The sequence below is a fragment of the Callithrix jacchus genome, chromosome 9 (genome assembly GCF_049354715.1).
Source record: "Callithrix jacchus isolate 240 chromosome 9, calJac240_pri, whole genome shotgun sequence".
NCBI lineage: Eukaryota > Metazoa > Chordata > Mammalia > Primates > Cebidae > Callithrix > Callithrix jacchus.
Window position 1 is genome coordinate 64,525,940 of NC_133510.1, and position 64,028 is coordinate 64,589,967.

General features: G+C 40.2%; 1 protein-coding gene and 1 long non-coding RNA gene across 3 annotated transcripts; both read right to left on the reverse strand.

Annotated features, from left to right (window-relative positions):
• Nucleotides 1-16,076: 16,076 nt before the first annotated feature.
• NEUROD4 (neuronal differentiation 4) lies at nucleotides 16,077-24,198 on the reverse strand. Of its 2 annotated transcripts, none has more exons than XM_009003940.5 (2): nucleotides 23,996-24,198; nucleotides 16,077-17,768 (listed from the first exon to the last, which is right to left on the reverse strand). In XM_009003940.5, the coding sequence occupies exon 2, from the start codon at nucleotides 17,757-17,759 to the stop codon at nucleotides 16,764-16,766; it is 996 nt and encodes a 331-aa protein (XP_009002188.1). In that variant the 5' UTR covers nucleotides 17,760-17,768; nucleotides 23,996-24,198; the 3' UTR covers nucleotides 16,077-16,763. The 2 variants fall into 2 exon arrangements, with proteins under 2 accessions (XP_009002188.1, XP_002752613.1); XM_002752567.6 differs by having other exon boundaries at nucleotides 23,859-24,198.
• A 12,933-nt stretch (nucleotides 24,199-37,131) lies between these two features.
• On the reverse strand, nucleotides 37,132-60,391 carry LOC118144457 (uncharacterized). The gene is made up of 4 exons (XR_004729266.3): nucleotides 60,287-60,391; nucleotides 58,907-59,023; nucleotides 43,811-43,904; nucleotides 37,132-38,483 (listed from the first exon to the last, which is right to left on the reverse strand). It is a non-coding gene; the product is annotated as an uncharacterized LOC118144457 (long non-coding RNA).
• Nucleotides 60,392-64,028: the final 3,637 nt, after the last annotated feature.

Consider the following 64,028-nt stretch of genomic DNA (forward strand, 5'->3'; position numbering starts at 1 on the left):
TCAGAGTTGTTATGAGGACAAAATAAATAGAAAGAGAGAAAGTATTGCATCAATGAGAAATTTATTTAAGTGGAAATAAAAATGTACCTTTAAATTGATTTATTCATCCAACAAATATTAATTGAACACCTAGTAGATGCCAAACACCACACAGATAACTGGGAATGCTTTTAGTTACTAAATACAAATTTACGTGGATAGTTAGATGCTGTCTCTTGCTAGAGGTCAATAATATTATTGATGTAGGTGACCAGGCTGTATGGGAGCAGAGGGGCAGCTGGGAACCTGCCACAGGTACAAAAAATTGTACCACAATTTTTTCTTTGAACCTTAGACATTTTTCCTGATCTAACTAGCTGTCCATCCCTAAAATAAAGATCATCCTTGCCTGCTCTGAGCAGTTGTGATCCCATCCTTCCCCTGACCCCATTCATATGTAGACAGTAATCCCTCCCCTGGAGAGGGGTCTTAAAGTCAACTGGAAAGTGATTTCTCATCCCTGACTTCAATCCTTCTCCTGTAATTGAAGGGCATCTTTTCTTGCAGCGTCTCCCATGGAGATGCAGCACAGCAGGTCACACTCCCCCAATAACCTCAGAAATGTGATGCCTACTGCTTTTGTCTCCTCAGCAGACTATTCCTTGTATTCTTATAAACTTAATTCCCTACTCTCCTTTTTAATTTTGTTAAAGTATTTTGAATTTTACAACAGCTTTAGATCTGCAGAAAAATTGTGAAAATAATATGGATATATCCTGTGTACCCTTCACCAAGTTTCCCCTTTTATTAACATCTCATGCTGGTGGGGTTTATTTGTTATAAACAATGAACCAATATTAATGCATTATTATTAGCTAAAGTCTACACTGATTTCCTTACTTTTTCATCTATTTTCCTTTTTCGATTTCAAAATCCTGTCCAGGATACCACTTTATATTTAGGCATCCTGTCTCCCTAAGCTCCCTGGCTATGATGGCCTCTCAGACTTTCCTTGTTTTTGATGATCTTGACAGTTTTGTAGAGTACTGTTCAGGTATTTTGTAGGATGTCCCTTAATAGCAATCTGTCTGATTGTTGCCTTATTATTAGATCGTAGTTTTATTTTTTGTAAGAAGATTGCAGAGGCAAAGCGTCATTTTCATTACATCAAGGAAATGTTGATAGGATGACTTGTCATGACTTATCACTACAAATGTTAATCTTGATTACCTGGCTGAGGTAGCATTTGTCAGGTTTCCTTACTGTAAAGTCACACTTTATGCCCTTTTCACCCTTTTCATAATGTAGTCTTTCAAAGGAAGTCACTATGCACAGTTTACACTTAAGGAGTAGAAAGTTATGCTCTGCCTCCTTGAGGACAGAGTGTCTACATAATGTATTTAAAATTATTCTGCACAATATATTGTCATTTGCTCCCATTTATTTTTTATTCAATTATTTACATCACTACAGATTCATACATTTTTATTTTATATATACCACTTTCTTAAAACCAGGAATGCAGATCTAAGTCCTTTAGAGTCCACAACAGTGATTTTCAAACTACTTTGCAGGGCTCCGTCTGTAGAAGCTGGGGAGATGAATGGGAGAAAGTACAGGCTGATTTGAAGGGATGACAAACTAGCTAAATCTGTCTATGCTATTCTTCAAGAATATATCCATTTTTCTTTCTTCTAAATTTTCTTTTAACAAAAAGAATTGTATAGCACAAATCTCAGTACTACCAATTAAACTCTATTTTAGTGGATGCCATTCAAGCCAATGTCCTGATTTTCTAGAGGAGAGCTGAGCAGAAGGTGACTTGCTTAAGGCAATTGAAGCCATAGAGCTGGAGCTTGGGGGTGTGCGTTCTAATCCTCAAGGCAAAAGGATGCCAGTGGGATTTTTGCTTCAGGAAAACAGGTTAAAAAGATCAAGTTTAATCTATATACCATTGATGGATTCTTATAATCTTTTGCTCCAAATCAGTTTTAATGCCACCTTGCATTTCTCTAGAAATATGCACAACTATTATTGGATTAGTTTTATTAGGCATAGAAAAACAGAGATTCATTTCTCTCTTCTTCTTTTCCAGATATGATAATTGAGGCATAGGAAAATGATGTGTGTACAACCAATATAATTAATTGTTGTTAATGGAATAGATAAAATTGGAAAGCTGTATCAGGAAAATCATAGATATATAGGTCTGACCCATTCTAAGACAGGCTCAATAATTCTTTAAAGGTAAAGAATCATTCTTTCTAAAAGAAAACTATAATCCCTCTTTTAAGAGACAGAGAGAGAAAATTTGGAGGAGGATTTGCTTTGGAAAGGCTGCACTTAAAATTTTCCAACATAGAAGTCATTCAAATGGTAAATTAAATGTTACTCATCAAACTATACAAAACCCACATTTATCTGTGCTACACTGGGGTAGAAATGAGAAGTATTAGGAGGAGGGCCTGAGAGTAGCAATAAGGTAAAGGCAGGAGAAGCAGCCCTTAGCTGGGAATAAAGAAATATGTTTCCTCGTGCCCGGAATCACTAGTTTCCAGAGATTATCCATCTTTATAAAAAATCTGTTCTCTTGTCCCAGGGAATCAATAAGTTGTCTATTTCTCACCTCTGGGTACAATTCAAATCAGAGACTGGGAGGTGAACATTTGATTCTGAGAGCCCCAAGTGAGGCAGCAGCGTTCCTCAGAGGACAAATTATTGAGGAGTTACCCAATTAGTTGCTTGGCTGCCTCTGTAAGCCCACATGAATATGCAGGAGGGACTAAGACCCCTCAATCCTCTCTGCTGGGCCCTAGAAAATAATCAACATGATCAGTTTCCTATCTTCTTCTTTTCCAGTAGAAGAGAGTAAAGTGTTCACTGCACTTCATTTTCCCACATCCTTCACATCCCAATCAAGTGTCCAGGACCTAGTAGCATCAAAGAAGGAGCAAGGAGAACGATGTCAAGTCTAGAATTGAATTCTGACTGGTGATCTCATTTAGACACATTAGTGCCTTGAGGAGGCTTGGAGGAAATAGCTTATAAATAAACCAGACCTCTTTCAGGGATTAAATGTGTTTTAGCAAGTATCACTTTGCCAAATAAGAAGGCTCATGGGCTTCAGTGTGCAGGATGTACAGGGTTGGGTAAGGGTGAAGCAAAAGGAAGTGCATGAACTTCCCATTTCATGGAGAAGTTACTTCCCTAAGTATGAGGATCACTTATTACCTGCCATGGCTATTAATTCACTGGAGGTAAGGAGAAAGCATGTCTGTGAAGGGTTCAAATGAGAAGTGAAAGAATTTTTAAAAATATTTTTATCCATCCCTCTGTCTTAGGTCACTACTTAATCCATCCCCATAAAATTAGGAATTTACTATTCCTTTCTCAGAATTCAGTAAGGAGATAAACAGTTTTCCCTCTTATAATTAGGAAGCCCTTCTTAATATCTAAACTATATGCTCGAATTCAGTCTGTGTCCCTGATATCTGTGTTGTCTTTAAACTTAGCAATTCAATTAATAAATTGAATTTAATTAAATGTTTGATAAACTTTAGTAGGAAGATCAGGTGATGTAAAACCTTAAAGATCAAGTCTTGACTCTGCCACCTGTTGGCTGTGTGACTCTGGGCATATAATAAGCACAGCATCTCAGTTTCCTAATCTGTAAAATGGGAATAAGATCCCTGTAATGGATTGTTATAAGAATCAAACTAAATGAAATTACAAGGAAGGGTAAACTTCTTGAGAAATACTGTACGTAGTTAACATACAGTATTTAGTTCTTATGTGTCAAGCACTGAACTAGGTTTGTTAGTCCCCATTACACATACCAAATGTCATGAGGGAATGGTGGGATCCATGCCCCAGCAGAGACATACTCAGGGTTCAGAAAGGGCCATAGAAAGTGGAGACACTGGAATTCAGAAAGGCTATCTTGTGGAGTAGAGATTTGAATGATTTGATCAACATTTGAAGGACTCAAATGCTGTGGTAGTGTGAATTTTGGGGAGAGAGGTAACAGCAGAGCTTCCGAGTTGAAATTTGGCAGAGTATACTGCTCTCTGGGACTCACAGGCTAATAGCACACAGAAGGTCCATCTGAGAAGAGATAAGCATAGGAGCGCAAATAGTCCAGAGAAAAGATCAGACTGTTTCCTCTGGGTATGCTTGCAGCCAGCCATGCTGCTCATACAGTCCCTAACAGCCTCTGAGAAGGGGAGTTGGAGCTTGAGGGAGGGGACAGGAAACCTATGGAAAAAGAGAGGAGGGTGGTGATAACAAGCCCGGCTGTTGAGTATTCCAGCACCTGCCAGGGATGCCCTGGGGATGCCAGGCCTGCCCTGCTGGGGCCCAGCTGTCAGCCGGGTCCTCCTGACATCTTACAATGGGCGGTTGAGAGGTCAGGAGGGAATAGGGCAGGAAGGACAATGAGATTCCGATGCTATAGAAAGAAGAACAATTGGGACAGAGGGAGAGAGAAGCCAAGTGTTTTGGAACAGTGCAGGATTTGGTGAGGGGGGAGGCAAATCTGAGGATAAAATTAGAATGGCTGGATTTTTATGGGGTGTCAGGGAGTGAGGAGGAGAGAGTCTATCCTTGATTATTCTGTTCAGAGCAGAAAAGGTCAGGTGGCCGGGGAACAGGCTCTTTTGTTCCTGACCTTGGGTTTGGTCTGTCAGTAACACTGATCTGCTCTGCCACGCGAGTCTGATCTTGTCTAGCTCACTCATTTATTCTTCTGTCCATTCAATGAATATTTATTTAACTCTTGCCATATATCAAGCTCTGCAAGGTAGGAGGGACAGCAATCCGTAATTTATCTTTCTACTATTGATGAGCTAAGAGCTTTCAGGGAGACAGATTTAGAAACGGGTATTGCAGCAGAAGTACTTAAATGCTCTTCTGGTAGAGGTGTGAGCAAAATGCTTAGTGGAGGTGAGAAAAGGAGTTATTACAAAGTAGGAGAGCCTCACCCAGCCTAGGAGATGTGTGTTTTGGGAGCAGAATCAAACAGGCTTCCCAGGGCAAGTGACATTTGAGCTGGATTTTGAAATCTAAGAAGTTTGACAGGCAAAAAGGCAAGGGAAGACAGGGGAGCTGGGAGGACATTCCAAACAGAGAGAATAAGTCAGTTAGGAATCAACTAGGAAAATGCTTGTCCAATAAGGCTCTGGAGCTTCCAGAGGCTTAGGCTGATGTCAATGATGAGTTATTCAGGTGATCTCAAGGCTCAAAATAAAAATTCAACTTTGAGAATTATATGGAGAACATTGCTTCCTGTGTGTTTGCAGGAAAATGCTGTTTCCTGCATACGTCTTGGTAGAGAGCTTCTTCAGTGATATATTTAGAGGGAAAAAAAGTGTTCCTTTGTGTTGATTCACATCCACTGAAGAGAAAATAGGCAATCACTGCAGCAGAAATAATTTGGATCAGGACTTTGGAGAAATCCAATTAAAAACTCAAATATGCAGCAAAGGTGGGTCTTCCCACATCTAGACTTAAGGAGTGGGAGATGTACTGTGTGGGAGAAGAGTGACTTGATGATGAGGGTACAACTGTCTGAGAGGAAGGAAAGGCAGTGCTGCTGGAATGTGAGGGCTGCGTGAGACACTTCTCTCAGGCAGCCCCTTCCCTCTGATGCCTAAGCCTAGCCATTCCTGGGAAATTCCCACCTAGTGCTCAGAGATGGATATTGCTTTCTTCTCAAATGAAGAGTCTAAGTTCTTAACAGCAACTGCCTAGAGTCCTCTATTATGATAGATTCTGAGGAATGTCTAGCTTCCGTAGTAAAGAGAGTCATGTTTGAATCATGGTATCTATATGAGCAGGTAAAGATAAATTAGTGGGAATCATTTCACATAGTTCCCACCCCTGAGTACCATCCCACAATTTTCAGATAGAAAATAAATTGGTAACTGAGGTTCGTAGAGATCAAGAGATCCATCTTTTTAGAGAGACAATATAAAGGTGTGCTGTGCATTGAGTAGTCCCGAGTTACATACAGCTACTTCAATTTAAATTAATTATAATTAAATAAAATGTAAAATTTAGTTCCCCATTGCACTAGCCAAATTTCAAGTGCTCAATATCATAAAACATTTCTGTCATTGCGGAAAGCTGTATCGGACAGATCTGGTGAGAGTGATGGATTAAAATGCAGGCTTAGAAGCCACACTTCTGGGGTCGTAGCTCAGCTTTGACTCTTTCTGGTTATACAGCCTGGTAGAATTCCTTTACCCCTGTGTGCCTCAGGTGTTATAACATTGTAGTAAGAATTACACAGTGTCACATATTAAAAGATTAAGAATGCTTCCTGTACTTGCTTGGCACTCACTTCGTGTTAGCAATTATTGGTTCCTATTTATGTAGCACTCTAAAGATATAAATGGCTAGAAAGGTCCTGAACTCTAGTCTAGCTCTTTCTATGGATCCATCAGCTTGCTTTCAATAATCAGCATCGTTTCACATTCAGAATGCCCAGTCATTGTCATCCCACACAACTCCCTCTTTGCCCAGTTTCCTTACTTCTGTGCAGTGGAATCTCCAGTCCTGGGAACGCAAGGTATTACCCTGTGCTTGCTTCTCCCTCCCTTTTGCTTTGCCTGATGCCCACTTTCCCTGGGAATCCAGGCTTCTAAGAACAGCTGCAGCTGCTAGCCCTGCTTGCAGCTGCTGCTCGGAAACAGGGCAACATGGTTCAGCAGTACTCTCTCTCAGGACTGATTTTTTTTTCCATTTATCCTTGAATATCTTGTTGGACTGTGCCAACTGTGGGCACAGTATCAGCTGCCCCCTGTCTGTCCCTGATGCTTCTGCTTAGGGACCTTTGTACTCAGACTCCAGCTGAGTCACACACTCCAGACTGCAACCCAGTAATTCCTTATGATGGTTTTAATCATTATTCAATACTGCTTCTACCCCCATGGGTCAGCTTTTCTCAATAGTCCACCTCTGCATTAGTCTCTGTTTCCACCAGACCAGTGTGATGGAGATCTCACCCACTTAGAAGAGAATGATGATGATGATGACAATGAAGCAGAAGAAAGAGATGACTGCCGATTATTAAACACCAATAAGGTGCCAGACTCATACCACATGTATTATGTCAATTGTATTTAGTGTTTAAAAACCCTGCAAGATATTATTCTCATCATTTTGCAGTTACATATTTTGAAGTTCTAGTTTGTGAAACTCACCCAAAGTCAATGATAGTATGTGGCAAACCCAGCATTCACACAGAATTTGTTGGATTCACCAGCCGAAAACAAATCATGAGATCATCAGTGGCTATGGGAGCTAGCGAGATGTGTTCATCCGCACCAGTACTAAACAATGTTGTGTTTGCTGTACCTTCTCACAAAGAAAGACCTATCTGGTAACCAAAAGAAAACTTTCATGTTGCAAAATAACCCTTCTGTGAATGAGAAAACTTAGGAAACTGGTCATTTTTGTTCTTCTACAATATGATTGTGATTTTTGGCTTCTCTGAAGACAGATAATAAGGACTATTCTGAAGGAAGCTTAGTGGTGAGAATCATGGTGCCCAAGGTTTGTGGTACAACAGGAATCAAGACACATGGCTCCCATCAGAGAAACACAGAGTCAACACCTTTCTATTCCCTGGTAGGAATTCCCTCACCTTCCACCTACTTTCATGGAAGCCCTTGGCACTTTGGGACAACACCTAGAAATGCTTGAGATGTTTCACTGAAGAATTTGCACCCACAATCTTTTATCTTGCCTTGATTCTGTTCTTTCAAACTTCCTCTTATGGCTTCCTGCTCTCCTCCTCCCTCTAAATCTCACTCAGCCTTGATGTTGGCTTATTTTTGTTTTTCTGGTTTCATTTCCAAAATTCTGATTCTTTAATAGCTTTCCTCTCTGTGTTTTATTCTCTATTATTTCAACTGGCCACTTTTGCTTTCTCTTAGTATATTTTTAAGCCAAGTTATTCTCATTAATATAGTCAGTAGTTTAGTGGACATTGGGTAAACAAAACTCATGAACACTGGAATATTATCTGAACCTCCTTGTGATCTTCTCTAAAGCAGAAAAAAAACACTTTCTCCTAAAGTTATATAAGATTGTTAGAATGTAAAGTTAACATCACAATGCTAGCACATCATTATGTGCCCATCCATTCCCAAATTTTCTTTATCTCTTCCTTATTGTATGCACAAGATTGCACTGGGAGTTGTCAATATAACAAGTGGATGAAACAGCCTCTCCTCTCAATGAGCTTATAAACTAGTAAAGGAAAAATAGCAGCTTCACTATATGTGGAAATAGCAGCTTCACTCTTAAAGTCAATTGTCATAATTCCCTAAACTGGAAAAGAAGAAGAAGAAGACAATTATTATTACAGGGATAATCTGTAAAGGCTTTATCAAGAAAGACTTTTGCGAGGCCCTGAAGGATCGACACAGTTTCAATAAGTGAAGATGGAGGAGAGAGTACTCCAGGGAAATGTGTTGCCAGGAGCAAAGGAAAGGGAAAATTTCGCTTCTTATTGATTAGAGGAACAGTAATCCAGATGGGCAACAAAAAAGTGTATGTAGGGTGGTGAAACGGAGTGGATAAGTGAGATGGATTGCTTCTGAGGAAAGTGAGAGAAGAATGTGTGGTATACATACACCTGGAAAGGTAGACCAAGACCAGTTGTGATGCGGCAGGTTAAATATTAGTTTGGGAAGTTTGGACTTCATTCTATAATGGTGAGAAAACCAATGGATTGGAGGTTTGGAAGAACACTATTACATGAATCTAGACAGATAGATACTGAATACCTGAACCAGGGCAGTTGGCAAGGAGTATGAGAATGCATAAGTGAGGGTTAAGGAATGCAAAAGGATATAAACTATAAACTAGTAGAGGAGACATTTGTGGAAATAGCAGTTTCACTCTTAAGTTCCATGCATGTGGTAAGTTCATGCATGTGCTATTTTAATCTCTGTATCTCTAACTCAGTATTGCCCCCTCTATATGGGCCTTTCTGGAGCTCTGTCTCTCCCCAGTTCTGCTTTTTTCAGTACCTGTCTGTGACCCTCTATTGTTTGTAGAAATCCAAACACTGTGGGTCAATGCTCTTTCTCAGATTGTTTGCCAGCAGTTCAGGGAAGGTCTAGATCCTTTCTTCCAGAGCTTGTATTCAGGTGAGAAAACAGCTTGCCTTGGGGCTGCTTGGAGAAAAGAGATTTCAGGACCATCTTTCAAGCCTGGCCCATTGCTCCTAGGCCAGCCTCCTTTGCTCCTCCAATACTAAATAGTTCTGAATCCCCTTGGTCTTCCATCTGTCTGCATGTGTCCTAGATCTCCCTGGGCAGGGATTAAGTAATTGTGCCATTCCCATCAGCATGCCCAGGGGTCTGGCAGGAGGGAAGCTGCCGGCTGGCAGCAGTGGGCTGAGCAGGAGCCAGGGGATAGTCTGCTCCAAGTCCCTGAGCAGCTTGCTGCTGTTCCCAGCCCTCAGTGGGCCAGCCACGTGCCCGCCTGCCCTGGATCTGCCTCAGCTCAGAGGCCAGCTCTCAAAGGAGGAGAACGCACAAGCTTAGATCAAGGGAGAATGTTTTCCATTACCAGGCTGCCCCTCCAGGTCCATCCCAATGGAAAAAACTAGACCCCCAACATACCTGAATACCTGAACCAGGGCAGGTATTCCTGCCTCCACCTCCTTTCTCAGTGCCTAACCTTCTAGCTCAGCTATTAACACTGAGTTAATAAAAGAAAGAACTCAGCCTGTAGACTTGCCAAAACTTAAAATGATCCAAAAAGTGTTTCCATTTGACTTTGGAGTGCGTTCAAATATGTATGTCAAATTATATACACACATACATGCCTGTATGTATTCAACATGTACTGAAATGTATGTGTTCAAATATACATGTCTTTAAATATATATATTTATGGATATATATAGATAAACATACATATATGTGCCTCATATATATATTTAAATATGCATACATTAATATGAGTGTCTACACACAAAAAATACAAATATTAGAAACATGTCAGCTGACATGGAGAAACAAACTTTAGATAAAATATTTTTCTTCCATAATCTTCAACAGAGATTATTCATGTGGGTAACTGAGAACTTACTGTATTTATAATCAACTAAACAGTCAACATCTTCCTATGATTTCCCACTGAAGAAGGAAAAAAGGAATTGTACAATTCCAGGAACAGTAGAATTCCTCAATTTGGTTTAAAGTAAAGTTATTCTATCTCAATGTAGATTTAGACCTTTTAATTTCTAAACATATTGGAGTAATTGTCTCTAGAGAATAAGATCATTGACTAGAAAACTGTCTTCTAAATTGATAACACACTGAAATCACCCCAGTTCTTTAAGATAGCTGACCAGCAAGAAAACCAAATAAGGCATCCAAATACCACCTTGATTTTAATGTTTTGTAGTCCATTCTTGCTTCATCTTTTAGCTCTTGCTCAATCACTTATTATATCCAAAAATGTGTGTCTTTGCTTCTCTGTCAGAGGGTAAATGGACATTAGCTGCTCATGTCCATTCAATTTAAAATTAAAATTTTAATTTTAAAATATTGAAATGAGAGAAATTTCAGGTGTCTTAATGGCACAATCATCTCACTCCATAGATGAGAAAATAGAAGCTCAGGCACTTCTGAGATTTATATGACTTTCCATGTTCTCATATTTATTTACACATTTCTATGTAGGTTTTTACTACATCTGGAACATACTTCAATGGCTTGTTTTGAAGACTGATTCAATATTGTGAACTTACCTTGATGACTTGTACATGGCAAGGATGCTCAATAAACAGAAATTTCCTCTTCCCCTGAGTTTTTAGCTATTGGTTTCTATAATTTTCTTGCTCACATTTAGTAACTGAATTCACTTACTTATATGCAAGGCATTGACCAAACATCTTTATTGTTATGTGTATTTTGACAGCTATCACAGAGTTTATTTGATTTTATAATCAACTCTCTCCCTCACTACTGTGCATCTATATCTAACCCTGGTCATTTTCTTCGCATTGTTTAATATTTGTAGTAATTCATTTTAGCAATTTTAGCAAAGCAGCTGAGGCTTTGCAAGTTCAAATAATCTAACCAAAGTCATTCAACCAGTAGGTTATCCAGAATTGTCATAATAATCCATTAACTTTATCCTAGAAAATGTGTTACTGAACCACCAATAAAAGATTTACTTACCGTTATCTAATTGCTTGGCCTGCAGGCTAGCAAATGTCTCTGAGCATGAGTTTTCTCTTCTGCCAAACACTGTCTATAATGCTTAAACTACTCGTACCTTAATGCTAATATTGAATAATTGTGCAAAAGTGCTTTATGAGTTTATAGTCTGTCAGACTGTAAATCTAGAAAACGTGCTCACATATTCATTTCTGCATTTCCAGAAAGTGGCTTAGTTCCTGGCCTAGAGTAAATTCTCAATAACTATTGATACTTGAAAAATTAAGTTGAAATCAAGTACATAGTGTTATATGTTTGTGAGGTAATAGTATTCTTTTTCTACATAGTCTTAGGCCAGATGACAGCAAAGAGCTACTACAAAGCTCCTTTTAGCTTTATGCCAATTTTTAGAAAAGAGAGAAAAATTCAGTATTTCCTCTTTTCCAAATTCAGAAAGTTTGATTTTGAAGATTTCTGTTTAAACTTTCCCCGTGAAGAGTTGAAAAATGGCATGTCCAATGTATGGAATAGGCTTGGATTTTGTTATTGTCTCTGGTAAATTATTTACTGTTTAAATGAAAAGAATCTATTGTTTTCTCTAGTTTTCAATTACCTCATCTATTCTCACTGTACTCCCAATAGTATTAATAACAATAAGAGGAAAGTGCTTTCCAGGTACCAGAACCTTAGATAAACATATCACTGGCATCATCATCATTTTTAATCCTCATACAGCTCTATGGATTGGTGGTATTCTAGGCCTTTTTATAAAGAAGGGAACTGAGACAGAGATGTTAAATAAATTGCCTAGGACTACTCAGCCAGTTAACTTCAAATCTAAGTCTGTCTGACTCGACCCTCTAAAAAATTCTATGGACTCTCTAAGCCTACGGTCACCATCAGCACTCCCCTAGCCATATATTGGCTGCAAATAGAAAAGATAACACAAATATAATCGAAGACTAATTAATAGAGCATAGATGGTAATAATTATCATTTGCTAAATACTTGCTAACTGCTTTAGATGTATTATCTCAATTCATTCACCATGTTAAAACTTAAGGCATTATTATGATTACTATTTTCCAATTGATCATTACACATTGTGTGCATGTACCAAAAATCATATTACACTCCATAAATATGTACAGTTATTATGTGTCAATTAATAATAATAAAAGCCAAAGGGGAAAGTAGAAAAAATATTAGTACCTATAAAACTATTTTTTGTTTATAAAAATAAAAAAAATCAAGGAAACTGAGCATTTGCAGGGTTAATCAATTTAACGAAGGTCATTCAATCAGTAAGTGGCATAGCTAAGGTATTATTCATTTGATTCTAAAGCCAGCACTTGTAATTACTGCACCAAACTATACTCCAAGGTTATATAGATTTTTAAAATAATCTTAAAAATAAGACATTTCTATGTTGATAGATTTTATTTTCATATTCATAATTCCCCATTAAAACATTTTTCTTAAATTCTAAAGATATGTGAGATTAAAGCTTGAAATGGATTTAAGCCTTCTCAAAAATGGGCACTTTCAAGCAACAAGGCATTGGTCTGCAGTCTGGCCTATACTATGTGGTCTACTTGGGCAAAGTCTAATCAAAAGTTGAGCTTCCATCAAGGGAAAGTGGGCCTTCTTTACGATTCTATTGCAGAGCATGGACATGAGTCAGCCTGGGTCACAGATGTAACAGGGTATCATATGTAAAGGACAATTTGAGGAGTGTCAAAAAGTAACTCTACTTTTGCTGGCTCCAGCATTGCACAGATATGACATCCTCATATACCTACCAGGCAAACAGCTACTGAGAATCATTTCACATCTTCTGGATAAATCGACCAGCTCAAATAAATTCTGGTTCCACCAGGATTTGTTTAGTTTCACTAAACTAAACAGATTAGTTTCCTAATATGTGAAGTCGGAATAATAATAGTGACTGCCTTACAGGAATGGCTTTAGGATTGAGTGAATTAATACCTGTAAGAAACTTAGAAATGTGACATTACGTAGTAAGCATCCGCTATCTGCTAGAAGGGGTTGTTATCTGTCAGTTTCTTTTTGTCCCTCTGGACCATTCTTTGCAAAGGAAAGATTCTTTTATGTGTCAAATGACGTGTACATAATCATTTATTTGATATTGCAAAAGACTGAAAAAACTTTAAATTATGGGACTTAATTTCATGAATTATGTTATTTTAGTATGTAGTGCTAGCCAGCTATAACAAAGAATTAAGAAACTTTTGTTAAAAATACTGCGAGTTGTGCTTAAATTTTTAAAAAATGCAAAAATGTGTTGTGTTGTTACCACTTGTAGAAAAAAAAGATAATATAACTTAATACTTGTACATAATATTTATTTATATATCCATAAAAGGTCTCTGATAACTAGTTTCTGGTTGAAGAGTGGGAACTGGAAGATGGTAGATAAGGGTAGAAAGATAACTTTTATGCTATATTTTTGTTTCTTAAATATTTTAAGCCAGGCTCTTGCCTTGATTAACTTTAACTTTTCTATTCACATTTTTAATAACAACATTATTATTATTTCTTTATTATCACCACTATAATCATGCAAGAAGGGACCCTGGAAGGTTTTAACTAGAGAAACCTGAAAGAAAAAAAATCAAGAGAAGGGTTGCCAAAAAAAACATATTTCATAATTTTTTTGAAAAGTTGGTTAGCCCACACACTTTGGATAATAGCACATCCTTCCCATTTATGTGTGGTTTGATAGCTTAGACTGCCCGCAGCCCTGTAATCTATAAGATTATTTTTTCTCAACTGTAGATTTTATAGTTGGTTATGTGAGTGGCAGAGACCAGTGCCTCTAGACTTCTAACTACTTAGTTTAGACATTTCAAATATTCTAGCATGATCAATTGAATTAGGGGATATGTCCTCCTGACAGACCAGTCTTTGCTCAGCTAGCTGCTTGTAGGACATAGAGCCCAAGAAAATGAATAAACGAAGAGTGAATGAAAGTTTTGAAGACTAACAACACAACACAATGTCTAATAAGACTTACAGCTTTATTTCTGCTAGGAAAAGGGGAGGAAAAACAGTCATGTTTTATACAAAATATTTAAACAATTGTTTTGCTTTATCTAAAATGTCTCCAGAAGAATGAGACCACACTAGGTTGGAGAGTAGGCTCTTTACAAGCTATTGCATTTCTAAATTTTAATTCAATTATAAAATCCCTCTGCACAATTTCAGAAAGTCCTGACTCATGGGTACCATATTCCCCAAAGGCATACACAGCAGATTATTAAAGAATAACTCTGGCTCATCTTAGACTAAAGAAAAGAATCTAAAAACATTAACTTGCATAGCCATTCAAATTATTGCTGCTTTTTATAAAAATCATCACAGAGGTAATTCTCTACTTTCTCCTTTCCCCTCACTCCAAAACTCAGCAATTCCTAGCAAAACCATGGGCTGCTTTCCAAATAAAATTTTAGGGAGGGGTTGCAAGCACATCTAAGGGGCCAAAGGAATTTTTATAAAAGGAAGAGAGAAATAAATTAAATAAATAATATCTAATAAATAACTCAGACAACATTGATTATCTACAAACTTAAATGCCAGAAAATGCCAGCTTCAAGAATGGAACCTTCCACAGCCTCTCACAAAGGTAAGTGCAGTACATCCTCAGAAAGCACATAGTAAGGCTTTATAAGTCATTTTACTTGCATATTTACTGTAGAGAAAATTGTGATAAGGGGGGACCACTTTGGTGGCTAATGGAGGTTAAGATCTCTCTCCAGGGCTATTTCAAGTGAATTTATAAACCAAGGGTGCGAAATATAGCAGGGTAAGTGGTGCGAGCAAAATGGAGAAAAGTAACTCATGCTGTAAGGAGATAATAAATAAGACAGGTAGAAAGACAAGATACACATGTAGTTGGCAGATTTTAGGTGATAGCTGAGCTATAGAAAATGACATAATAATCTGTGTTATCGATTTTTGTACTGCCCCTATTGAGGTACTCTGCATACTAAACTTATCCTCTCTGGCAGGAGCCGGACCTAATCCACTATCAAATAAGCTGTGCAGGCTCTGGTTTGACTTAAATAACTGTCCTGGCTGATTGAACAAGATAGGAAAATTTCTTAGGTCTCATTTTCTGAAAAAAATACAAATTTGATAAAGTTAGTGTTGATATAAAGGAAAGAGGAGTTACATAAAGAAAAATGAACACTCAGCAAATTGGTCTCAACCTGTGATGAAGACATAGTTGGCAAAAAGTATTCACTGACCTTGGATTTCATTTCTACATCCATAAGTTTGGTCACTTGAAATTTTATCTACAATATGTAATAACATATGCTATCTTAGAAGTGAGGAAGAGGTAACAATTAGTGCAATAGGAGAGAGAAGGAACTATATATATGTTGGGAAATTTTAACCTTGGTCAATAAATTGATTGGTGCTTGTGCTTCTGGAAAATATATTGGTGTGGACAGAGGTGGATGGTTTTAATCACATTTAACCAAATGAAATTCATCTTGCTAAAAAAAAAAAAAAATCCATTGGTTTTCCCATGGGCAACTGTGAGCTGGAGAGAGTCCCTGAACTACGGTAGTTAGTATAGACAATAGCTATTCTATTGCTCTTAAATATAAACCTGTGTTGTGTGCTGATCCTAACAGCAGCACCTGAGCTTCAATCAGAAGTTCCAGAGCCCTCTGGTTATGGAGGTCATGGTCTAGAAGACTTCTCTATGTCCCATTAGTCATAGGAGTTTGAAGCTTCAGTGACTTGTTTGCCCTGCCTCTGGTACTGAGAAAAACGGTTTTGAAATATTTTCAAGAATAAAGTTGGCATGAGTCTATTGTGGTTGTCTATTATGGTTCTTCAAATCATAAGGAAGATATGTTCAACTTTTAGTCCAATAACAAATAGAGTTAATCTCTTAAAGAACATGTTTTATTCTTCACAGTGACAGCCATGTTAGACTTTTAGCTGCTAGAAGCTATTTTTCCATAGACACAAAGAAGTCCTATCATTAAATCCAGACAAGCTTTTCATTCTGTGAGCTAAGAGACATGCACCTTGTGTTCCTTCTGGTAACTCAGTTTGATTATTCTGTGCATAGTATCCCTTTCCTATCATTGCTCTAGTCTTTTAGTTTCAAGGAATTTAAGAGTGATCACCACAGTTATAGAATTTCAGAACTGTGAAGGACTTTAGAAATCATCTGGACTTAGAACGATTGCCTCATATAAATACAATTTGTTTATTTACAATTGCTAGTAAATAAACAAAGGCCAGAAATGGAAAATGAATTGGCATAGACTAGGCAATGAGTTTTTGGCACCACTGGAATAGGACCCAGGTCTTCTCTTCTACTTTCATGTGATGATTAAATCAACAAATATTTTCACTTGAGGATCCTATGAAGAAATCAATGCAATGTGAGAAGGTGATGAGAAAAGAGGTGACAGGTGAAGGAAAGCCTAAATGGACTAGAACTATTGTTTGATATATATCCATGGGGATCCTTTAAAGTCATTGAATCTTTAGCTCAACCACTTGAATTATGGGAAATGTCTCCACGTCATTCTCTGGAATGTTGAACTTACTGCCTCACTCACTGAAGACTGTATTGAGTTGGGTCCCAATACCATGATGGGGGTAGGAATCATAGGACATGTCAATAGGGACGTCATAACGGGGGGTACCAGCCTGAAATGGAGTTGAATGCACATGCCCTGAGCTTAGACTTGCAGAAGGGTAATGTGGCATGAAGCTGTAGGATTTTTCTAGGTCTGGAGACCCATCTTGCTTCAAGGAGAAGTTCCCACTGATGCTCAGGGGTGGAGTGAGTGGACCCTCATAAGGGGGTGTACTGCAGTCAGGTAGATGACTCCCAAAGGATGATTCTCCCAAACTCTTGAATACTTGGGGCTTGAGATGAAGGAGATGTGTTTCCATATGGCCGTAAGGAGGGCTGGGGAGCCCCGGAGACTGATAATTGAAGTTGTGGACAGAGATGGCAGAGTCACAAATAGGAGATTTATCCTCATGCTTCTCCAGGAGGACAGACTGAGGGCCCAGTTGGAGACATCCAGCCACCAGGTTGCTTGTGGGCTGAGAAAGCCCTTTACAGAGCATCTCCACAAAGCCTTTTCCTTCAGGTGTTTGGCCAGTCTCCAAGACTTCAGACAAAGCCCAAATATAGTTCCTGGCCAGTCTAAGAGTCTCTATCTTGGAAAGTTTTTGGGTTTTGGAGTAGCATGGCATGACTCGCCTCAGGTTATCCAGGGCATCGTTCAGGCCATGCATCCGGGTCCGTTCTCTGGCATTGGCCTTGACCCTCCGAGCTCTGAATCTCTCAAGGCGAGCTTTGGTCATCTTCTTTTTCTTGGGACCCCTTCTCTTAGGTTTCTCCCCATCTTCTTCCTCTTCTTCTTCCTCCTCAATACTGTCATGCTCTTCAGTTAAGCTGCTGAGCACCCCGTAAGTACCTGGTCTGCTCTCTTCCTCCTTCACCTCATTTTGGGAGCCCAGACTTTTATCCATCCAGGATGGTGTGTTGACCAGCTCTCCCATCTCCTTAGATTTCACGTAGGTTTTTGCCATTTCCAGACTCTGGAAAAGGGAAATATCAAAGTTTAATTCCTGTGAGTACCGGATTTTCTTTAAAACTAAACTTTTTAAAAATATAATTATCTTGTCCAAGTCTTCCATTCTCAATGACAAATCCAAGATTCAAAGAAATGCCCAGAATACTCCTCTAGTTATGGCATATTATAGAAAAATATACTATAGAAAAAGAAAATTGACTTGATTATTCATTGCAGTGTTAGTGCCTCTTTTTATTCTTAGATTTTTTTATCTCATGAATATTTTATACAAAAATGACTGATATACCAGTCCAAAGAGATATTTTTCTTTTTTTCCAGAATCCAGAACATTAAACAGGAAAAAATGAGGTGAGTATATAAATTATGGTTCAGATGGAGACATTTCTGAAAGTGAAAGAGGGTACTAACATAAGTATATGTGTATAATAATTATTGTTATTGCAAAATAAAAAGCCCATCAAATAGTCAAGCAAGCACACTGTTGTATATTTACACCATACAAAATAAAAAACTGTAGCGAGATCATTCAGACTACTTTGTATGTGTTCTACAAAAGACTACTCAACCTGTATTTAGAAGTATTTCACATCCATCTAGCCTATAATCTCCCATGTTTCTCGCCAGTATTGCTAACTGGTGGCTTCAATCATTTCCTTCAAGTTGTCCATGGCACAACTGGCGGTCCAACACATGACCATCAGACATTACTCTCACCATTACCAGAGGAGCATTCTGTTTTTCAATAAGCGCTTTGTGTTCTGCCTAGTGTGAGTTATGTTAGAAGTGTTAGTGACATGGCGTCTTGAAAGGATCAGGAAAAGAAAGGAGGGTTATCACTGATCATCTTTCAAATTTGCCCATATGTTAAAGTGAGAACTCTGCACATGCATCTCACACCATCAGACAAGACCATGGCAACAGCTAGGAGTACAGCCAGTGCTTGACCAAACCCATCCAAGCTTTAGTGCAACTATTATAATAATAGTTATAAAATCTGGAACAAATGCTAACCTAAACAGAACATAGTGACTGCTAACACAAGTGAGGACTATTTCAGGCAAACACAGAAATAGCCTGACTACTTTAAATCACTTGCCTAACACACTGTTTAATCAGAATTTTGTATGTAAAATTCACTATTTGAAAACCAGAAGAGATTGGTGATTTAGTAAACATTTTGCATTCAATTCTGGAAGAGTTTGAATTGTTTTAAAACTTGCTAAGCAATTTTTAGGCATATGGTTTACCAAATAAAAGTATCTGATAAGCTCCACTGGGGCATCCCAGTTTACCAGCTACTCTGAAATATTAAACCCACTATCACCTTTTAGTATGAGAAAGGGGAGAATGTAATAAATGTTTTCTGTTCTTTGAAGCTTGAGCCTCAAATCAATGAACACAGGGATTAGTACATAGCTTTTAAAAAATAAAGATATATTATTTGATTTGTTTCTGGTAATTGGAGCTTGTTTTCCTTGTAACCTCATTTACCTCCTATAAATAATTAATGTCACTGCATTGCAAAAACAGCCTAGGTTTCATGTTAATCAGCACGGAAATCATGTCAGCTTGACTTACTCACTTAATAAGGCTTCCTGGGTAAGCAGCTTTATTGAAAACACACATTGGAACCTATTGGTCAACTGGCTGCCCAGGCCAACTCAGAAAATCCCACTTTTAATATGGATGATAGAGCTTGTGTGCTGAGCTGCACTTCTAACTCAGGCAGATATCCAGAGGGAGGGTAAAGAACCTAATTAACTTTCTGTTAAAGTAACACAGCTCTTCCAGAGGCAGGTGCACTCTAAGGCCAAAAAGGATGGAGTAGGCTTGGGAAACCTAATGCTCCCCACGTAATTACAATAACATTTGTACAGCATTTTAAAGTATACAGAGCACTTTTGTATCCATTAATTGTATGTTTCTTACAGCAAACCTTTGAGGAAGATAGAAATTTTTATGCTCATTTTATACTCAGGGTCACTGTGGGTCAGGTAGTTTAGGTGATGGAAATGCAGAGACATAGTGCTGGTGGAACAGGACACAAAATCAGTTCTTCTGATTCCAAATCTTAGGTTTTGTGTTTTTCTTTTCTTTTTTCTTCTTCTATCACAGCTACAGGAAGAAAGTAAGGCTTCAGGAGATATACAGTAATAGAACTAAGTCAACAGGGGTGGCCATTATACAAAGGGTGTTCTTTGAGGTGCCTTATAACAGGATTCCTTCCTCTTTCAAATATTTTCCTTGTTGCTTTCACCCATATAGCCCCCCTCCCTCTCTTTCTTATCCTCCTCCTCTTTCTCTTTCTTCTCATTCTCTTCATTCTCTTATCTTCATATCGTCATTATCATTGGCTCATACTAATATTCATGAAGAGGAGAGAAGGAAGGAAAGAAGGAAGATGCAAGAGAGGAGAGTCTCCCGAATTGCCCCTGGATCTGAATACCATCCTAGCTGGGGGATTTAGCCTTCTTCACCATCCCTACCTCTGTTCCTCCAGACTCTTGTTAAGATCTGTCAATACTCACATTCATCAAAATAAGTGAGAGTGAGAGGATAGAATAGACCATCTTTTACCTTTAACATATTTAATGGTTTCTGTTAGAGTCAAGGAGCTGCTTTCAAATCAGCTTGTTGGTATGTATGAAGAAAAAGAATCAACTGGCTTTGGCCAAAATAATGAAAAGGTCAACCAGTTTTCTTTCACCTTCGTTCTCTTACTAATTGTGGGAAGGACATAGATAGCTCCTGTTTAACTTCCTCTGTTCTCATAGGTGCTAGTCCATTAACTACCAAGAGAATCCCATGAGTATAAGTGTGGTTTCAAAAGAATGGAAGCTGGAATAATGCAAATGTGAACTCTCATCCCAATTCTTCTAATTCCTGGGTTGTTGATCCCAAACACATTACATAAAGTTATCTGTTCTTCCATTTCCTCTAATAAAATAGGGCTAATATATGTGTTGTGTGATTCTTATAAGAGAAATAAAAGCATAATAAAGAATTTTATAGCTGTAAATGCTATAGAACATTATCATTACATTTATTTCTGTTTATTCTTGAGTTTTCTTATCTAATCTATTCACACACGTTCCCTATTCAAAAATAAAATTCTTTGTCACAGATGAATAATGAAGCAGCCTGTATTAACTAGTATGTCTCTTATTATCTGGATGTTACCTCTGATTGGCGTATAAAATCATCTGACAGTTACTCAGGAGCCTGTCATTTTTCCCATGATGGGATGGACAGCACAAACTCCAGTGTCAGATTACCTGGATTCAAACTTCAGCCCCGCTACTCACTAGATATATGTACTTAGGCCAGTTTCATAACCTTATCTGCCTCGGTCTCCTCCTCCTTAAACTGAAAACAATAAAAATCCTATGAGGTGGGATTGTTAGAGCATAAAATGAGTTGATATATCTGAAGCACTTTGAATAGTGTCGCATCATCAATTTCATATAAATACTAGGTACTGTTATTTCTAAACATCACCATGAATTTTTCTGGCCACTTAGACAAGAGTAGGTATAATTAGAATCTGTTATTAATATTGATTTTATGTCAACAAAAGCTAATGGCTTTATTTCAACATCTATTTGAAAAAATTCCCCAATACAACTATTCCTCCAGTCTCCTGTTGAAACTGAAATCAAAGGTTCTGTTCTGCTGCAGGAGGTGAGGAAACCAAGCCCTATCAACTGGCTCCACTGAGTTGATTAGAACTCTTCCATCATATTCAAGATTCAAGTTAGCTCCCAAACTTTCTTTCTACTTTATAACTGGGAGAAAACATTTGGCTGGACACTCCTATTCACTCACATACATTTCCAGGTTCATAAACTTTCTGTGTTGGGAATACAATTTTCCCACTAAAACCAAATGGCAGAAAGCTCCGAGGATAATATGCATTGTCTATCAAAGAGAAGTGAAAGCCAAGACTCCTGAAATATAAAGAAAAATGTTTCTCTGACTTTTTTCACCTAAATATTTTCAATGCAGCAAAGAGGTTAACATGAAAAAAATAGAAACACCTAATTTGAAATTTGGGTGTTGAAAATGTGTATACTGTAGTTCTGAGTTTTGATCAAAGAAACCAAGGGTTTTCTCCAGAACAGGTACCTAAATCTAATGTAGCTTTCAGCCTGTTAAGGAAACATCTCAGAGGTGTACTGAAAGAAACAGAGACTCTTCCATCATTCACCATTAAATGAGCACATAAAAATTATTTTAATTATTGTACCCTTAGGGAAAAATGAAAATGAGATTGTCTTTCCTACATCATTTAGACGTTTTCATGAAAAACAAGGAGATAATGCAAGCACAAGTACTTTGTAAAATTGTTATGCCAATGTGAGGGTGAGGGTTGGCAAGTGTTTTACAGAAGCTGTTTGAGAAAGTCTGTAGCACTATCTCACAAAGTATCATAATATACCATCTTAAGGTTTCCTCAATTACTGGGAAAGAAGTTAGCTCACAAATTATATAGGAAGTAGACTCCACTGTGACAAAAATCAATAAATACTGACTCAAGGGGCAGAATCTGCCCCTTCTCACGCATACACATAAACACATTCTGATCTTATAAAGGCCATTTTTAGCCTTTTATTTGGTATTTGGATTTTCTTTTACACCTATACAATATAACAGAATTTTCCTATTTCTATAGAATCCTTTACTGAAATTTCAAGTTTAAGCTATTCTCCTTAATTAAAAATATGTCTCATATTTTTAAAAATTTTAAATCTGTTCTAGCAAAGTGTTTGCTTAGGCAATGACTGTGACTATCCAATATTTTTACTATTAGGGCCAAAGTCATTGAACATTACTACTATGTGGAGCTGTCCTGGAATTCTGTCTACACTTTTATAAATTTTTTATTTATTATGGAGATGTTTCAACTAATTAATAAGTAACAGGAATTCACATGTGGATTTGTGATAGTTAGACAGTGTCTTTTCTCTTAAAAGCTGGTGATAATCTCATTACCTACTGATCTGATGACCAAATACAACAGAAAGGGGGATGTCCAGCCCAGTTTCTAGGAAATCTAAGAACTAAATAGACTAAATCCTTTTCCCAGAGTTGCACGGTCTTGGCATCAAAAAGACAGAATACAAACCAGGATGCTCACAAGTTGTATTGCTTGGAAAAAGCCAGTAGGGTGTTCTATGCTCTTCTTTTCTACTCTACTATTTTCCCCTTTATTAATATGTGTGCACACGTATATACACGCATGCCCCTACACACACTTTATGTCCGGCAAAGCCAAGTAATACTTCAGGTACCATTGCCTCAGAGCTTAATAGTAAACAGAAGTTACTCAATCCTTTATTTTTCCCTCCATGATCTTCAACATTTTATCTCAGCTTCCTCTGTCAAAAAATGAGGCGGGCATTTTACATTTTATTAGTATTTTCTGAATATACTTTTTTTGTGGTCAAATGATGGGTGTGAAGCAGAGAAAGTAAAAATATACTTGGACAATCTTTCTCTTCTGATTTCCATGTGAAAGAACTGAGAAAAGGAAATTTCCCCCACCCCATGCCAACTATTTCAGCATTTTTAGTAAACCAAATAGATAATGGTGAGAATCTATCCCCATGACTTTCCACAATCTTCTCTGATTCCTCATTCTGCTTTCCTTTCCCTGCCTCCCCCTGCACTCCTTCCATAGCCCTAAAATGCTGTGAGTCGAGTGGGGGATTGGGTCAATTTTTCCAACCGACTTGGAAGGCCACCTTGGAAAAGCATTAAACTTTTGGGCATTTTCACCACTAGCAAAACGAAAGAGTGGGTTTGACAGTAATTGGGGAAGATCATCTGTAATCTCCACTGCATCAAAATGATTGTGAGTGTCTGTGTTTTTCACTTTGGGTGGCAAGTGCTATAAAATTTATTAAAATTATTTAAAATGCGTATATTTGTCCCTAAGTGTTCCACTCACTAGCTTCTTTACTCCAACTTTCCTAAGCTCTACTTCCTCCTGCCTTAGCTCAGAAGAGGCTTTCCTCACCCCAGATGTCCTCTAGGGCTGTGGGAAATTTCCACAGAAAATTTAGTCCCCATACCACCCTAACCACTGGCTCACCTTGGCCTCTGGAAGTTCCTGGAGTGAACTCTGTGAATCTGCGTCTTAGAGGACAGTCAGAGAAGCCAAGTCTCCCTGACCATCCAGATCGTAGGAGAAAGATGCTTTCAGCGATCCATGTTAAACCCGGTTGTTACCTCTTAGAGATTCCACCGGCTCTGGTTTCTCTGCCTGCTTCTTATTCTACTTCTTCCTAGGAGTTCGGTATGCTCCTCAAGGACGCCTTCGAGCTGATGCCTCGCTGCAGCCGGTTCAGTCGCTCTTCAGTACCTCTTCTCCCTGGTTAGCTCCCCGGAGAGGAGCTTTCAGGACCACAGCCCCTGGGCAGCTCCTGCTCTCTGGCCGGAGCCTCTGACTTGCTGCAGTTTTGATTGCTCTCCCAGCTGACCAGGGAGGAATGATGTTGCCCAGAGTCTAACTCCTCCCTTTCCCCAGCAGAAAGGCACGCCCACTTCAAAGGCTGCTCTGCCCAGGTCCAGTTTTGCCGCCTGTTTGTTTAAATAGAGATGGGGGCTGGTGGAAGGAGGGAGCGGGAGGAGAGTTGCTGAAGTTGAGGAGTAAAGGAAAAGAGGACTGGAAACCTTTGTGATTAAAAAGGTAAAAAGTGGGAGCAGAGTAGGGTACGCAGAACGGATAAAAAAAAATTGGGGATAGACTTGGAGAGAGAGCTAAAAAGGGCAGATGAAGCAGTCGACCTACATCTGAAAAGAATCAAAAGGTGAGAAAGATGCGTGTCAAGGATGCAGCATCAGTGACTGCTTCCTTACACATGTGGACTGGTGTCTTTGGCTTTTAAACTTCAGAGTTCTTAAAGTAGAAGGAAGAATTATGTCTCTCCCACCTTTCAGCATGTCCAAGTTACTCTCATTTAAAACTTTCAATTTGTGAATATATCTATATTCACAAATTATAGATCCTTCCAGATCACCGATGCCCTGGGCACTTCCGTCACCACCACTGTGCACAGGCTCATCAAAGACACCCTTGCCCTCTGAGCCCACCTTGTCCCCGGGAGCTCCTCGATGGCTCCCAGACCTTGGCTTTGGGGGATTGTACTGTTAGGCCTGTGGGCCTTGAAACCTGCTGCATAGATGAAGCTATGTCTGTATTTGTTGTACTGTTCTTTCAACCTTCTGATCACTTGAAATTTATAAAAACAGAAAAAGAAATTAATACAACTCTTCATTTTAAGGACATTTAATTCCTTAGGTTACAACCTGAGATTTACCATTGTTGTTCAAAAATACATCATTAAGCCTTCGTGTAGAAAAAGTGCACCTGAGTCCACTTGGTGATGAGCTTATAAGAAAAGAAGGCTCATAATAATTCCTAAAACTCCTTTGCTATTATGAGGTTGAATTAAATTGTTAGAAGATAGAAAGAAAAGTACATCTGGAATAATTTAAATATATAGATATGCATACTATGTTATTTAAAACTTGACCAAGGAAAAATAAATGATTGTAAGCTTAAGATACCAAAGATTTTCTCATCATCTTGTGTTCCTAAGAAGGAAAAAGAAAGGTGCTCAGATTAAGCAATTGGCTGAATGATCTTGAGTAAGTCAACTTCACTCTGGGCATCAGTTTTCATATCTGTAAAATGAGCTGATTGCTTATGTTTTTCCATCAGTATCTTGATAGAATTCCAAGTTCAAGTTCAACTTCTTTTAGAAATGGACTTGAAGGATAATTCCTCAGGCTTTTTGGCAAAATTTTTTATATAAACATTTTTATTTATACACTCCAAAAAGAAAACAGAGTATCCCAGGCTTTTTGAGACTCACTCATTTGGTCTAACAACATAGCCAGCACATACATCAAACAGAGAGGAAAAATTATAAATGTGCTTGTGTGCAAGGAAAGCCACAGAGGGCTAAAACAAAAGATAGTTTTACTCTCACCAAGTTGAAGAGAGTATCTTAAGTTTGAAAATAGTTATTTTTAATTCTGATGTAAATGTCATCATGACTTTTGTTTTTCACAGAAAACAAGAAAATAAAAATGAACACTTTTTTCAGTTTTCATGGGAAGTTAGTTATTTTCAGCAGCTTTTTAGTCTCTTACTTATCTTTAGTATATTCCTATCCAGAAAAAACTCTGCTCAGAAAAATAAACTTCATTTTCATAGTTATTAAACAGCACATGATGGGAATAGCAGGTTTTTAATAAACAAATCAGAACTCACCACTCTTTGGCCACAGGAAATTTATCTATGAGGTAATTTATGTCTAGGATAGAGGTGCTTAATCATTGTTCAATGAGTGCTTATTGAATGAATTGATCTCCTGCTCTGTGTCTTCAAAACCTTGTCCATGGATATTTAGAAGTTGATGGTACTAGTGCCTGTGAAATGTTCAGGGGTAGAGAGTAATAACAGATTAGCAGAAAGGTGAACATATTGAGACAAAGATGAGGGTGGGGATAGAACATTCTGCAGGACTCCTTGCTTTCTCTGACAGATGTAAGGGACTGGACACAATAGGATTAGCCTTCAAAATACATTCAATTGTGTGTACGTGTGTGTGTGTGTGTGTGTGTGTGTGTGTGTGTTTGAATGTGCACACTCCTGAAGCATTGGGAGGGAGCTGTGGATGCCAAATTTTCTTTAAGAGCTGCCTTTTGCAGAGGGTTGGGTGGAATCTATTTCATCAGGGTCACCCTTGTCACAACTCCTTGACAGTTGTACAGTTGGCAGTTCAACTCTGAGGGGGCAGGAAGGGACAGAACGGGTGTGTGCTGTCAGCAAAGGAAAAGGGGTGGTGACTGCCCTTGGAAGGGAGAATACAATGCATTTGCATGCATTCTCCTCCCCCCACATGGTTCCTGGGCCAGAGGGCCAATCCCCAGCCCTTCCTTCTTTCTCTGCTGCTTTTTGTAAAGCTCTGAGCTAACCTGTAAGAACCATCTGCTGAGTGGGGAAAAGGAGACCAGTACTCAGTTTCTGGCCCACAGGCCTGACGCCTGGGAGCCATTGAAGCAGAGAGAAGGGAGGCAACAGGCAGATTTATGAGCAGCAATCTGTTCCCCTCCTCCCCCAAGGACCCTCTGCCAGGAGACAGCCTGATAATCCATCAACCCCACTAATGAATTAATTAGTATTCCCAGTAATCCTGACCCCCAAAGGAGACCTGTCTGTGGGCCCCTAAGGGGGGTAGAAACTGCCTTCTTCAGTCAGACACTGAAGACCTGGGACCAATGTCTGACATTAGGCTCCAGAATGCTAAGCCTCAAGCCACAGATCCTGTTGCTGACAATCCCCAGATGTCCCGCCTTCTCACCTTCCCTTCAGAGATCACTAGCTTCTGCTGAATTACAATCAAATACCACCAACAAATGGAGTCCAGGGATATATATCAGGAGCTGTAGAGAGCAAGAAGGTGAACATTCAAGGAAGAAATGATTCAGGCTGCCCACATTCAGGTTAGACCTGAGCAGACCCTAAAGTTGTTCCCCAAGGTTTAGGCACTGGGACCTGGGATAGGACTGGGATAGGGTGAGGGCTGAAGGAAAAGATAAAGAAAACATAGTCCCTGACTTCAAGAAGTTCAGTGTTCCAGTAGAGAAATAATACACGTTCAAAAATAACTGTGAAACAGGTTAAAACAAAAAGTGATTTGTGATGTGAACCTCTCCTGAATAACGACGAAAGTAAAACACAGAGGGGTCAGTTGAGTTTATGAATAGTTTGGAGAATAGAATCAAAGAGATTCAATAACCCTCCCTTACAATAGCAAAGGGGAGTGCTTCGTTCTTTTCAGAAACTCTGTAGTAAAGTGGGGCAGGGGAAAAAGTTTAGGAGTAAGGAAACCTTGCTCTAAATCTTAGTCTGCCTCTGTGTGGGGCTGTGACGAGTGATCTAACCTCTCTGGCCTCACATTCCTCATTAGGCAATGATCAGCTTGGATTATAATCTCTCAGGGTCCTTCCAGCTCTGACACTCAATGATATAGTTAAGTGTCACAATTCTTTTTTGAGGGTGAATAATACTGGCCCATTGAAAGTATGAAGACAGAGTCTTCAGGTTTGAATAAAGCAATATAATAGGTTAATGACAAAAGTGGGTCTAGAAACCAGGTAATAAATTTGGATGTCTTTCTATCTAGATTGCTGGTCCTGTTGGGAAGAACACTTAACTCAACCTTCTCACACCATATTCACTCGAGATCTGTGCATTTGGGCATTCACTGGGCATATAGAGTGGCTCATTCATTACGCAGTTTTTAGGTACACAAAAGTGCCTGAATTTGTTTACATCTGCTGGGAAACTTCTGTACCTTTAAAAGCTCTGTACCATCCTCCCGCATCCTTTTCTGCACTCGCTATATCTAATTCTTAAGAGCAAGGTCCTCTAGGATTCAATTGAACCGTTGAATCCTAACATTGACATTTACTAACCATGTGACCTCAGACAAGTTACTTATTTCACTGGGCCTCGGTTCCTCTATCTGTAAGTTGGAGGTAATAATGCTTATTCAATGAACTTGCTCTGATAAACATAAACGAAATAATGCATGCAAAGTATCTAGTATAGGGTCTGGCACTTAGCAAGTACTCAATAAGTGGTAGTTATTACTAGTATTTTATCTTAAACATTTAAATCAAGCATTAAATCACACAAAAGCTATTATCAGACTCCTTATAAAGGCCCTGTTTTTGTGCTCATATCTCAATCCAAGTATTCCTTTACATAATAATGACCACATTATTAATTTACCCAACAAATGCATTGTATGCATATATAAAGTCCCAGGCACTGTGCAAGATTCTGGGACTACAGAGAGCCGTAAGACTAATTCCTAATCAACTTTCAGTGTAGTGGCAGGGGCAGTAAACTAAATATATAAATATATCTAAAACCTCTTCTTATCTGTGTCTAACTTTCTAACATAATTACATATGTGCCCAGGGACCCATTATGTATCAGATATATTAATTGCAGCATTGTTTTTAATAATGGAAAAGTTTATTATCAATACATTAAGTGACCAGTGGTTTAACCAAAGTATGATATGCCATTTAACTTGCATGAGTTGGTCTATCTATACTATCAAAAAATGTACTACATGTACTAACATGCTGTAAAGGGAAATATAAAACAATTATAAAACTATATGTTCAATATGATATACTTTATTTTTTAGTGTAGACACATGCATCAAATAATACATGTATTTTACAGATACACACTTATATACACATACATGAACTGATAACAGTGGGTCTTTCTCTCAGGAAATCTCAGAGCTGACATGAAGTAAATTGAGATCATGTAGTTATTGAAGGAAATTGTTTTCTTTTTACACAAGTATAATCTATCCATATGTAACTTCTGAATGTGACATTGATTTTGAAACATAATTAAAATAGGCTATCTTTAAAATCCCATACCTCACTCATAGCCAAACTTATTTTCAGGAAAGAATCTGATAGCCACACCCTACAACACCAAACACTGGAATATATATACATGCTGACATGACTCTTTCATGAAAAAATTACTACACTGGCCTCCACCAACTCCCCCTTATACACTCAGCCCCAGGAACATTTGCCCAGTCTTAGGAGCAAAATTTAAGTTGAATTCAGTAAGCTTCAATCATGTGGTTATTAAGCCCTAAGAAATAGCTGATGGAGGGCAGAGAGGATTTCCTGAAAATACAGACTTAATTTATACCACTGCAAAAATCATAGGATAAAGAGATTGATAAAACCAACTACTGCCCTCAAGTGCATTCAGTGTTCTGGAAGGAACAAACAGCACTGCCCTGAGCACTCTCAGATCAAAGTCAATGCTCTATTAAGTGCAGTTTCCTTGCATGTATGGTAGCTTTGGGTGGTCTCCTCCATTAGGCCAGTGCTCTAGTCATGCCATCTCTCCTAAGCACTTACCAATTGAGGGAGGTAGAAGCCAATGAGAAGAAATGAATTACTAATGGTAATAATTATAGCTAATCCTTATAGAACACTTACCATATGTCAAATGCTATTAAAAGTGTTTTTGTGTATCACTTTATCATTGTAACCACCTTATAAGGTAGTGTATTAGTCCCTTTTCACACTGCTGATAAATACGTACCTGAGACTGGGTAATTTACAAAGTAAAGAGACTTAATGGGCTTACAGTTTCACATGGCTGGGAAGGCAATCATAATGGAAGGTGAAAGTCATGTCTCATATGGTGGCAGACAAGATAAGAGGGCCTGTGCAGGAAACTCCCATTTTTAAAACCATCAGATCTACTGAGACTTATTCACTATCATGAGAACAGCATGGGAAAAACCTGCCCCCATTATCCAATTAACTCCCACCAGGTCCCTCCCACACACATGGGAATTCAAGATTTGGGTAGGGACACAGCCAAACAACATCGTTCTGCCCCTGGCCCCTCCCAAATCTCATATCCTCACATTTCAAAACCAATCATGCCTTCCCAACAGTCCTCCAAAGTCTTAATTCATTTTAGCATTAACTCAAAAGTCCACAGCCCAAAGTCTCATCAGAGACAAGCAAGTCCTTTCCACCTATGAGCCTGTAAAATCAAAAGCAAGTTAGTTACTTCCTAGATACAATAGAAGTACAAATATTGGGTAAATACACCCATTCCAAATGGGAGAAATTTTGATGGCCAAATCAAAGGGGCTACAGGCCCCATGCAAGTCTGAAATCCAGCAAGGCAGCCAAATCTTAAAGCTCCAAAATGATCTCCTTTGACTCCTTGTCTCGTGTCCAGGTCATGCTAATGCAAGTGGTAGGCTCCCATATCCTTGGGCAGTTCTGTGACTTTACAGGGTATAGTCCTCCTCCTGGCTGCTCTCATAGGCTGGCATTAAGTGTCTACAGCTCTCCCAGGCACATGGTGCAAGCTGTCAGTGGACCTACCATTCTGGAATTTGGAGTATAGTGGCTCTCTGCTCACAGCTCCACTAAGCAGTGCCCCAGTAGGGACTCAGTGTGGGTGCTCCAAGTTCACATTTTTCCTCCACACTGCCCTAGCAGAGTTACTCCATAAGGGCCCTGCCCCTTCAGCAACCCTCTGCCTGGGCATCCAGGCATTTTTATATATCCTCTGAAATCTAGGTGGACATTCCCAACTCCCAATTCTTGACTTCTGTACACTCACAGGCTCTACACCACATGGAAGCTGCCAAGGCTTGGGGCTTGCATCCTCTGAAACCCCAGCCCAAGAAATACATAGGTCCCTTTCAGCCCCAGCTGGAGCAGCTGGGACACAGGGCACCAAGTCCCTAGGCTGCACACAGCATGGGGACCCCAGGCTCAGGCCACGAAACCACTTTTTCCTTCTAAACCTCTGGGCCTGTGATGGGAGGAGCTGCTGCAAAGGTCTCTTACATGCCCTGGAGACATTTTCTCCATTGTTTTGGTGAATAACATTTGGCTTCTCACTACTTATGCAAATTTCTCCAGCCAGCTTGAATTTCTCCTCAGAAAATGAGATTTTCTTTTCTATTGCATTGTCAGGCTGTGAATTTTCCAAACTTTATGCTCTGTTTACCTTTTAATGCTGAATGCCTTTAACAGCACCCAAGTCACCTTTTGAATCTTTTACTGCTTAGAAATTTCTTCCACCAGATACCCTAAATCATCTCTCTCAAGTTCAACAAATCTACAAGTTCTACAAATCTTTAGAGCGGGGGGAAAAAATGCTTCCAGTGTCTTTGCCAAAACATAACAAGAGTCACCTTTGCTCCAGTTCCCAACAAATTCCTCATCTCCATCAGAGAGCACCTCAGCCTGCATTTCATTATCCATATCATTATCAGCATTTTGGTCAAAGCCATTCAACAAGTCTCTAGGGAGTTTCAAACTTTCCCACATTTTCCCATCTTCTTCTGAGCCCTCCAAACTGTTTCAACCCCTGCCTATTACCCAGTTCCAAAGTCACTTGCATGTTTTCAGGTATCTTTTCAGCAGTACCCACTCTAATGGTGCCAATTTACTGTATTTAGCCCGTTTTCATGTTGCTTATAAAGATATACCCTAGACTGGGCAATTTACAAAAGAAAGAGGTTTAATTGGGTTGTAGCTCCATGTGGCAGGGGAGACCTCACAATCATAGTGGAAGGAAAGGAGGAGCAAGTCATGTCTTACATGGGTGGCAGCAGACAAAAAGAGAAGACTTATGCAGGAAAACTGCCATTTAAAAAATTATCAGATCTCCTGAGACATTCACTATCACAAGAACAGCACTGGAAAGACCTGCTGCCATGATTCAATTACTTCCCACTGGGTCCCTTCCACAACATGTGGGAATTCAAGATGAGATTTGGGTGGGGACACAGCCAAACCCTATCAGGTAGGCATTATTATTATTGTTCCTGTTTTACAAATAAATTAATGGGATACAGAAAATTGTTTGCTCAGCCTCACAGCACTGTGTCTCAATGCCACAGTGCTGGGATTTGGATATAAGCAGTCTATCTCTACTATACCATATTGCCATCCTAAAGCAGTTAATGTATAGTTAAGTATAAGTACAAAATCTATTCTCTGGATGCTCTAGGAGGGACACTGAAAGTAAAATGATTATCAGTAGTTCTTCTGGTGATTCATCCTGAAGCAGCAGGTGAGGTGGCATCCTCATCTGGTTCCCTATTGTTCAGAATATATTCAAAAGAGCCATATTTTACCCACAATATGCTTGAATCTTCAGCAAGCATATTGTGGGTAAAATATGGCTCTTTTGAATATATTCAAAGACAGAAAATACTTTTCACCACCACAACTCACAATGCAACATGAAGGGATGGTAGTATCTTGGTTCCTAGAAGCTCCTACAATAGCAAACATATCCTCCCACTCATGTGACCTTCCCTGAGCTCACCTTACCTCAATATCATGTCCTAAGACTCTAGATCATGAATATGGAGCATAAAGAATAACCTGTCTCATGAAAATAGAATACAAAACCCTTTAGGATTTGAGCCAATTAGAGTGTTGAAAGGAGACCATTATGGGAGCTGGTTGTAGAAGCAACCAATATTCTGTTCACCAGCCCAAGACTTAGCTTCCAGGTTGGGTTTCCTCATTGTTCTACTAACTTTAAGAACAAAAAATAGCAAAAGAATATAGGAAACAGTCACATAGCTCAGTTATTTAACTCTGACATTTTGCTTCTACTATAAATGATTCTTCTATTACAAAGATCTAGTTGAAATTTTAATTTTGCCCTTGTTCCTGCCCTCTTATTCTCTCAGCAACAACTACTTTAGTGTCTGGATTTGTTCTAGATGCAGGAATTAGAAGGAGTCTTACTTAATGCTGGTATAAACCAGGATGGCAGGGAGTCAGGAAGCAGAGGCAACACAGACCAAACAAAGCTGCACTAGCCCCTTGGTGTTCAAAAGTGAGTATTTTATGATACCAGAATTAGAGAGTGGGAAAATGGGTAAAGATAAATAAAGAATCCAGCTGGGCATGATGGCTCACACCTGTAATCCCAGCACTTTGGGAGGCCAAGGCAAGCAGATCACGAGGTCAGGAGTTGAAGACCAGCTGACCAACATGGTAAAACCCAATCTCTGCTAAAAATACAAAAAATTAGCAGGGCATGGTGGTGCACACCTGTAATCCCAGCTACTCTGGAGGCTGAGGCAGGAGAATTACTTGAACCTGGGAGGCGGAGGTTGCAGTGAGCCGAGAGCGTGCCACTGCACTCCAGCCTGGGTGACAGAGCAAGACTCTGTCTCAAAAAAATAAAAAACAAAACCTAATATAAAAAATAAAAAAGATAAATGAAGAAACTGACATTTTCTAAGGATTTGTACATTTTCTAACAATCATACAATTGCTGCATCGGTAGTCTGCATATATTATCATCTTCTTTAGAAATACATATGGCCAGCATTTTCTGAGATTTTTGCATTGAGTTGAGAGAATTACCTCATCTAATTACCTGCATTACCTCATTTAATTGCTGCAACAACTCTTAGGGATGGGTGCTATTTTATCACTTTTATCAAGAGATGAGGAGAATGAGGTCCATTAATTCATCCATTCAATAAATATCTGAGTGCTTTCTATGTGCAATAGGCACTGCAGATGTATCAGTGAACATAACAGAAAGAAATAACTTGTCCAAGATAACACAACCAGAAAATAAATGTTGAACTTTGAAAGCCTGCTTATTCCTATGCCTCTTTTATTTATTTTGATTATTATCCTATTCCTTTTATTCTTGAGCACTGGAAGGATAGATTTTAATGAAAATGAAATAAGTTAATACCCCATTCCAGAATCCCATCTCCTCCAAGGAGTAACATTGGTTAGATAAAGGGAAGCAATGGTCCCGGGGAGTTACCACGAAGGGAGAGTCTCCATGGCAAGTTCAACAGTTTCCACTCTCCTCAAACAAACAAACAAACAAACAAACAAACACACACACACAGAGAGAGAGAGAGAGAAAGAGAGAGAGAGAGAGAGAGAGCACGAGAAAGAGAGAAAGAGAATACACAACTATATGGTGATGCCAATTCAGTCGCATGCAGGGTGACAGTGAGTTCTGGTTTGCTTAGCACAGTCATAGTTAACACTTGTTATAGTCCAACTAATGCCTACTAATTATTTTTAGAGCTTCATTTACTTTTTAAAATATCACAGCTTGGATGTACATTGTATTGCCATCCCACTCACACGGTTGCATTGAAGTACCAAACTTACCCTTTCCTTGATATTAGGACCATAACGCTCCCTGGTTCATCCTAGTTAACTCCATCATTAAAGGAAAAATCTCTGTTTCATCCTCCCTAGGCTGAAAAGGGTCATGACGAAGGGAGTTAGAGGGGTATAGAGCTACTGGGGGTTCAGGGTTTAACAAATAAAAGATGACTAAAACCAAAACTGGGAAAGTAAGAAGAGGGAGGGGAGGCAAAAAGGCAAAAACAAAAACAAACCTCTCTTTACACTATTCAGCGACTCAGTAAAAAAATATCTTCAGGCATACGACTCTTTATACTCAGCCCCCACTCCTTCCTTCACCCAGATGAATCCTAGGAGTGAAATCCAGCTTTAAGGGTGAGAGTTGTTTTCCCCCAGGCTAGAAGAGATTTAATGTCTTTAATAGCTAAATTGAGCCTCTGAATAGTTCCTGTGGGTACCAGCTGTGACCAGGCTTAAACCACTGCACCATCCTCTAGGAACCTCCTGTGGTAATTTGTGGGGAGATGTTGCTATCTATTATTAAGGATGTTGGTGCTGATGGAGTCGTTACCTGTACACACTCACATACAGTCATTTATCTGTGGTATATTAAGAATTTTGTCCTTAAGAACCCAATCAAGTTCCCTGACGCCTTAAGATTGATAGATTTGCCCTCCCTGTCCACATCTTCCCTTTTACTCCCAGACTGCTCCAGAAAACTGCAAGCCTTAGGAGATATGAGCTTCTTTTCCCTCTTCCTAACTCCCTTCACTCTCTCTTCTTCAGGCTTTTGGATATCTCCACCTCCCTTGCAACCCCTCCCTACTGTGTGCCCTCTTCCCCCTCCCTTTTTTCCTCTTCTTTACTGCACATGTTCCTCGATTTGATTTACTTCCGCACATTGTGTGGCTGTGCAACGGTTGGTCCTTAGAGAGCCCTCAAAGGGAGCACTCCATCTGTCAGCCTTTCACCATCCCCCCTGGCCCCCAGCCATCACCCCCTCCCTTTCCTCTTCCCTGTGGGCAGTTTCTAAGAGAACTGTGGAAGATTTAGGTAAACTTCTATTTCCCCATTTCAGTGCACTTCAGACCTAGCTGGAGTCCTCTATTTTCCCTGCTCTTCCCCACGCTCACTCAACTTGATTCCTGCTATCCCCTCAAGGAAAGCCTTTGAAGTCACTGGAGTCAGTGAGAGCAGTACTGTCCAGTGAAGTTGCTCTCCTACTGGGATGCCTGAGGCTACATAATTAAGACTTACTGATGCAACAGTACATTGGGTCATTACTAAAGTCAGGATCAGGCACACTGATGGTAGGAGCAGTGATACAGAAAACGCCAATCACCTGTAAACCCAAAATTATATCCCATTTAACACATATCTATTTGTTCAAATTCTGTGAGGTGCTGGGGATGCAAAAGTGAATAAAATAGGAAATGATCCTGGAATTCCAGAGTTCTGTAGTCCAGTGGAAACTATTCACACATGTGAATAACTTTAATAGAGGAAAAAGTATGATGAGTATAAAACATGCTCTAGAATTCTAAGAAAAGATGTCTCATGGTTCAGAGAATGGTTCCAGTAGGAGGTGAAATTTGATCTGTGCTTTGAGATGGATCCAGCTTTGTACTGTATTCCCATTAATTCAGCACTATATATGGTTTGGATATATACATGAATTTTTCTATAAAGCTTCACAGTAACCTACTTTAGGTACCATGTATAAGTAAACTTACAGGAGTTTAACTTAAGAAGATTTTTTTTTTTGAGACGGAGTTTCACTGTTGTTACCCAGGCTGGAGTGCAATGGCACAATCTCGGCTCACTGCAACCTCTGCCTTCTGGGTTCAAGCAATTCTCCTGCCTCAGCCTCCTGAGTAGCTGGGATTACAGGCGTGCACCACCACGCCCAGCTAATTTTTGTATTTTTAGTAGAGACGGGGTTTCACCTTGTTGACCAGGATGGTCTGGATCTCTTGACCTCGTGATCCACCCGCCTCGGCCTCCCAAAGTGCTGGGATTACAGGCTTGAGCCACCGCGCCCAGCCTAGGAATATAAATCATTCTATCATAAAGACACATGCACACGTGTGTTTATTGCAGCACTATTCACAATAGCAAAGACATGGATTCAACCCAAATACCCATCAATGACAGACTGGATAAAGAAAACGTGGTACATGTACATCATGGAATACTATGCAGCCATAAAAAGGAATGAGATCATGTCCTTTGCAAGGACATGGGTGGAGCTGGAAGCCATTATCCTCAGCAAACTAATGCAGGAGCATAAAACCAAACACAACATGTTCTCACTTATAAGTGGGAGCTGAATGATGAGAATACATGGACACGTCATGGAAAACACACACATACTGGGGCCTGTAAATGTTGGGGGAGAGCATCAGGAAGAATAGGCAATGCATACCAGGCTTGATACTTAGGTGATGGATTGATCTGTGTAGCAAATCACCATGGCACAAGTTTACCTATGTAAGAAACCTGCACATCCTGAACATTTACCCCACAACTTAAAATAAAAGCTGATGAAAAAAAAAACACCTTGGCTTTATCTTATCAACAACTTAATTTTCGTAGACTTTTTAGAAAATTCACATTTACAAATATTCAAAGAAGAAAAGACGGGAAATAAATATAACAGACTTTCAGAAATGATTATCACTTAAGCAATAGGCTACATGTGATTATTTTAATTTTTTATTTTTAGAGTAAAAATGTTTTACTATTTAAAAATAAGCTAATAGTCAAATGTACAATTCCAGTGAACTCCTTGCAGGTTTCCTGACACATTTCACATCATTAGAACACAAAAAATATTAAAATCATTTAGGAAGCAATTCACCATAGTGGAGCAAGCCACAAACTTTGGCATCACAATTCTGTCTTCCCTCTACAATCATCTAATCATGTATTATTATGCTCTAAAGCCACTTGTCTGAACTCTAGACCAGCACATCCAATTGCCAACCTGATATCACCAAACAAGACTAAAACGTGTCTTAAATGTAGCATGTCTATGGCTGAGCTCCTTGCTCACCTCCTATATCACTCCTCCTCCGAGCTTCATGTTCTCAGTTACTATTGGCAACCCCCTCTCCTCAGCTGCTCTGGCCAAGAACTTGAGGTCATTCCTGGGTACCCTTTCTCTTATGCTTCCAATCCATCAACACATTTTTATTGATCCCACCTCCAAAATTTAAGAATCCCACTAGTTCTGCCACCACCCTTGTCTGAGACACCATCGTGTTTTACCTGAAATACTGCCATAGTCTCCTAACTGGTCTTCTGACTTACGTCTTTGATCCTTTCTTTCTATTCTCAACACAGCAATGAGAGTGACAGTTCTGCCCCTTGTTAGCTCCAAAATTCTAATGACTTCATATTTTGCTCAGAGAAAAAGCCCAGGTTCTTACAATGACATACCAGGCTCTATGTAGTCTGCCCTCTCCCCTTCCTATCACTCAGATCTGATCTTGGACCCACTTAGGCTTGCACACTGTACTCCAGGATCCTTGAGTTTTTTGCCATTCCTTGAAAGCCCTGATCAGGGCATTTGTACTTGCTGTCTTCTCAGCCAGAAATGCGTTTACCCCAGATATCCATACGCTCCCTCTCTCATCTCCTGGAACCCTTATTCATATCCAAAGTGTATTCAGATTAGGTTATTCTGCCTCCCTTTATAAAACACAGTAAGTTGTATTCTCTATTTGTTAAAATCCCATTTATTTGTTTAGTTCATACCATCTTCTCAGTGATTTTCCTTTCCAGGCTGAATCCAGCTTCTGCCTTTCCAGTAAAAATGAACGAGCACTTGTTTTTCAGTCTCTATCATAGCACTTGTTGTAGGCTGCATCATCACAATTAATACTGTTTGTTCATTTCTCCTTCAGGATGCAAGCCCTTCTCAAGCTGAAAACTTGAGAAGTTTTCATACTTCTCAAGGTAGTCCCTGCAACACAAACCACAGTACCCTTATTACATATGATGAGCAGAGCCCTGATTATCTCAACAATCTCCACATTATTATATGACAATCTGACATCATTGCAGAAATGTTTACAAAGTATTTATGATTCCCAGGCATTACTCCAGACACTGGGGATCGAGTGGAGGAACTGAACTAACGAGTTTCTTTCCAATCGACTGATACTGTTTATGTTTAAATCAAACCTCGAAAATTAAATTTCACAGGTGTTCTTAGGAGAACATCTCCTGACTCTACCCAGGTAGTCGGATATTCTACCTAGGTTTCAGCTTGTCCTAGATTCCTCCTATTATGAAAGAAATTCTATTTCTCTTTTCCAGGGAGAAGTTATTGTTGAGAATTCTTTACTCAAAACACATATCTCTGTCCCATGCCTCAAGGAGTGTGTGACATTAAAATGCTTAAAACATGGTAGAAGCAATTGAATTAAATGTGTCATAGAATATACATGCACAGCAAGAGGATATAATGAAGAGGTCAGATAATTTACTTGAAGAGTTAGTCTGCAAAAAAGGAGAAAGGAGAATGGCCTAAAATAGAGAAGAAAGATGTAGAACTCTGCCCTCTCTGCCTTTATCCAGAACTCCCCACCCCCGCCCCACACCAGCTCCCTTCCTTCTCCTGGATGCTTTCCGCCCCTCCAAACCTCTCTACTCCTCTCACACCTTGCCCTTGGATGACTCATCCTTTGACTGAGTGGATATGTGTACAGGAAAAATTGGTCAAAAAGAGAAGCAAAGTGACACAAGGAACTGTGAATGAGGGAGCAGGTCTAGTCAACTGCTCAGGCTCTGCAGCATTTTCCAAATTAGGCAAGAAATGAATTATACGTTCCTTTTCCGTATTCTGAAAGCAGTGCCAGTCACAGGGACACTTAAAATTTTGAACTTCAGGGCCAGGCGCGGGGGCTCAAGCCTGTAGTCCCAGCACTTTGGGAGGCCTAGGCAGGTGGGTAACAAGGTCAAGAGATCGAGACCATCCTGGTCAACATGGTGAAACCCCGTCTCTACTAAAAAAAAATACAAAAAAATTAGCTGGGCATGGTGGTGCGTGCCTGTAATCCCAGCCACTCAGGAGGCTGAGGCAGGAGAATTGCCTGAACCCAGGAGGCGGAGGTTGCGGTGAGCCGAGATCACGCCATTGCACTCCAGCCTGGGTAACAAAAGCGAAACTCCATCTCAAAAAAAAAAAAAAAAAAAAATCGAACTTCAGACCCAGAATCATTGTGTAAGTAGCTATAATGTTGGTTGTCACCTTGCAAGCTATGCTCTTTTAGAAATATGTTCAAACTGTTTTTAGTCCCTCAATAAGCAAACTATGCGCCTGCTCTGAACCAGGACCCAGGAAAATGGTTACAAAAAACTCCAACAAATTATCTTTGTCCTTAAGGAAATGAGAAAAAAAACTGGCATGTCTTGGGCTAATTTCACACCATTTTCTAATTTAATACTGAATATAAATTATGAGGAAACATTACTGCATCTTTTACAACAGGTAAGGACACTGAGGAGATGAGAGGAACATTAATGACCCCGTGTGCGCACCTTTTAAATACCATGGCAGGACTTGTCTGCCTGACTGCAATGTTCATCATCTTCTCATTGCCCAGAGTGGTTGGGGACATAGACAACTGAGGGAGGAAATGCTTGAAAGACAGCATGCCTAGATGACGGGTTGACAGGTGCAGCAAGCCACCGTGGCACGTGTATACCCATGTAACAAACCTGCATGTTCTGCACATGTACCCCAGAACTTAAAGTAAAACTAAAAAATAAAAATAAAAATAAAAAAAGAAAGACAGCATGGAAGACAGAAATATGCTCATACAAGGCATGTGCTTAGGAAGTATAAAAATTCTCAAGGGCTATGAAATTCCAGACCTATATCATTCTGATACAGTCAGTGGTTTATTCTGAAGAGTGATCTCAAAATAAGTTGTTTGATCTACTGACCCTCTCTGGGATAATGATTCATTCTCCCTAAAATTATAATATAGGCATCGTGTCAAAATTAAAGCCCAACAGTGGAGCTGATTGGGCCAAGGGTCAGAGAAGACCTTGTGTAGGTTTGACGCAGACAAAACCCCTTTGAAGCTGCCGAAGGCAAAACTCTCAGCAGTAGAAATGCTTCATTTTGGATGTTGGTGAGAGGAACTTAGCAGATCCTCTCTTGGGAAGTAAAAAAGATTAAGTATACACAGAAAATGAGTTAGAGTTCAGGCTGGTGCCTTCATTATTTCATTCTCCCTCTCTGTGCATCACCTTCCTGGCATCCCTGGGACTCGGAATAATCAGGTTTCTGTTGCTGTGTACCCTCGTGCAATTTCACTTCCCCGCATTAGCCTTGTAGTAAACCCAGATTACTCGAGACTTCTGCAAGTTTTTCTTTAACACCCGAGAGACCCTCCCTGAAGGAACCTTAAAGTCAGAGGAGCAAGGAGAAGTAAAGTAGGCCCCAGGAGGCTAAACAGCATGTGCCTCTGTGCATTACTTGGTCAGCAGGGCCTGCTCAGGGTCTTGCTGAGCTAAATGTACCTTTCCATCTATTCATTCATTTGACCGACCTAAATTCAGTGTGTACACTGGGGCAGCTGTTGTGCTGAAAATATAAAGATGAATACGACAGAGTCTCTTTCTGTTAAGATTTACATTTGCAAGAAAGTCCAGAGATGATGGCTGTGCCTTCTCTGGGAGGGAAGGAGGGGAGCAGGGGGGCCTTGGCAGCTGCTGAGCATGGAGCAGTCTCCCACTTTCCCCTTTACCACATCACACTTACTAACTTCTCAAGCCCCTGCTTTTTAGTGGTGTCGGGGCAGTAAGTCCCAAGTCCAAAACTAAAAAATGGTCTCAACTGGCACCAGGATAAAACAGCCACCAAGCCCATCGCTAACTGATCCACGTGCCCTTCTCGCATCCCATCATTCACCACTTTGTTTTTGAATCCTGTATGCTAGAGCTACAGGAAATTCTTCACACTGCCCTGGTCTGTTTGTGCCTTTTCTATACCCTCATACTTCTCATGCCATTTCTTCCATGGGAGTGTTTTTCTCTCAATCACTGTTTTAGTTCATTCTTACTTGACTTTCTGGAATATACAATTAGTTCAATCATTCCCGCTTCTAAGAACTTTCGTGATGTACCTAGGAAGAATTAGGTGCCTATTACAAGTGGAATTGTATTCCCCACAAAAGAGATACTTTGGAGTTCTGATGAGTATCTCAGAATGCGACCTTCTTAGGAAACTGGGCAATAGCAGTTTAATGACTTAAACTATGGTGAAGTTATACTGAAGTTGGGTGGACCCTAATCCAATATGACTCTTGTCCTTAAAAGAAGGCCACTACCTGAAGGCAAAACACACACAAAGAACTCCACAGGAAGACAGAGATTTGGTGTATTGTATCTACAGGCTTAGGAATGCCAAAGATCGCCGAACACCACCAGAATCTAGGAGCAGACAAGAGAGAATTCCCCTACAAGCTTCAGGGAATGCAGCCAGCTGATACGTTGATTTCAGGCTGCTAGCCTACAGTAAACACCACTCACTTTCCAGCACTGATTGGAAACAAACACAATGCCCCTCCTCTGAGCTCTCATTGCCTCTTCTTTCTAATTATCTATGTATCACTCTCTCTCTCTAGACTGAGTTCCTCAAGGGGAAAGACTCTCCTATTCATCCACCCTGGATCATCTCAGCAACACTGCTTGGTGTGGTGCTGAAAACTTGGCATTGAATGAACAAATGAATGAATAAAGAGGCAGACAAGACTGCTGAATATATGGGAGAACATCAGAGATCTGGTCAGAGGTTTTCTTTTGTTTCTAGAAATTCTACTACCAAATTTTTTTCTTTCAATGCTTTGGAAATATCAGATTCTTTCTTAAATGCACTTCCTAAAAAAGCAGTCACACAAGAATGGGATGATTATTTGTGGGAGGGATTATTGTAGGCAAATTTGAGAAGGAAAGTTAATGGCAAAACAAAGAGCCCCAACTTGGGTGACCCAGACCTTTCAGAGGCAGCTCTGCTCTCCCTCAGTTAGGAGGACATGAATTTGGGATCCAGAAAACTCCAGAAGTAAAACATCTCTCAGCTGCTCAAGGCCATCTCTGGCTACTCCTTTCCTCTTATCCTTTATGAGTGCAGGTCATGAAATTGCTATGGCTTTCTTGCCCCTGTATCTTTTCTCTCCCTGCCCAGAATTCCTATCCTTACTTTACTGGCCTTCTGAACAATTTTTCAAAACCTCACCAAGAATCACCTCTTCAGTTATCCCTTTTCTGATTCTTACTGCAAGCCTCTTGTGCCTCCACTGCACCTTGCACAGATTACTTGATTTCTGCACTTCTGCACACATTTAAACCCATCATGAGGCCTGGATCTTTCTGATGGCAAGAATTATGCCTTTACATGTTTCCATACCTATCTCAGTATGAGGCATATGGTAAGTGGGCAATAAATGTTTGTGGAATCAAGAAATGAAGTAAACTTTGTCTCTAGGAAAATTGTTTTATATCAAACTAAAATCTGGCCTTGGAAAGCCTCTGTACTTCCATACTTAAGTCCTTATGGATGAACCATAACCTAACTTAGTAGGTAGACAGACTGGAAATCGAACTGAAGAGTATGCTTCTGTAACAACAGCTGAGTCTCAGCCAGTCCCAGCAGCCATATTCCAACCATTCACAGGCAGCTGTTTTAAACCATGTTCAAATAAGGCAAAATGCCAGGCAGTAACCAGCCTAGCTATTTCTGTGCCTCACTTCCATTTTCTGTATGTCACTTTCCTTTTTCAGTCCATAAACTCTCTCTGACCCCCAGGCATTCTGAATCTGCTGTGATGCTCTGGGCTGCCCAATTCATGAATCTTTTTTCTTACTTCTTGTTCAGTTAAACTCTAGTGGCCAGCATGATACCACACACCTGTAATCCCAGCATTTTGAGAGGTCAAGGCAGGAGTATTGCTTGAGCCCAGGATTTTGAGACCAGCCTGGGCAAGATAGCAAGACCCCGTCTCAAAAAAAATTAATTAAAAAAATCTATTAAACTCTGTTAAATTTAACTTGTCTAAAATATTTATTTTAACAATTGAAACTTTTATGTTGTTCCAGCCATAAATAAGGAAAGATAAAAGCTGAGGAGTCGGCCTTGAAATAGTGTTCTGTAAAGGAAGCAGCACTCTCTCACGTGAGACTGGAAGTAAAAAGAATTCAGCAGCAATCATTTCAGGACAGGTGGCAGTGAGTATTTGGAGGAAAGATTTTGGAGCTGGGAACGAAGGAGGGACTCACAAAGGTGGCAGAAGAGTCTCGTTCATGGGAAAGAGTTCCATGTCATTTTCTCTTCCTTGGCCTGATGATGATGGTCAGACCCAGCTGAGCTGACCTGCAGGAAAATGGATGGGGCTTAGAAGGGTCATTTGAGGAAAATTCTCTTCTCTCATTCTGGTGTAATCTAATTCAAGGGCCCAGCTTGGTTGGGGAGGACAAAACCACCCAGGCAAGAAAAGTCAAATATCCTCCGCAAATATTGGCAGTGCTCATTTACTTTTTATTGGCCCTGTACCCCAAAGGTGGGGGAAGACAATTCCATCCAAGAAAATATAATTAGTCGGCCTGCTGGTTTGGGCTCTAATTTAATCTGGGCAGCTGTGCCAGGAGCTTATATTAGCATGACACTGGGAGGCGGAGAATACAATTACTGAGCAATAGAGAAGGGGAGGAGAAGTGGGATACTGACCAGTGTGTGTCTGTGATAGAGGACGGAGTGCGGGGGAGGGTGATGTCAATGGGGGGGCGAGGATTCCCTTGGGAGTAAGGAAGAGGAAAGGGACTTCTGGCAGTGGATGGATGGTGACTTTAATTTGGCTTTTGAGAAATTATGTGTGCAGTGTGTGTGTGTGTGTCTGAGTGTGTGTGTGTTGTGTGAGTGTGTGTTGGGGTGTGTGGGTGTTGGGGGAGGGGACTTCCTCCAGGCTGGTCCACTCTGCATGACAAAGGTGAGTTTGAGACTTGATGGATGGGCCTTGTGTGTTACCCTAGAGAGAATAGAGGGGTTATGCTGGAGCAGGTTACGGCTGAATTGGGGACAAACACTCTTAGATACTTTTTCAGTGGATCAATCTAAATGGGGGAAGCAGAATGAGGACACGAAATGTATACATCTATTATCTCCTTTTTGTTACAGGCAGAGGATGGGATTAAAATAGTACTACTTAAAAGAGTACTCCATAGGCGATTTCATTCCTACAGAAAAGCTACCAGCTACAAAATTGCTGCCAAGGTACTTACTTTTTCAGCTGGGCTCTAGGTGAAGCAGCTTACACTTACTGTCTTAAGTAGTCTTTGCCAAGATCAACAAAGGTGTTATAATCTTCATGTAACAATCGAGGAAACTGAGGCTCAGAGACGTTAAGTAAAACGCCCACAGTCACATAGCTAGTAAGTTTTGAAGGCATGATGCAAATCCAGGCTTGTCTGACTCTAAACAATATGCTAATAATCCACAACTCCAAATAGCTATTATCCTCTCTGTTTATATGTGGGGAAACTGAGGCTCAGAGTGGCAAAGTAATTTGCATTCGCTGAAAATGTGAGTTAGTATCAGAACTAAAAATAGAATTTGGATCTCATGCAATAATGCCTCTTTACCACAGGACATATGGGGGAAAGAAGAAGGTATTGTTTGCCAGGGAAAGAGCCGACTATGCAGAAAGAAACAAATGGAAACCAGGTTTCCTCACCCTCAACCCAAGGCTTTTTCACTGTGAGTGACGTGTGGCAACAGCTAAAATCTCTGCTCCCTTCCTATGGACTAGGTGATACACTAAGCTTTGCATACTCCTTCATTTCACTTGCACGTCACTTTGAGGTTGCCACTATGATTGTCTCATGTTACATGAGAAGGGGAAGGCTTCCAGCTGTGCAACTTGTCCAAACTCAAATAGCAGGTTAATAACAGAGCAGGGAGTCAAACCCAGGCAGCCTGTTCTCTAGTCACTGCCTCCCTGTGGAACACATGGCTCCTCCAGGCATCAACACATCCCTCCCATTGTCAGAAATCTTTCTTTATGTCAAACCTAAATCAGTCCTACTCAGATGTCTGTCTGTTATTGCAGAGTAGACATGTAGTGATATGTTGGGGATCTTTTTCTTTACCCTCAGAGTTAATTTTCCCTGTAGCTTTTAACCTTTCCCCTCCACTCCAAGGAATCACAAAATCATTCTTGGCCCTGCCCTAACTGCCTATTGTCTCATACGAAGAAGCAGAGGATAAGCCAGTTTCTCCTTTTCCTTCATACCTTGAGATGCTGTTGCTCTTTCAGCTCTGTTTTTCCCAGACAAAAACCTCCCGCTGGGGCCTTGAGAACCACTGGGAGTCAGAGGAAAGAGAAGCCAGCTTTCCTCTTCCCAAAGGAGGAGAATATGGAAGCTGTGTTCTCAGGCCTCTGGAAACCCAAGTTAGCTAGAGGAGAACCCCCCATACCAGCCTGCCAAGTTCTGCTTGCTCAGCTGTTCAGCATCTGCCCTGCACCCAGAAGACGGTCTTCCCTAGGGTGCCTGCCAATCTCCTGGGCTCTGGCAAGAGGAACCAGGGGCACAGATGTGTCCTGCATCCTGAAGCCTGCAGGCATCACTGGGCAGCCCCACAGCTCACGTCTAGGAAGCCATGTTGAGGCATCTTGATTAGACAGATTTCCTCCTGCAGATGTCCTCCACCCCTATAGATTTCTCTCCTTATATCTTCCTCCTCACTCCTCTAAATCCTATGTGTCCAAAAGGAGCACATGGTAAAATTAGAAAGATCTCTTGACTAAAAGTCAAAAGGCTTGGTTTTCCCACTAGCTTTGTGGGCATGGATCTTCATTATCAGATAAGACAAATGGCATCTGCTCTCTATTTCTCACAACTTGTCATGAGAATGTGAGGAAAATGTATATTTAAAAAGCTGGTGTATCAGTTACAAGCCAATGACAGAGTTTGCTCTTAGTATTGTCATTGCAATCGATGGATTATAAAGTAGCAGATATAATGCATATCGGTTTCAGAATCAGAGACATCAAGCTTTGAATTGTGGCCCTCTAGAGACTCCTGAACCTCTTCAGGAGTCAGTTTCTTCATCCGTATGATTGGAATACTAATTGTCGTGAGATTTAAATAAGAGTACAGTAAAACAACCAGAAGAGAGATGGGTGAGTTGGAAGAGCTTAATATATGTTTGTTTTCTCCCAGATTCTAATGTTCCCCAAATCTAATCCAGAGCTGTTAGGTCTCTGCACTTGAGATTGTGCTGGTTGTGCCTTGCACAAGGGAATCTGCCCAAAGGAACAAATCCATCCAAACTGTGTGATCTGAGCCTGGGCTGCACTGGCCTGATAGGAGGTCATCTTATTCCCCCCTCTCCGATCTACCAAGATTCTTATGTGCTGGACTCAAGGTTAAAAGATCTCCTGGACCAGGTCAGAACTCGAATACCAGAGTCCCAGACAAAAGGAGGACTAGGCCAGGCGCAGTGGCTCATGCCTGCAATCCCAGCACTTTGGGAGGCCGAGGCAGGCAGATCACTTGAGGCCAAGAGTTTGAGACCAGCTTAGCCAATATGATAAAACCCTGTCTCTACTAAAAATACAAAAATTAGCTGGGTGTGGTGGTGGGCGCCTGTAATCTCAGCTACATGGGAGTCTGAGGCAGGAGACTCACTTGAATCCAGGAGGCAGAGGTTGCAGTGAGTTGAGATAGTGCCACTGCACTCCAGCCTGGGAGACAGAGCAAGACTCCATCTCAAAAAATAAAAAATAAAAATAAAAATAAAGAAAGGCCTACAATGAACTGGAGTTGAAGACAGTAAAATCTCTCTCTCTCTCTCTCACACACACACAGCTACTAGAGTGATATTTCTAAACAGGGTTCTGATTTTATCCTATCCAACTCAATATATTTTTGGTGACTCTCAACAGTTTCAAAGATAAAATACCCAAACTAGTAGGTGAGAGTTGAAAGTTTAATAAGGAATAGGATACTGACATAGTTTAAAAATATCTAAAAGTACTTTTTAATTTAAAAAGAAAAATTACAAATTTACAGTGGAAAAAAATAATACCACCTTATATTACCAATAATAGGAAAACTGATACCAGTGCTTCCTGATGTGAAGCACTGGGAGCCACCATCCCATGCAGTAATCCTGACAAAATTGTCTCACACAGATTTAATCACATGAACTGCAGACAAAGCAAATTGAGAGATGCTCTGCAGACTACAAGGACTATACTCTTCCAAAATATCAACATCCTGTACACATGGACACACGCAGGATGCAACAGAAACCGGGGCCGACTTGAGGGTGATGAGTAGGAGGAGGGTGAGGATCGAAAAACTACCCATTGGGTACTATGCTCATGCCTGGGTGACAAAATAATATGCACACCAAACCCCGCAACACCCAATTTACCCATGTAACAAACCGGCACATGTACCCACTGAACCTAAAACAAAAGTTGGAAAAAAAAAGTCAATGCCCATGAAACATAAAGGAAAGTAGAGAGAGAATCTCAGATTAAAGGAGACAAATGAGACATGAAAACTATATGCAGTGTGTGGTCCTACATATTATTTGGAAAAGAATCAAATTTGAATAAAGTCTGTAAACTAGGTGATTGTTAAATTTTTAAATTTTGATAATTGTACTATAGTTATGAAAATCATTGCCTTTATTTTTTATTTTATTTTTTTAATTTTTTTTTTAGTTTCTTTTTTTTTAATTTTTTTAATTTTTTATTTTTTATTGCATTTTAGGTTTTGGGGTACATGTGCAGAACATGCAAGACAGTTGCATAGGTACACACATGGCAGTGTGTTTTGCTTCCTTTCTCCCCTTCACCCACATTTGGCATTTCTCCCCAGGCTATCCCTCCCCAGCTCCCCCACCCTGCTGGCGCTCCCCTTTTCCCCCAATAGACCCCAGTGTTTAGTACTCCCCTCTCTGTGTCCATGTGTTCTCATTTTTCATCACCCGCCCATGTTCTTGTGTCAGTTTGCTGAGAATGATGTTCTCCAGATTCATCCATGTCCCTACAAACGACACGAACTCATCATTTCTGATTGCTGCATAATATTCCATGGTGTATATGTGCCACATTTTCCCAATCCACTCTATCATCGATGGGCATTTGGGTTGATTCCAGGTCTTTACTATTGTAAACAGTGCTGCAATGAACATTCGTGTGCATGTGTCCTTATAGTAGACCGATTTATAGTCCTTTGGATATATACCCAGTAATGGGATTGCTGGGTCAAATGGAATTTCTATTTCTAAAGCCTTGAGGAATTGCCACGCTGTCTTCCACAATGGTTGAAGTAATTTACACTCCCACCAACTGTGTAAAAGTGTTCCTTTTTCTCCGCATCCTCTCCAGCATCTGCTGTCTCCAGATTTTTTAATGATCGCCATTCTAACTGGCATGAGATGGTATCTCAATGTGGTTTTGATTTGCATCTCTCTGATGACCAGTGACGATGAGCATTTTTTCATATGACTGTTGGTTTCATATATGTCTTCTTTCGTAAAGTGTCTGTTCATATCCTTTGCCCACTTTTGAATGGGCTTGTTTGTTTTTTTCCTGTAAATCTGTTTGAGTTCTTTGTAAATTCTGGATATCAGCCCTTTGTCAGATGGGTAAACTGCAAAAATTTTTTCCCATTCTGTTGGTTGCCAATTCACTCTAGTGACTGTTTCTTTTGCCGTGCAGAAGCTGTGGAGTTTCATTAGGTCCTGTTTGTCTATTTTGGCTTTTGTTGCCAATGCTTTTGGTGTTTTGGTCATGAAGTCCTTGCCTACTCCTATGTCCTGAATGGTTTTGCCTAGATTTCCTTCTAGGGTTTTTATGGTGCCAGGTCTTATGTTTAAGTCTCTAATCCATCTGAAGTGAATTTTAGTGTAAGGTGTCAGGAAGGGGTCCAGTTTCTGCTTTCTGCACATGGCTAGCCAGTTTTCCCAACACCATTTATTAAACAGGGAATCCTTTCCTCATTGCTTGCTTTTGTCAGGTTTATCAAAGGTTGTGTGGTTGTAGATATATTGTGTTGCCTCCGATGCCTCTGTTTTGTTCCATTGGTCTATATCTCTGTTTTGGTACCAGTATCATACTGTTTTGATTACTGTAGCCTTGTAGTATAGTTTGAAATCCAGTAGTGTGATGCCCCCCGCTGTGTTCTTTTTGCTTAGAATTGACTTGGCTATGCGGGCTCTCTTTTGGTTCCATATGAAGTTCAAGGTGGTTTTTCCAGTTCTGTGAAGAAAGTCAATGGTAGCTTGATGGGGATACCATTGAGTCTGTAAATTACTTTGGGCAGTATGGCCATTTTCACAATACTGATTCTTCCTAACCATGAACATGGAATGTTTCTCCATCTGTTTGTGTCTTCTCTTATTTCGTTGAGCAGTGGTTTGTAGTTTTCCTTGAAGAGGTCCCTTACATTCTTTGTAAGTTGTATTCCAAGGTACTTTATTCTCTTTGTAGCAATTGTGAATGGCAGTTCGTTCTTGATTTGGCTTTCTTTAAGTCTGTTATTGGTGTAGAGGAATGCTTGTGATTTTTGGACATTGATTTTATATCCTGAGACTTTGCTGAAGTTGCTTATCAGTTTCAGGAGTTTTGGGGCTGAGGCGATGGGGTCTTCTAGGCATACTATCATGTCGTCTGCAAATAGAGACAATTTGGCTTCCACCTTTCCTATTTGAATACCCTTTATTTCTTTTTCCTGCCTGATTGCTCTGGCTAGAACTTCCAGTATTATATTGAATAGGAGTGGTGAAAGAGGGCATTCTTCTCTAGTGCCGGATTTCAAAGGGAATGCTTCTGGTTTTTGCCCATTCAGTATGATCTTGGCTGTTGGTTTGTTGTAAATAGCTTTTATTACTTTGAGATACGTTCCATCGATACTGAGTTTATTGAGGGTTTTTAGCATAAAGGGCTGTTGAATTTTGTCGAATGCCTTTTCTGCGTCAATTGAGATAATCATGTGGTTTTTGCTTTTGGTTCTGTTTATGTGGTGAATTACGTTTATAGACTTGCATATGTTGAACCAGCCTTGCATCCCTGGGATGAACCCTACTGGATCATGATGGATAAGTTTTTTGATTTGCTTTTGCAATCGGCTTGCCAATATTTTATTGAAGATTTTTGCATCTATGTTCATCATGGATATTGGCCTGAAGTTTTCTTTTCTTGTTGGGTCTCTGCCGGGTTTTGGTATCAGGATGATATTGGTCTCATAAAATGATTTGGGAAGGATTCCCTCTTTTTGGATTATTTGTAATAGTTTCAGAAGGAATGGTACCAGCTCCTCTCTGTGTGTCTGGTAGAATTCGGCTGTGAACCCTTCTGGACCTGGGCTTTTTTTGTGTGGTAGGCTCTTAATTGCTGCCTCAACTTCTGCCCTTGTTATTAGTCTATTCATAGTTTCAGCTTCCTCCTGGCTTGGGAGGACACAGGAGTCCAGGAATTTATTCATTTCTTCCAGGTTTACTAGTTTATGTGCATAGAGTTGTTTGAAATATTCTCTGATGATGGTTTGAATTTCTGTGGAATCTGTGGTGATTTCCTCTTTGTCACTTTTTACTGCATCTATTTGGTTGTTCTCTCTTTTCTTTTTAATCAGTCTGGCTAGTGGTCTGTCTATTTTGTTGATCTTTTCAAAAAACCAGCTCTTGGATTTATTGATTTTTGAAGGGTTTTTTGTGTCTCTATCTCCTTCAGTTCAGCTCTGATCTTAGTTATTTCTTGTCTTCTGCTGGGTTTTGAGTTTTTTTGATCTTGCTCCTCTAGCTCTTTCAATTTTGATGATAGGGTGTCAATTTTGGATCTCTCCATTCTTCTCATATGGGCACTTATTGCTATATATTTTCCTCTAGAGACTGCTTTAAATGTGTCCCAGAGATTCTGGCATGTTGTGGTTTCGAAGAACTTCTTTATTTCTGCCTTCATTTCATTGTTTATCCAGTCAACATTCAAGAGCCAGTTGTTCAGTTTCCATGAAGCTGTGCGGTTCTGGGTTGGTTTCTGAGTTCTGAGTTCTAACTTGATTGCACTATGGTCTGAGAGACTGTTTGTTATGATTTCAGTTGTTTTGCATTTGCTGAGGAGTGTTTTACTTCCAATTATGTGGTCAGTTTTAGAGGAGGTGTGATGTGGTGCTGAGAAGAATGTATATTCTGTGGATTTGGGGTGGAGAGTTCTGTAGATGTCTATCAGGTTTGCTTGCTCCAGGTCTGAGTTCAAGCCCTGGATATCCTTGTTGATTTTCTGTCTGGTTGATTTGTTTAATATTGACAGTGGAGTGTTAAAGTCTCCCACTATTATTGTGTGGGAGTCTAAGTCTCTTTGTAAGTCATTAAGAACTTGCCTTATGTATGTGGGTGCTCCTGTATTGGGTCCATATATGTTTAGGATCGTTAGCTCTTCTTGTTGTATCGATCCTTTAACCATTATGTAATGGCCTTCTTTGTCCCTTTTGATCTTTGTTGCTTTAAAATCTATTTTATCAGAGATGAGAATTGCAACTCCTTTTTTTTTTTTTTTTTTTTTGCTCTCCATTTGCTTGGTAAATCTTCCTCCCTTTCTTTATTTTGAGCCTTTGTATATCCTTGCATGTGAGATGGGTTTCCTGGATACAGCACACTGATGGGTTTTGGATTTTTATCCAATTTTCCAGTCTGTGTCTTTTGATTGGTGCATTTAGTCCATTTACATTTAGGGTTAATATTGTTATGTGTGAATTTGATACTGCCATTTTGATGCTAAGTGGCTGTTTTGCCCGTTAGTTGTTGTAGATTCTTCATTATGTTGATGCTCTTTAGCATTTAGTGTGATTTTGGAATGGCTGGTACTGGTTGTTCCTTTCTATGTGTAGTGCCTCTTTCAGGAGCTCTTGTAAAGCAGGCCTGGTGGTGACAAAATCTCTGAGTACTTGCTTGTTCGCAAAGGATTTTATATTTCCTACACTTCTGAAGCTCAGTTTGGCTGGATATGAAATTCTGGGTTGAAAGTTCTTTCCTTTAAGGATGTTGAATATTGGCCCCCACTCTCTTCTGGCTTGTAGTGTTTCTTCTGAGAGATCTGCTGTGAGTCTGATGGGCTTCCCTTTGTGCATGACCCGACCTTTCTCTCTGGCTGCCCTTAGTATTTTCTCCTTTATTTCAACCCTGGGGAATCTGACGGTTATGTGTCTTGGGGTTGCTCTTCTTGCAGAATATCTTTGTGGTGTTCTCTGTATTTCCTGCATTTGAGTGTTGGCCTGTCTTGCTAGGTGGGGGAAATCTTCCTGGATAATGTCCTGAAGAGTATTTTTCAGCTTGGATTCATTCTCTTCGTCACATTCTGGTACACCTATCAAACGTAGGTTAGGTCTCTTCACATAGACCCACATTTCTTGGAGACTTTGTTCATTCCTTTTTGCGCTTTTTTCTCTGATCTTGGTTTCTCGTTTTATTTCATTGAGTTGATCTTCGTCTTCTGATATTCTTTCTTCTTCTTGGTCAGTTCGGCTGTTGAAACTTGTGCATGCTTCGCGAAGTTCTCGTATTGTGTTTTTCAGCTCCTTTAATTCATTCATATTCCTCTCTAAGTTATCCATTCTTGTTATCATTTCCTCAAATCTTTTTTCAAATCTTTTTTCAAGGTTCTTAGTTTCTTTGCATTGATTTGAAACATGTTCTTTTAGCTCACAAAAGTTTCTCATTATCCACCTCCTGAAGTCTAATTCCGTCATTTTGTCACAGTCATTCTCTGTCCAGCTTTGTTCCCTTGTTGGTGAGGAGTTTTGGTCCTTTGTAGGAGGTGAGGTGTTCTGGTTTCAGGTGTTTTCCTCCTTTTTGCACTGGTTTCTTCCCATCTTTGTGGATTTATCCACCTGTCATCTGTGTAGTTGCTGACTTTTCAATTGGGTCTCTGAGTGGATGCCCAGATTGTTGATGATGAAGTATTTCTGTTACTTGGTTTTCCTTCTACCAGTCTAGCCCCTCCACTGTACGACTGCTGAGGTCCACTCCAGGCCCTGCTTTTTCTCCAGGTGCACCTGTAGCAGCTGCGGAACAGTGAGGGATGCTACCAGTTTCTTTTTCTGCTATCTTTGTTTCAGAATGGTGCCTGCCAAATGTCAGTCTTTTGGATATAGAGGGATCAGGGAGCTGCTTGAGGAGACAGTCTGTACTTTATAGGAGCTCAAGTGCTGAGCTGTGAGCTCTGTTGTTCATTCAGGGCTGTTAGGCTGCTACGTTTAATTCTGCTGCAGCAGAACTCATAAAAAAAAAACCTTTTTTTTCTCAGATGCTCTGTCTCGGGGTGTTTGGGCTTTCTTTGTGAGTGTCCGTTGTGCTGTTTTGCCCAGCTAGGAGGCAGTCTAGTCACTATTTGCCTGCCGAGGCTCCGCCCTGCTGGTGTGAGGTTCGCCCTGTTGCTGTAGGCTCTGCTGTGCTGCTGCAGTCTCCACCCTGCTGCCACGGGCTACACCCTGCGGTGGAGTCTCTCTGTTGTGGTGGGTTGCCTCAGCAATGGCAGGCTGCATCAGCAATGGGCGTGTACTTCAGTAGGGGCGGATTGCCTCTGTAATGTCGGACGCCCCTCCCCCATGGAGCTGCACCATCCTGGGTTCAGCTGTGCTTGCACCTGGAGCATTTGGAATCGCCGTTTTGTTTGTCCCACTGCGCTACCCCAAACACTGTTTCCCTGGAATCTCCTGGCCTGGCTCACTGTCCAAGTCCCATTCAGTCTCAAGTTCAGCCCTCTCACGTCTCAGATTGCCAGTTCAACAGGGCACCCGGACCAGTACACTTTGTGCAGAGCACTGTGGAGCGCCGCTGTGCTACAGCGCCAGCCAAAACCTCTGCCTGGCGTCCCGCGTCTCTTTTATACGTGGGAATTTCCCCATTCTGTGGGCAACAAAGATCCCTCTGGAAATGCGGCCCTGACTCACCCTCTGCGCATTCACCAGAGCTTCAATCCTGGGTTGTTCTCACTGCGCCATCTTGAGTCCAAGAAAAAAAAGCCTTTATTTTTAAAAGGCAAAGGGATGTAATATCTACAGTGGATTCTCAAAGTGTTGGGAAAAAAGACATTATAACAAAGTAGAATATTAACAGTCTTAAGTCATACACCTGTACAGATGTTCTCCATTTCAAAGGAAAACTGTTAAAACAAAATTTATATCCCAAAATATGATATTCAAGATTTCTTAGATCTAAACTTAATTTAGGTTAATTATCTTAGGTTCTACTCACTGGTTCTCATAACACAACTTATAGTACACCCAGGCTGAGCCAGTTGACTTTTTCCCAAACATACCCTGTACCTTTCCATCTTGGTTTTTATGCTCACCCAGATTTCTCTGCCAGGAGAGCCTTCTTTTTACTCCTTAACCTTTTGAAATTCTATTCAACCCTGGACATTCTTCAATTTAAAATGAGCAATCAGGCTGGGCATGGTGGTAACTCACACTTGTAATCCCAAGCACTTTGGGAGGCTGAGGCGGGAGGATTGCTTGAGCCCAGGAGTTTGAGACCAGCCTGGGCAACATAAGATCCTGACTCTACAAAATAGGCAGGCATGATGGTGCATGCCTAGTCCCAGCTACGCAAGAGGCAGAGGTTGGAAGATCACTGGAGCCCCGGAGGTCAAGGCTACAGTGAGCTGTCATTGTGCCACTGCACTCTAGCCTGGACAATAGGGAGACCCTGTCTCCAAAAATAAAAAAGAAGTCCAGAAAATCAAAGGAAGAAAACTTCAATTGCTTATTTAGTTCCTAAATTCATCCAAATCGCCTGTGAAACAAATCAGATAAACGGGTTGTTCAGATACTCCATAACTGAATTCATCAGTCTGGGTAAAGGCAGTTTCCTAGGCAGTGGGTTAGTCTCAGATTTCCACCTATGTAATTGTGACCTTAAAGAATGAGTATGGGCTGCCACCTGGTGGTTATTAGGAGTACAGTCGTGAGCTGCATAACCATATTCTGGTCAAGGATGGACCATATACTCCACAATCCTGTAAAATTATAATGGAGCTGAAAAATTCCTATCACCTAGTGACATCATAGCCATGGTAATGTGGTAGCACAACGTATTATTTACCCGCATGTTTGTGTTTATTCCTCATGTAAACAGATGCTGCATGCCAGCCATATAAATGACGGCACATACAACTATGTATAATACATGATATTTAATAATGATAAAACTATTTATTAATTGTTATTGGAGTAACAGTTTATGTATGCAGTTTATGTATTTACCACACTATACTTTTAGGTTCACTGCTCTATACCTATACATATACTAAACTGCACTATAGTTTATGTATTTACTGCACTATACTTTTTATTGTTATTTTACAGTGCACTCCTTCTACTTCTTAAAAAAGTGAACCGTAAAAGAGCCTCAGGCAGGTCCTTCAGAAGGCATCATCGTAGGAGATGACAGCTCCATGCATGTTACTGCCCCGTAAGACCTTCCAGTGGGACAAGATGTGCAGGTATGAGATGGTGATATTGGTCATTTTCACCCTGTGTAGGCCAAAGCTAATGTGTGTATTTGTGTCCCAACTTTAAAAAAAAAGTTTAAAAAGTAAAGTAAAATAATTTAAGACTTTAAAAACATCAAATAAGGATATTAAAAATATTTTTGTACCTCTGTACATCGTGTGTTTTAAGCTGTGTCATTAACAAAAATGTAAAATAGTATAAAATTAAAAATTTACAGTAAGTTTAACTTATTAATGAAAAGAGAAATGTTTAAGTAAGTTTAGTGCAGCCTAAGTGTCCAGTGTTTATAGAGTCTACAGTGTGGACAGTAATGTCCTAAGTCTCTGTCACCCCTCACTCATTCACTCACCCACAGCAGCTTCCATTTCTACAAGCTGCATTCATGGTAAGTATCCTATACAGGTGTACCATTTTTTAATCTTTTATACTGTATTTTTTACCATACCTTTTCTATGTTAAGATTCACAAATACTTCCCACTGTGTTCCAATTGCCAAGAGCATTCAGTACAGTAATATGCTGACCAGATTTGCAGCTGAGGAGGAATAGGCTACATTGCATAGCCAAGGTGAGCAGTAGGTTATGCCATCTAGGTTAGTGTTAGTGCACTCTATGATGTTCGCACAAGAACGTGTTTCTCAAAACATGTCCCCGTCACGAAGCGATGCATTGACTGTCTATCAGGTCAGGGGTTCATCTACGAACACAGAGGTTTGCAGGGTGGGAAAAGCCAGAGACACAATGTCACTTAGTTCATCTGTGAATCACAATATTCACTTTTGAGATGGTTTTGAGGATTCTAGTTAAGATATATTAATCATTTTTCACAGAGTATTTACTCATTAAATGGTAGCTAGTATTATTCAAAATATAAAACATTACACTGGGAAGAATCTTAAAGACAATTTATTTTTACTTCCTCGTTTTACATTTAAGGAATCTGAAATCCAGAAAAGAAGCAGAATAAGGGCTAAAGGACAGGATTTTTACTTCTCACTCCTTAACACCCAGGTCAAAAGAGACAGGTTCAATGTAAGTAGAGCAAAAAGTACAATATGTAGCTGTGGAGCACTTGAAGTCATTTAAATCTTCACTCCCACTTTATCACTTGTTCCTACCTTCTAAAGGAGGCGGAGGCAAACTCTGGGAGAAGGATAATTGTTGCCAGAACAGGTGCCTGAGAAACCTGAGAGGTTTTCCCTAGTGGGTGGACCAGAGAAGTTGCCCTTTGCAGTGTGGGTGGGTGGTTACACTTGAGTTTCACTTTCTCTTGCATGTAAATTATTTCCCTCAGATTCTCTCTCTGCTTCTCTCTGATTCAGCCTCTCTATTTTCTTTTCCTCCTCCACGTCTTCCTCCTACTCTTTCTCTAAAGCTAACAACGAGAACTCTCCTTGGAGCTGAGACTCCTGTGCAGACCACACGCTGGGGTAACACATACACCGTCTCGTCACCTGCAGGTATTCCTCTGATCAGAAGGCAGCAGTTGTCCCACTTCCTCTGATTAACCGACACTACGCTGAGGAAACACTGAACATCCTATCAGAAACCTTGGTCTGTTGCTCTGCAGTTCATCACTGGGTTCTGTCCCACACCCTCTTCTGTTTTTACCTGTGTCTGCCCTGCACACCAGGGTCTCCAGTCTACTGTGAACAGGGAATGCAGTCTGACTTCGGTAGAGTGACCTCAGACTTCAGGGCTTCCGTTTTGTGGAGATAAGAGATGCACCTAGGCTCTTCAAAAAAAAAAATCTGTCCCTTCCTCCAATCTGTGACCTCTTGCCCCTTTCCCACAATAACCCAAGTTTTCGTGTTCCACCTCTAAGCTCTAACACCAATATTCACTCACCCCACCAATTTTTCCCTCATACCAAATCTGCAACAGCCCCCAAATTTTACTTGCTATTGTGTCTTTTGATGCCTATCCTTTTCAAGGCTTTAGAGTGTTGAAAAACCTGAAGAACACAGTTTTAAATGTTCCTGGCCTGAAGAACCCAGTTTTAAATGTTCCCCAAATCCACTAAGTCACTAACCCCTGATGCTCCCCTCATAGTTTCTCCAAGGTTACTATCATCTGAATGTTCATACCAGCCCCTCAAATTCATGTGTTGAAACTTGAACCTCCAAGGTGATGGTGTTATGAGGTGGCATTTTTGGAAAATGATTAGGTCAGGAGAGCAGAGCCCTCATGATCAGTGTTAGTGCGCCTTATAAGAGAGACCCCAGAGAGCTGGCTCTCCCTTTCCATCACATGAGGACATAGTGCGAAGACAGGTGTCTATGACCTAAAAATTAGGCTCTCACCAGACAACAAATCTGCCAGCACCTTGATTTTGGACATCCCTCCAGAACCTTCAGAAATAAATTCCTATTGCTTGGAAGTCATGCATTTTATGAGTTTTTCCGCTATTGGAGCAGCTTGAACATAGCTACTGCATTTGCACGTAAATCAAGTGCACTGCAAGTCGCATGCACTGAAGATAATGGCCCGACCCACCTTAAATCCTCTTTCACTTACAAATTTTCATTGCTTTTCACTCCTCCTCCTCTTTTTTCTTTCCCTTCAGTAATTACACTGTTGCTATGAGTGTTTACTTTGTACCAGGTCCCTGGTATAGGGAGGAACCCTGCTAGAAACCCTCTTTTCTTCTAGTTAGAGAGATCGAGTTTTAAAACGATTCCACATTTCTTGTTTGTCAAGTCCCTGAGATTTTTCCTGATAGATCTCTCTCTAGCCCCAAAAGGCTCCTGCCTCCCATCCTACTAAATTCCCAGATCTCTCCTCCCCCACTGCACTTACACCCACATCCAGGCTCTGTCCTCCTCCACTGGCTTACAAAACACTGAGCACTCACCATGTAGATCATGCTGAAAAACTCAATCAAGACCTGTGATTCTGAGTTAAATGGACTCGATGGGAAGAAAGATACAACGTAGGCTCACTGAGAAGTCAATCTTCTGTTCATAGCCATCTGAATATAATAAAAGACATGAATGCCATTATTTAATCCAGAAAAGTGGCTGTAGTGGAAGAAAGCTTTTCCAAAATAATTTTCTGGGATGCTCCAAGGAAGGGAAGGGAAGAGAAGGGAAGGGAAAGTAAAAGGAGGGGAGGGAAGGGAAAGCAAAGGGAGGGGAAGGGAAGGGAAGGGAAGGGAGGAGAGGGGAGGGGAGGGGAGGGGAGGGGAGGGGAGGGGAGGGGAGGGGAGGGGAGGGGAGGGGAGGGGAGGGGAGGGGAGGGGAGGGGAATCCATAGACCAATACATTTGGGAAATACAAAACTTCCTCCTTCTATGAGAGTCACAATTCATGTTAATCTATTAAAAGCCTCAAGAAGTTGTGACTTAAAGCAGGGGGCCTCAACCCCTAGGCCACAGACCAGCACAGGTTGGTGGCCTGTTAAGAACCTGGCTGCTAGCAGAAGGTGCGTGGCAGGCATGATGATCTGAGGTGGAACAGTTTCATCAGCAAACCACCCCCCTCAACCTGCTTGCATAGAAAAATTGTCTTCCATGAAACCAGTCCCTGGTGCCAGAAACAGTGGGGACCACTGACTTAAAGGAACATGTTTGTCTTTTGTTAACCCTGTATTTCCCCAAATTACTTGATCATACTACAAAATAAGCCTCTAAGGGATAGCATTTGATACTGTTTCTCCCTCTTGTATATCTTCTTCTCCTTCCACCCTCCCCTCAGCCCCTTCCCCAGGTCTGTCTCATTTCTGGCACTCAGAAGATATCTAACAAAATGCATTTTGGGTAGAACTACAATCCAGATCACTGAATGAACACCCTCTGCAGAGGCCTGAGATGGATTGCCTTAATGTTCTGCTGGACTTTTACAGAGAGAAGATACAGCCAGACAGAAGGAAGAACTTTCTGGCATTGAGTAGAGCAATTTAGAAGAATGGGCAGCTTAGAAACGTTAGATAATTCCATTTCTTTGTATCCTTAACAACCAGAACATAGAAGCAGAAAAAAGAACAAGGTGACTTTGGTGGACACTTTTCTGCCTGGAGAAAGTTCAGAAAACCCTTGGTGAGTTAAACCACTGCTCTCTCCCCTACTACTCTATCCACTTTCTTGTTCTACTTTTGAGCCTTTGGTTACAGGAAGGAGACAAATGCGCTCGAACTCCCATATCAGCAATTTGGAGGAACACATTCCTGGAAAAAAAATAAAACAACAAAACAAACGAACAACAACAACAAAAACCGCATTTGCAAATCCTAGTACCTGAGAAAAAAGAAGGTTGAGAGCTGAAATGGAGGCAGGTGATTTGCATCTGGGTCTGGGCAGAGGGGCCCAGCTGCTCGGCCCAGAGCAGTAGCTCTGAACAGCAGCTTCTCTGTCTTGGGACAGCCTCTATGGGCAGCTGTCCTGGCTCTGCCCCAGGTCTGGGCAACCTGCCAGCTCAGCCCTCAGTTCTGCAGCTCCAGAACTTGTACCCAAATACAGCCCATCTGTTTGATGGGCACATCAGCGTTCAGAAATTGTTCTTATTTGTCAGTGTTATCAGGTTACATGTCTGGAGGAAAATATTATCAAAAGCAATATTTACTTGGCTTTTCAGTTGAAAAGAAGTTTTTCAAAATACTTTTTCTACTACCTTTATAATAATTTCTTACCAAATATCAGTCACTTAATATTTTCATTTTCCATAACAAACTACATGTAGTTATAAAAGGGTAGAGAAAAATAACATCTGTAACAGATGTTACAGACATCTAAAGCCAAGCTAATCTAAGAAAACAGTTCTTTATTTGCCAGAAGATGATACGATATCCAGTGGAATCAAGTGACTAGTATAGTTTTAAACTCAGATTGCCCTTTTACTCCTAGTTCAGTGTTTTTACTAAGTTATGTAAAACACAAGAGAGGGAGCCATGGAATGACAAATAGGCCCTATGATGAGGCACCAAACTGCTGAATCACACAGGCAGTCAGGAGCTAGTTCATTATCTCTGATAGCGTAAGGGGTTTATTTTTAACCAAGGGGAAAAAATGAACAAGCTCACAAAATAACCTTCGGAAACCCTAAACTACTGCATCTAGTACAAAAAGAACAAGTGGTTTTGTTTTCATGAAGCACCTGGAATATACACTCAGAGAAGTTCATGATGCCAAAGATATAGAGGCATTTAATGTTTTCAAAGGATGGGAAGGGCAAATGAGAGGGAAAAAAGAGAAAGGAGGGAGGGAGGGAGGCCGGGAGGGAGGGAGGGAAGGAAGGAAGGCAAGAAGGAAGGGAGGGAGGGAAGGAAAAGCAAAGAAAGAGAAAAAGACTATACAATGAGAAAGAAGACAAACAGGGAAATACCTTGAACCTCCTTCTCCTAGGAATCATATAGTCTTCATCTTTGTCTTTCAGAAGCTGCTTGTAGAAGAGAAAAATATTTCTTTCTAAAAAATAAATCACAACTACTATAAACATATAAGCCTACATATGTACTCACAAAAATTGAGAATAAATATAAATATAAATCAAAAATATTTTTATTAAAATGATTTCTAGCAATTGCTTGTGAAATGGTATCTTTAGTGAGTGAGGTAATTTTGACAGATAGACATAAAGCATTCTGGATAAATTGAAAATATTATATTTCATGCAAATCAAAACCACAACGAGATAGCATCTCACACCACTCAGAATGACCATTATTAAAAAGTCAAAAAATAACAGATGTTGGTGAGGTTACAGAGAAAAAGGAATGTTTATACACTATTGGTGGGAGTGTAAGTTAGTTCAAGCATTGTGGAAGACAGTGTGGCAATTCCTCAAAGACCTAAAAACAGAAATACCATTAGAGCCAGCAATCCCATTACTGAGTATATACCTGCAGAAATATAAATCATTTCATTATCAAGACACATGTATGTGTATGTTCATTGCAGCACTATTCACAATAGCAAAGACATGGAATCAACCTAAACGCCCCTTAGTAATAGACTGGATAAAGAAAATGTGATTCATATACACCGTGGAGTACTATGCAGTCATAAAAAAGAATTATATCATGTTCTTTGCAGCAACGTGGATGGAGCTGGAGGCCATTATCTTTGGAAACCTAGCACAGGAACAGAAAACTAAATACCACATGTTCTCACCTATAAGTGGGAGCTAAATGATGAGAACACCTGGACACATAGAGGAAAACAACACACACTGGGGCCTATGAAAGGGTAGAGTGTGGAAGGAGGGTGAGGATCAAAAAAACTATTGGGTACTAGGCTTAATACCTGGGCGATAAAATAATCTGTACAACAAACCCCTGTGACACGAGCTTGCCTATATAACAAACCTGAACATGTACCACTGAACTTAAAATAAAAATTAAAAAAAAGAAACTATTGTATTTCAAGAGCCTTAAAAATAGCTGCCATTTGTTGAGCGTTTGCTGTGAGGTGGACGCTGGACTACTGTGTTCCTTTATTCTTATAGCTTTGCAACCACTCCTGTAAGAAGATTAACCCCCATTTAGCAGCTTAGAAACTGAGACCTGGGGATGTTAATGTGTCCAAGACTACAGAGCTACTTGATGCCAGAGCCTCACACTAAAGCCTGCTCTCCTAACCATGAAATGATCAGTGTTAACAAAATGTTGACACCGGACCAGGACAATTATTCCTTATGCTGCTGAACCATCCCATCCCTTCAAAAGCACTCAGCATCCCTGGCCCTCAGGTACTAAGTACCAGTATCAGTTTCCCATTTTCTTTGAAAATTAAATCTCCCCCACATATCTCCAAACTCCCTACAGGAGTGATATTCTCCCTAACCCAAACATATTGAAAACAACTGTTAAGGAAAATAGCAAATTCCAGAAACTTGGGATTTAAAAGAATTGTTGAAGTTGCATTCATTGAGTTTTTACAATTAACTTGTATGGAAAAGAATAGTAAATAAAGAGAATTAGAGCATGTTGGGTTTAGCATTTTACTTGTTGACTGTGAAGCTAATTCTCAGAAAAGCACATGTTTAGCATCTGCTATGTCCTGAGAAACTATGTTAGACATTTTCATGCCTATGTAAAAGGAATAGGGTGGGGGAAGATTGAGTGAGAGACAGAGAGAATTATTATTTTCCTGACATTATACTTGAAGAAAATAATGTTTTGAGAACTTAATTTGACACACAAGAATTTTATTTAGGATTATTTCTACCATATTATAACTATACTATGGACACTCAATGGAGTTGTCCTATTGATAATTGGGAATGGAATTTAAAAACATGGCTAAAAAAAAAACCTAAGTATACTTATAGCCATCAAAACAGAAAGAAGTTAAGGAACATGTGAAAATCAGTCTCAACACACAGAGGAGTGCCTTATAGAATAAATATTGTGATAAATATTCATAAATAAATGATTCAAAGAAGAAAACAGTAGAACCAGGAGAGAGAGAGAGAAAGAAGATACTCAAGATAAAGGAGCATTCTACAGAGAGGAAAGTGCATTAGGAGATATTGGAGAAGCGAGGAAGGATAGTTAACAGAGCTGAATGCGCCCGGGTGGGTGAAGGTGACTGAGGACTGGGAGAAACCTTTTAGAGTTCAATAAACCTTCTCCTAACAGAAAACCAATCAACTGAAAACATCTTCAGGGTGTAACAGATTTCAAAAGTTCAGCTTTGAAAACATTGGGGAAAGCAGTCATTTATTACAAAAACTTTGAAGTGGTTTGAACGTAAAAACAAAGTTAAGAAACTAACAGAAAAAAAAAAAAAGTAGGCAGTATTCGAAAACAAGCTTCGGGGGAATTTACCGGAGTATGAAAGAGTGATAAACACAGAGTGACTGGCTCAGAGCCCTCTCAAGTGTGTGATAGGGCTGGGAACCTCTGAGATAAACGCGAGATCATTTACCAGAGAGAGCTTTCCCGTTTTCAGACAGCTCTCCTCCTGAGGACGGAAGGATTTGTCTGCAGCAGTGGAATTCTAGTTATATGGTAGGAAGACTCCTGCACACACATCTTTA

What these genes read in the sequence shown, in the direction of transcription:
- NEUROD4 (XM_009003940.5), bottom strand. Translation starts at nt 17,759, where the DNA reads ATGGCAAAAACCTACGTGAAATCTAAGGAGATGGGAGAGCTGGTCAAC.